General features: G+C 43.5%; 2 protein-coding genes across 2 annotated transcripts; both read left to right on the top strand.

Annotated features, from left to right (window-relative positions):
- The first annotated feature begins 4,189 nt into the window (after positions 1-4,189).
- Positions 4,190-18,637, top strand: LOC139398532 (galactose-3-O-sulfotransferase 2-like). Its single transcript, XM_071144479.1, has 6 exons — positions 4,190-4,613; positions 6,269-6,388; positions 7,680-7,830; positions 7,949-8,095; positions 11,999-12,119; positions 14,383-18,637. Exons 1-6 carry the CDS (start codon positions 4,591-4,593, stop codon positions 15,318-15,320), a joined length of 1,500 nt encoding a protein of 499 aa, XP_071000580.1. The 5' UTR covers positions 4,190-4,590; the 3' UTR covers positions 15,321-18,637.
- A 4,984-nt stretch (positions 18,638-23,621) lies between these two features.
- On the top strand, positions 23,622-51,637 carry LOC139398531 (trafficking protein particle complex subunit 14-like). The gene is made up of 6 exons (XM_071144478.1): positions 23,622-24,192; positions 44,265-44,360; positions 44,687-44,816; positions 44,964-45,050; positions 51,002-51,122; positions 51,246-51,637. The coding sequence occupies exons 1-6, from the start codon at positions 23,701-23,703 to the stop codon at positions 51,448-51,450; spliced, it is 1,131 nt and encodes a 376-aa protein (XP_071000579.1). The 5' UTR covers positions 23,622-23,700; the 3' UTR covers positions 51,451-51,637.
- Positions 51,638-54,630: the final 2,993 nt, after the last annotated feature.

The following is a 54,630-nucleotide window of genomic DNA, read 5'->3' on the forward strand; positions in this document are numbered from 1 at the left end:
AGTGCTTTGAAACAGTCAATCACGGACTACAGGAAGAAATCCAGCCCAGTCATGGACCAGGATGTCTTGCTCCCAGGCAGACTAAATAACTTTTTTGCCCGCTTTGAGGACAATACAGTTCCACTGACACGGCCTGCAACGAAAACATGCGGTCTCTCCTTCACTGCAGCCGAGGTGAGTAAGACATTTAAACGTGTTAACCCTCGCAAGGCTGCAGGCCCAGACGGCATCCCCAGCCGCGCCCTCAGAGCATGCGCAGACCAGCTGGCCGGTGTGTTTACGGACATATTCAATCAATCCCTATACCAGTCTGCTGTTCCCACATGCTTCAAGAGGGCCACCATTGTTCCTGTTCCCAAGAAAGCTAAGGTAACTGAGCTAAACGACTACCGCCCCGTAGCACTCACATCCGTCATCATGAAGTGCTTTGAGAGACTAGTCAAGGACCATATCACCTCCACCCTACCTGACACCCTAGACCCACTCCAATTTGCTTACCGCCCAAATAGGTCCACAGACGATGCAATCTCAACCACACTGCACACTGCCCTAACCCATCTGGACAAGAGGAATACCTATGTGAGAATGCTGTTCATCGACTACAGCTCGGCATTCAACACCATAGTACCCTCCAAGCTCGTCATCAAGCTCGAGACCCTGGGTCTCGACCCCGCCCTGTGCAACTGGGTACTGGACTTCCTGACGGGCCGCCCCCAGGTGGTGAGGGTAGGCAACAACATCTCCTCCCCGCTGATCCTCAACACTGGGGCCCCACAAGGGTGCGTTCTGAGCCCTCTCCTGTACTCCCTGTTCACCCACGACTGCGTGGCCATGCACGCCTCCAACTCAATCATCAAGTTTGCGGACGACACAACAGTGGTAGGCTTGATTACCAACAACGACGAGACGGCCTACAGGGAGGAGGTGAGGGCCCTCGGAGTGTGGTGTCAGGAAAATAACCTCACACTCAACGTCAACAAAACTAAGGAGATGATTTTGGACTTCAGGAAACAGCAGAGGGAACACCCCCCTATTCACATCGATGGAACAGTAGTGGAGAGGGTAGCAAGTTTTAAGTTCCTCGGCATGCACATCACAGACAAACTGAATTGGTCCACTCACACAGACAGCATCGTGAAGAAGGCGCAGCAGCGCCTCTTCAACCTCAGGAGGCTGAAGAAATTCGGCTTGTCACCAAAAGCACTCACAAACTTCTACAGATGCACAATCGAGAGCATCCTGGCGGGCTGTATCACCGCCTGGTATGGCAACTGCACCACCCTCAACCGTAAGGCTCTCCAGAGGGTAGTGAGGTCTGCACAACGCATCACCGGGGGCAAACTACCTGCCCTCCAGGACACCTACACCACCCGATGTCACAGGAAGGCCATAAAGATCATCAAGGACATCAACCACCCGGGCCACTGCCTGTTCACCCCGCTATCATCCAGAAGGCGAGGTCAGTACAGCTGCATCAAAGCTGGGACCGAGAGACTGAAAAACAGCTTCTATCTCAAGGCCATCAGACTGTTAAACAGCCACCACTAACACTGAGTGGCTGCTGCCAACACACTGACACTGACTCAACTCCAGCCACTTTAATAATGGGAATTGATGGGAAATGATGTAAATATATCACTAGCCACTTTAAACAATGCTACCTTGAATAATGTAGGGTAAGTAACATTATATATCTCATATGCATACGTATATACTGTACTCTATATCATCGACTGTATCCTTATGTAATACATGTATCACTAGCCACTTTAAACTATGCCACTTTGTTTACATACTCATCTCATTTGTACATACTGTACTCGATACCATCTACTGTATCTTGCCTATGCTGCTCTGTACCATCACTCATTCATATATCCTTATGTACATATTCTTTATCCCCTTACACTGTGTACAAGACAGTAGTTTTGGAATTGTTAGTTAGATTACTTGTTATTACTGCATTGTCGGAACTAGAAGCACAAGCATTTCGCTACACTCGCATTAACATCTGCTAACCATGTGTATGTGACAAATAAAATTTGATTTGATTTGATTTGATTTGAAAGGCTGGTCATGGCTCACATCAACACCATCATGCCAGAAACGCTAGACCCACTCCAATTCGCATACCACCCCAACAGATCCACAGATGACTCAATCACATGCCACACTGCCACACTGCCACACTGACAAAAGGAGCACCTATGTGAGAATGCTGTTCATTGACTACAGCTCAGCGTTCAACATCATAGTGCCCACAAAGCTCATCACTAAGCTAAGGACCCTGGGACTAAACACCTCCCTCTGCAACTGGATCCTGGACTTCCTGACGGGCCGCCCCCAGATGGTAAGGTAGGCAACAACACATCTGCCACGCTGATCCTCAACACTGGGATCCCCAGGGTTGCATGCTTAGTCCCCTCTTAGTACTCTCTGTTCACCCACAACTGTGTGGCCAAGCAAAACATCAATACCATCATTAAGTTTGCTGACGACACAACAGTGGTAGGCCTGATCACCGACAACAAAGGGACAGCCAATAGGGAGGTGGTCAGAGAACTGGCAGTGTGTTGCCAGGACAACAACCTCTCTTTCAATGTGAGCAAGACAAAGAAGCTGATCGTGGACTATAGGTAAAGGAGGGTCGAACAGGCCCCCATTAACATCGACGGTGCTGAAGTGGAGCAGGTCGAGAGTTTCAAGTTCCTTGGTGTCCACATCACCAACAAACTATCATGGTCCAAACACACCAGGACAGTTTTGAAGAGGGCACGACAATACATTTTCCCCCTCAGGAGACAGAAAATATTTGGCATGGGTCCCCAGATCCTCAAAAAGTTCTACAGCTGCACCATCGAGAGCATCCTGGCCGGATGCATCACCGCCTGGTATAAGACTCTACAGAGGGTAGTGCGTACGGCACTGTATATCACAGCGGCCAAGCTTCCTGATATCCAGGACCTATATAGTAGGCGGTGTCAGAGGAAAGCCTGAAAAATTGTCCTCGACTCCAGTCACCCAAGTCATAGACTGTTCTCTCTGCTACCGCGGGGTAAGCAGGACCGGAGCGCCAAGTCTAGAATCATAAGGCTCCTTAACAGCTTCTACCCCCAAGCCACTATTTACATTGACACCCCTGCTACTACTCGTTGTTAATTATCTATGCAAATTACCTCAACTAACCTGTACCCCTTCACATTGACTCGGTACCGGTATAGGCTCGTTATTGTTATGTAAATGAATTGCGTTACTTTTTGATTGATTACATTTTTTTTACTTTAGTTTATTTTGTAAATATTTTATTAACTCTATTTCTTGAACAGCATTATTAGTTAACATATGTTGTATTTGGGGGCATGTGGCAAATACAATTTGATTTTAATAAAAGGCCACTCTAAAATGTGCAGTTTTGTCAATCAACACAATGCCACGATGTCTTATGTGTTGAGGTAGCGTGCAATTGGCATGCTGACTGCAGGAATGTCCACCATAGCTGTTGACAAAGAATGTCATGTTCATTTATTTACCATAAGCAGCCTCCAACGTGGTTTTAGAGATTTTGGCAGTATGACCATCTGGCCTCACAACCCATAGACCACGTGTAACCACGCCAGACCAGAACCTCTTCACCTACGGGATCGTCTGAGACCAGCCATGAAACTGAGTATTTCCATCTGTAAATATATTTTTTAAAAAGGAAGTCCCAAAAAAATCCTTCTGATTGGCTGATCCTGGCTCCCCAGTGGGTGGGCCTATGCCCTCCTAGGCCCACCCATGCCAGTCATGTGAAATCCATAGATTCGGGCCTAATGAATGTATTTCAATTGACTGATTTCCTTATGAACTGTAATACGTAAAATTGTTGCATGTTGCGTTTATATTTTAGTTCAGTATAGTTTTTTTTGCTGCTCAAAATGATAATTATTGGGCTATTAATGATATTCAAGGAATAAAATGGCCAGTGTAAGGGACTCAAGGAAAAAAATGGGCCATTGTGTTAGAAATTCCAGAGCCGATGTCTGATCCCAGTCTGCCCCTGTTGCTATAGGATACCCCTCAGGACTCTGCTCTGCACCTCGGTTCGTTCTGTCATGCGTCATCCGAGCAAACTAACCGAAGGCTAGATCCATGACGTCAGAGCTCAACCGATTTACAGTGCAGTGGGCACAGCAATCTCTCTCTCTCTGTGTTACTCCCCTGCCTCTCATCACACACATAATGCATACCAAACTCTCTCCCAGTCCAAACATGTTTTCTCCTGGAGCCCTGAAGGAGCAGCCAACCAGGACAGAAGAGCGCAAAATAAAAGCGAATTAAGCTTGACAATCAGCACTTTGAGGGCGGCCGCGGCATGTACCCCCAATACGGTACACTACAGTCGTAAAGCAAAAACCTCTGGTATTTTATACAGGCGACAATAATACCCGTTCTACTATATCTATCGATGGCTTGATTATTTTGAAGCCTATCCTCGGTGGTTTTCGGTCAAGGCACGGCCAGGGCTCAAGCCTTCGAGATGCACGGTGGCTGCTGCTGCCGCCAACCACTGCACCACAACACGGACACCGCTACGGGCCCAGTTCTATCATGGTTTTCAAACGGAGAGCGAGGTAAGTACATCGGGGTTATGTTCGGTCGAGACCGGGGGCATGCATTGGCGGCGGGAGCACAACGGAGGTTGAGAACGATAGATAGGGCTCTGAAATTATGATTGAAACTGAAGCTGAGATTGATACATTGACCGCAGCTGTGGTCCGTGCAGACAGGACCTGAAAGGAGAGAAGCCTTTGCCTTACCAAACAAAGGCCCCCCTTTCGTTCGTGCGAGAATGTGTCTTGCTTATACCCTTCACTGAGTTATATAATGTATGTTGGCGTCTCGAAATATAGCCTAACTTCGCCTCGCCATTGGCTGCCTTGCTTGTAGTAAGTAGAATCATCATGCTTGCTTGTGTGACAAAATCAAATCCGTGCTTTGGCAGACACTGTTTATGATTCGGCTATGTTGTAGGCTATCAAGCAAGATTCATTTTCAATAAAACGCTACACTGTTCTTGTGTAATTGCTAGCTTCATCTTTCAGCCCGGAAATCGTTGTTCTTGATTGAACATCTGGGCACATTTAAGTATACCCCCCCCCCCCCCATCTCCAGTTTTATAATTATTTTATTATAGTAATAAATCCGTGTATTGTAGCACTTATCGAAGCGTGGGTGGTTATACACTGTGACAAACATTACAGTGGGACATTTGGTGAAAACTGTAACAGGCTATCTAACAGTACAATGCATTCTATTGTTCTGGCATTGGTTAAGCTCTTCATGCAAAACGTCCAGTGGTGAACAGTGAGGCTTTGCACAGTCCATTGATTTAATTACAGTACCACTAAACCGGGGATGGGCGTTAGTTCATTTCGGGCAATTGTACACATTTTGCCATGGGGCCTTGAGAAACTGTTACCGTTTTACAGCACATTTCCTGCAATTCTACACGTCTTTCCATAGGGTGGAGAGAAATGTTTGCAGGTTTTAATATCTGAGTTAAACAAAAAATCAATTGGGGCCGGTAATTCGACCATGATTACTTAGTTTATATAGCTGGCCTCGAGACTAATTTACCAATCTAAAAATGGTTAGCTGACATGGGCTAATTGAGTGACTATCAGTGACCGACATAAGAGAGAGAAAAAAAACATTTCGAAATTGCGCCTTGTGTAGTCAGTCTAATGTTCTAACTTACAACAGTAAATTGAGCCCAACTGAGTTCACCCCCCCCCCCCTAAAAAAATAATTGTTGTCTACTCTCACGATTTTGCAAGCGTTGTAAGCGCTGATAAATTGTCATTCACTGCTTTGTTTATAGTACAGTACACTGAGTATGAACAACATCAGATTCAGTGTACTGTACTAGCTGAATGATACATACTGGTGCTTCTCGCTGGTCATCACAACCCTGAAGTCATATTTGTTTGGTGAGCCATACAACTCTGCCTCTCTCCCCATATCTCTCTCCCAGCTCTCACACTCCCTCTTTCTGTTCTCCATATTTATTTGTCCATTCTGTCCCCCCTCCGCCCTCTCCCCTCCCCTTATATTAGCTTGGTATGTTATATCATATTTGTTTGATGACCCTTTGTAAATCTCTCCCTCCCAGCCTCTGTCTCTCTCTCCCCAGAAGGATGTGACTGGGGCCCATGTGGATCTGAACCCTTAAATAATAATATAACAACAACAATAATAATATTTATTTTTCTCTCTCTCTGTCCAGGAGGATGCGTCTTGGGCTGGGGTGCTATCGGGTGGGGCCCACGTGGCTCTGGAAGGCCCTGCTGGTGTTCGTGGCCATTGCCTTCGCAGGACAGCTCCTGGGAGTCATCTACAACAAAAGGTCAGAGGTCATCTAGCTTTTAGCCTGGCCACCTAGCCTGGCCACTCAGCACCTAGCCTGGTCACCTAGCCTGGTCACCTAACCCGGTCCCAGATCAGTTTGTGCTGTCTTGCCAACTTCTATGGCTGCACCCGCCCTGCAGCTTTTGTTGTTCTACTTCACCACCATCATCACCATCATCAATCAAATCAAATGTACTCATAAAACCCTTTTCGCATCAGCCAATGTCACAAAGTGCTATACAGAAACCCAGCAAGCAATGCAGATGTAGAATCATGGTGGCTAGGAAAAACTCCCTAGAAAGGCAAGAACCTAGGAAGAAACCTAGAGAGGAACCAGGCTCTGAGGGGTGGCCAGTCCTCTTCTGGCTGTGCCGGGTGGAGATTATAACAGAACGTGGCCAAGATGTTAAAACGTTCATAGATGACTAGCAGGGTCAAATAATAATAATCACCGTGGTTGTAGAGGGTGCAACAGGTCAGCACCTCAGGAGTAAATGTCAGTTGGCTTTTCATAGCCGAGCATTCATCTTCTTCTTCTTCTGTTATTACTCTGTGTTATGTTTCTATTTCATTCTGCTCTTCAATAGAAAATAGATTAGAAAATACTAAGATAGAGCTGTAACTGCCTAAAGGTAGCCCATCAGCCTCCACTGTTTTTTTTATAAAAAAGTCAGGCAAGTCAGTTAAGAACAAATTCTTATTTACAATGACGGCCTATACCGGACGGTGCTGGGCCAATTGTGCGCCGCCCTATGGGACCCCCAATCATGGCCGGTTGTGATACAGCCAGGAATCGAACCAGGGTCTGTAGTGACATCTCTAGCACTGAGATGCAGTGCCTTAGACCACTGCGCCACTCGGGAGCCCTATGGTGGGTACATAGACAGATAACAGGACAGATGAGGCAGAACAGAAGACAGCAAGACTGGTTTGACTGGATCTCTAGGCTGGCATGCTCTTGGGAAGACTTAGGTGTATTGCCTGGGGCTGCATATGTTGACTGGTTGATTTATATTATTTCATTCACTATTTGGTTCACAGCCCATATGGGTAGACAAGACACTCTTCAACGAATATTTGTGCACAAAACAACATTACAAAAAACAGCTTATTAGGATACAAGCTTTAGCCAAAAGGTCCTTGGGTTGGGCAGGTTACATTGTATATTGCCAAAGCAGCAATACACCTTTTTCTTTTGTCTCTCTCTGTCCCTGTCTCTCTCTGTCCCTGTCTCTCTCTGTCCCTGTCTCTCTCTGTCCCTGTCTCTCTCTGTCCCTGTCCCCCAATAGCCTCCAGCAGGACAGGTCGTGGTGGTTGTTCTCATCCGATGGCCAGGGCCCGTCTCTGGGCTTCTGTCGACCCCGCAGCCATGTCATGTTCCTGAAAACCCACAAGACAGCCAGCAGCACCGTCCTCAACATTCTCTACCGATACGGAGAGGTACAGACTCCATCTCCACATTCAAGGGAAACATTTTCATGTTAAAAAAAAGAACAAAGCTGTGCAAAAATACTGTAAACCTCATAATAATCTGGCAATTGGATTCTTCTTCTTCTAGGAGAAGGACCTGCGCTTCGCCCTGCCTCTGGGGTATCAGTTCGGCTACCCCCTCCCTTTCAACGCCCACAGGGTCAAAGGTTACAGAGGGCCCCGTGTGGCAGAATTCAGCATCATGGGAAACCACATGCGCTTCAGCAAACCAGAGGTACTGCATAGGTACTTCAGGGGCGTATTCATTACGTCAATTCCGTTGCAAAACATTTCTTAAACGGAACAAAACAGGGAGGGACCTACCTGAATTTGTCCAATAGAAACTGTTGTTTTGCACTGTTTACTTCCATTTGGTTTTTAAACGGTTTCCGCAATGAATATGCCCCAGATACGCCCCAAAATTATATAAGTAGAACATTTTCCACATTTTATTTGAAGGTTGTTTTTTTTAATTCTAGAAATAGATATTGCCATTTTATTTATTGAGGAAATTAAATTAAGTAAAATCCAATGTTTTAGTATTGTCGTATGTTAGCAAAACACAGATTGTAATTTGAATCGAGGCTGATGATATCTTTTGTAGGTCTGTCAGCTCCCTAGTGTTTCGTTAACTACTCATGTCACTGTTGGAAAAGAAAGGACTGAATGTTTAAGTTGTATGTACTGTAGGTGAATGTTTCAACAGGAGTTAGCTACGTATTATAACTGAAGAAGGAGCAGGGATACTGTGTGTGGGTGTGTGTATATTACTTTTGATAGCAGGACAAACCAGAGCTAAAACGGGTTTGTTAGTTTGAGATGACAGTGCATGCTGACATTCTGTGTGATCTGCAGTGGTGGAAAAAATACCCAAATGTCATACTGGAGTAAAAGTAGAAATACCTTAATTTAAAGTTACTCAAGTAAAAGTGAAAGTTACCCAGTAAAATACTACTTGAGTAAAAGTATAGATACAGTTGAAGTCGGAAGTTTACATACACCTTAGCCAAATACATTTAAACTCAGTTTTTCACAATTCTTGACATTTAATCCTAGTAAAAATTCCCTGTTTTAGGTCAGTTAGGATCACCACTTTATTTTAAGAATGTAAAATGTCAGAATAATAGTAGAGAGAATAATTTATTACAGCTTTTATTTCTTTCATCACATTCCCAGTGGGTCAGAAGTTTGCATACACTCAATTAGTATTTGGTAGCATTGCCTTTAAATTGTTTAACTTGGGTCTATCATTTCGGGTAGACTTCCACAAGCTTCCCACAATAAGTTGGGTGAATGTTGGCCCATTCTTCCTGACAGAGCTGGTGTAACGGAGTCAGGTTTGTAGGCCTCCTTGTTCGCACGCGCTTTTTCAGTTCTGCCCACAAATTTTCTATGGGATTGAGGTCGGGGCTTTGTGATGGCCACTCCAATACCTTGAGTTTGTTGTCCTTAAGCCATTTTGCCACAACTTTGGAAGTATGCTTGGGGTCATTGTCCATTTGGAAGACCCATTTGTGACCAAGCTTTAACTTCCTGACTGATGTCTTGAGATGTTGCTTCAATATATCCACATAATTTTCCTCCCTCATGATGCCATCTATTTTGTGAAGTGCACCAGTCCCTCCTGCAGCAAAGCACCCCCACAACATGATGCTGCCACCCCCGTGCTTCATGGTTGGGATGGTGTTCTTCGGCTTGCAAGCCTCCCCCTTTTTCCTCCAAACATAATGATGGTCATTATGGCCAAACAGTTCTATTTTTGTTTCATCAGACCAGAGGACATTTCTCCAGAAGGTACGATCTTTGTCCCCATGTGCAGTTGTAAACCGTAGTCTGGCTTTTTTTTATGGCGGTTTTGGAGCAGTGGCTTCTTCCTTGCTGAGCGGCCTTTCTGGTTATGTCGATATAGGACTCGTTTTACTGTGGACATAGATACTTTTATACCTGTTTTCTCCAGCATCTTCACAAGGTTATTTGCTGCTGTTCTGGGATTGATTTGCACTTTTCGCACCAAAGTACGTACAACCTCTAGGAGACAGACCGCATCTCCTTCCTGAGTTGTATTACGGCTGCATGGTCCCATGGTGTTTATACTGGCGTACTATTGCTTGTATAAATGAATGTGGTACCTTCAGGCATTTGAATGAAAAAGGAGACCGCACACTGCTCTTGATAGTATCACTGATCTTTAATAAACTTACGTATCGTCCTCACATTCTTCGTCAGAGCTTTTGTGAATTTTTTTAAATTAGCACCCTTATGTAGACCTAGCCCCACGTCTACAATTTTCTTCTGAGGTCTTGACTGATTTATTTTGATTTTCCCATCATGTCAAGCAAAGAGGCACTGAGTTTGAAGGTAGGCCTTGAAATACATCCACAGGTACACCTCCAATAATGTAAATTAGCCTATCAGAAGCTTCTAAAGCCATGACATCATTTTCTGGAATTTTCCAAGCTGTTTAAAGGCACAGTCAACTTAGTGTATGTAAACTTCTGAACCACTGGAATTGTGATACAGTGAATTACAAGTGAAATAATCTGTCTAAACAATTGTTGGAAAAATGACTTGTGTCATGCACACAGTAGATGTCCTAACCGACTTGCCAAAACTATAGTTTGTTAACAATACATTTGTGGAGTGGTTGAAAAATGAGTTTTTGACGCCAACCTAAGTGTATTGTGACGGCCCTGAATTATTCTGAACCGTCTCAGTGCAGCTCCTTCCAATAGGGCGCTTTTCCTTTAATTCCCAATTAAATAGCCAGCATCAGCTGCGCAAAAGTGGGGTTGTGATGGAGACGTGAATGAGGATGTGTTCAACCCTCAGTTCCGAAGCTTCTCTATTCGGTTTGTTTTGTTGCCGTTAAACGTGTGTTTTGTAGCCTAAGAGTTTACCCAGGATCGGATCCACTCTTTGCGTCCGCGGACTACACCTCTCCGTTCTTCGTGGCCTTTCTCCGCTGGAGATCTGTTGGCGGATTGGATTGTCTGACTGACCGACCGACTACCACCTTTTTGTATACGGTATTTAATTTGTTTTGATGTGATGTATACGGTGATGATTTATGTCGTTAGTTGTAGTTGAGGACTTAGTAAGAGTTGATACGCTTTAAAGTTCGGTGGTAAAATAATTGTTATATTGATGGTATGATTAATACTGGGTTTACGCTACACGGAATGAACGGACAAACATTGCGTGACAAAAGTCACTTGAGTTCACTGAACTCCTTTACCGGGCTGGACTCTTTTTAGGCCCGAGGTACAGGACATTTCTGGAGGAACCAGAACTCATTGTGTTATATTATTATGTGTGTGTAATCATTGATGTTGCTAATACAACCCACGCAAAATAATATAGTTGTTTTTGAAGTTCTTTTCAATGTTTTAAGGGTTTATGAAAAGTTTATTTCCATCCTGACTTTTACATAAGTCCTTTGTATTGGTGTAGACTTGACGGACCAGATGGGACTCATTCCCTCCCAAACTAAAAGGAGAAACCAATGTTTTCTCTGGTAGGCACAACCTACCTGGCACCCCTATAAATAATAACCTCAAGTCAAAACCGTTACGGTATGTAAACTTCCGACTTCAACTGTACCTTAATAGAAAGTTACTCAAGTAAAATAGAGAGTTACCCAGTAAAATACTACTCGAGTAAAAGTCTAGAAGTATTTGGTTCTAAATATATCTAAGTATCAAAAGTCAATGTAATTGATTAAATATACGTCAGAATCCAAAGTAAAAGTTCAAATATGTTCAAATTCCTTATATTAAACAAAGCAGACATCACCATTTTCTTGTTTTGAAAATATACGGATGGCCAGGTGCACATTCCAACACAGACATAATTTGCAAATGATGCATTTGTGTTTAGTGAGTCTGCCAGATCAGAGGCAGTAGGGATGGCCAGGGATGTTCTCTTGATAAGTGTGTGAATTTGAATATTTTCCTGTCCTGCTAAGCATTCAAAATATACCGAGTACTTTTGGGTGTCAAGGAAAATGCCATTATTTCATGACAATAACATCCTATTTAACAGTTTGACGATGGCATTCGTCACTCATGTTCTTTCTCCATGACCTTTGACCCCTCTAACCTCTCACTTCTGACCTCTCTTCTTCTGCGGTCTACTCCAGGTAGAGAAGGTGATGCCAGCCGACACCTTCTATTTCTCCATCCTTCGTGACCCTGTAGCGCTCACTGAGTCGTCCTACGCCTACTACAAAGCCGTTGCCCCTGCCTTCAGGAAAGCCAAAGGTACATCATAGTGCATAGGCCTCCGGAGTGGTGTCACTAAAGACCCGGGTTCGATCCCAGGCTGTGTCGCAGCCGTCTGTGTTGCGACCGGGAGACCCATGAGGCGGTGCACAATTTGGCCCAGCGTCGTCCTGGTTAGGGGAGGGTTTGGCCCAGCGTCGTCCTGGTTAGGGGAGGGTTTGGCCCAGCGTCGTCCTGGTTAGGGGAGGGTTTGGCCCAGCGTCGTCCTGGTTAGGGGAGGGTTTGGCCCAGCGTCGTCCGGGTTAGGGGAGGGTTTGGCCCAGCGTCGTCCTGGTTAGGGGAGGGTTTGGCCCAGCGTCGTCCTGGTTAGGGGAGGGTTTGGCCCAGCGTCGTCCGGGTTAGGGGAGGGTTTGGCCCAGCGTCGTCCGGGTTAAGGGAGGGTTTGGCCCAGCGTCGTCCGGGTTAGGGGAGGGTTTGGCCCAGCGTCGTCCGGGTTAGGGGAGGGTTTGGCCCAGCGTCGTCCGGGTTAGGGGAGAGTTTGGCCCAGCGTCGTCCGGGTTAGGGGAGAGTTTGGCCCAGCGTCGTCCGGGTTAGGGGAGAGTTTGGCCCAGCGTCGTCCGGGTTAGGGGAGAGTTTGGCCCAGCGTCGTCCGGGTTAGGGGAGGGTTTGGCCCAGCGTCGTCCGGGTTAGGGGAGGGTTTGGCCCAGCGTCGTCCGGGTTAGGGGAGGGTTTGGCCCAGCGTCGTCCGGGTTAGGGGAGGGTTTGGCCCAGCGTCGTCCGGGTTAGGGGAGGGTTTGGCCCAGCGTCGTCCGGGTTAGGGGAGGGTTTGGCCCAGCGTCGTCCGGGTTAGGGGAGGGTTTGGCCCAGCGTCGTCCGGGTTAGGGGAGGGTTTGGCCCAGCGTCGTCCGGGTTAGGGGAGGGTTTGGCCCAGCGTCGTCCGGGTTAGGGGAGGGTTTGGCCCAGCGTCGTCCGGGTTAGGGGAGGGTTTGGCCCAGCGTCGTCCGGGTTAGGGGAGGGTTTGGCCCAGCGTCGTCCGGGTTAGGGGAGGGTTTGGCACAGCGTCGTCCGGGTTAAGGGAGGGTTTGGCACAGCGTCGTCCGGGTTAGGGGAGGGTTTGGCACAGCGTCGTCCGGGTTAGGGGAGGGTTTGGCACAGCGTCGTCCGGGTTAGGGGAGGGTTTGGCACAGCGTCGTCCGGGTTAGGGGAGGGTTTGGCCCAGCGTCGTCCGGGTTAGGGGAGGGTTTGGCCCAGCGTCGTCCGGGTTAGGGGAGGGTTTGGCCCAGCGTCGTCCGGGTTAGGGGAGGGTTTGGCCCAGCGTCGTCCGGGTTAGGGGAGGGTTTGGCCCAGCGTCGTCCGGGTTAGGGGAGGGTTTGGCCCAGCGTCGTCCGGGTTAGGGGAGGGTTTGGCCCAGCGTCGTCCGGGTTAGGGGAGGGTTTGGCCCAGCGTCGTCCGGGTTAGGGGAGGGTTTGGCCCAGCGTCGTCCGGGTTAGGGGAGGGTTTGGCCCAGCGTCGTCCGGGTTAGGGGAGGGTTTGGCCCAGCGTCGTCCGGGTTAGGGGAGGGTTTGGCCCAGCGTCGTCCGGGTTAGGGGAGGGTTTGGCCCAGCGTCGTCCGGGTTAGGGGAGGGTTTGGCCCAGCGTCGTCCGGGTTAGGGGAGGGTTTGGCCCAGCGTCGTCCGGGTTAGGGGAGGGTTTGGCCCAGCGTCGTCCGGGTTAGGGGAGGGTTTGGCCCAGCGTCGTCCGGGTTAGGGGAGGGTTTGTCCTTGTCTCTTCGCGCTCTAGAAACTCCTTGTGGCATGCACGCTGACTTCGCTGTTTCCGCCGACACTTTGGTGTGGCATGTGAAGAAGTAGTGTGGCTTGGCAGGGTCTTTTTTTCGGAGGACGCATGGCTCTCGACCTTCGCCTCTCCCGAGTCGATAGGGGAGTTGCAGCGATGGGACAAGACTGCTAATTGGATGTCATGAAATTGGGGAGGAAAAAGTACAAAAATGTCAAATAAAATAACAGCATACAACAATTTTTTGAACTACCTAGTCAGGGTCAATTCTATTTCAGTTCCAGTCAATTCAGAACGTTAACCAAATTCCAATTCCACATTTTCCTCATTGAAAAGCGTTTAAGTGTACTTCCTGAATTGACTGGAATTGATCCCAATGCTATTATCGATATAATATCGTCCAAAATAACATTGAGATATGTAATTGTATAGACACCCCCCCCCCATAGTCTGGATGCTATCAAATGAATAGCCTCATTGAGGACATTTTAGGTTTTCTAATCTTAATCTAATCTTAATCTGACAGGCCTGGGAGACTTCGCCGACAACCCCCAGAAGTACTACGACCCTCGTCTCCGTAACAACCACTACGCTCGCAACCTGCTGTGGTTCGACTTCGGCCTGGACCACAACGCCAACTTCTCCACCACACTGACGCAACGAGGTGAAGTGGCCATTCGACGTGCCTTCAAACTCATCCTGGTCTCGGAGCACTTCGACGAATCCATGGTACTGCTCCGCCACGCCCTCTGTTGGCCCCTGGACGCTGTCGTCTCCTTTAGCCTGAACGCCCGGCAGCAAAAGTCCAATGGAGGCAGCTCCTGGGTGGATAAAGCGGCCGCTGCTCAGCCCCCCGCCATGGCTCTCACAGACAACCAACGGCAGAAGCTCCGGGAGTGGAACGCCCTGGACTGGCACCTCTATCAGGCATTCAACCGCTCCTTCTGGGATGAAGTGGATCGCTTTGGAAGAGCCAGAATGGACCAAGAGGTCGTTCTACTCCGGACCCGCCGGGAGTTGCTGGCTAAAGCTTGCCTGAGGGAAGGCGGGAGGCCGGTAGAGGCAAGCCGCATCCGGGACAAGAACATCAGGCCCTTCCAGAGCGGTTTGGTGAAGATCCTAGGATATGAGCTCCAGCCTGGGCTGGACAACGCTACCCGTCAGGCCTGTCTGAGGATGATCAGGCCGGAGATCCAGTATAAAGACCTGCTGGATGCCAGGCAGTTCCCCAGGGCAGCTCCCCAGCCTGCCCAGGCTCCGCCCCCAGCTATCCCTGCTGGGGGAGCCTACATGAGGAAAGGCCCCTCCTCCCAACTCAGAACAGGAGAGCTGGGAGTGGAGGGGGGAGGGAGGATGGGGGAGGAGAGGTACTGGGACGGGAGTCGGTTATCGCATAGTAATAATAATAACCAAACATTGGTGCGAGATAGAGGTGGAAGAGAGGGGAAAAGGAACATAAGATAGTTTTCCATCCAGAATGAATTCCAGGTGGGGAGTGGATAAGACTAAACCCCGACTGAGCCTGTGTACTCGTACTCAAGCACTTGTTGAGTATTTCTATTACTCAAGTACTCCGAAAGACCCATTCTCCCTCCAACCCTGCTGTACCTCCACTTTATTGTACATTCCCGTTTTTTTGGCACATCTTACGACTCCTTTTATGAACGGTTATGACTCCCTTATGTTCATATTGACTTTGTAAGGGTGCGAATTATGGGGAAGCTAAGCTTCCCTGAATGACACATGAGCTCCTCTAAAGATAACAAAAGTCCAAAAATGTTTTTTTTTCTGGGAGGGGTATTGCTAATTTGACCTAGACACGCACCGACAGCAAGACGCATCAATCTTACCGCTCAGTATGTGTTGCCCATATATCTGATGCTGTCGGGACCAAACAAGTATGATAGAGGGGCGGCGTTTCGCACGCTCGGATCCTTTCTCTGGTGAGAGACAAGTAACTGCCAAAATAAAGGAAACACCTTTATTGTGTCTTAATAGGGCGTTGGCTCACAACCGCTTCAATGCTCATGCCGCTGTGGCATAGATTCTGGAACTCTATTGGAGCGATGTGACACCGTTCTTCCATGACAAATTCCATAATTTGGTGTTTTGTTGATGGTGGTGGAAAATGCTGTCTCAGGCACCACTCCAGAATCTCCCATAAGTGTTCAATTGGGTTGAGTTCTGTAGACTGAGATAAACACCCTTTAAACCCCTTATGCTCATTTGAGACCCCTCTTTCAAAGTCACTGAGATCTCTTCTAGTCATGGTAGCCAAAATAATGGGCAACTGGGCATTTTTGTACATGACACTAAGCATGATGGGATGTTAATTGCTTAATTAACTCAGGAACCACACCTGTGTGGAACCACCTGCTTACAATATACTTTGTATCCCTCATTTATTCAAGCGTTTCCTTTATTTTGGCAGTTACATATAGATTCATTCTGCCAATTGAAGGAAAATTACTTAACTTATTTTTGTATAAAAAAATAAATATTGTTCACATTTTTGGGGAAACATGGCTTCCCTTGGCATCCAAGAATACACTCACTGTAGAAGGCCTAATGACAATCACCAAATGTCATTACACTGATGGTGTCTATAGCAGATGTCTCTTTCTATTCATTAAATGGCGCGTGCACAGTGCACTGTTTGGATGCTGTAATTATTTTGGAGTGGAGGAACGTGCGCAGCCGCAGGTAGCCGACTTTTTGAAGTGATATGTTTTACAATCAGATGACTACTTCATGACTGGTTGTGCTCATGCCACATTAAAATGTAATACATTTTTACAGTTAAACGATAATAATATCTTTACTATTAGGCCAATAAAAAAACTGTTTCCTAGTAGACGCTCCCCTGAATGTCACAGTATAGTTCGCTCTCTGGACTTTATGAACACTGTGGACGTGAAATGGAATTGCATCGCATTCAGTGGGCCAACTGTCAATCAAAAAGTTTACTTCTCTGCTTGAGATTCGGAGGTCCAACTTCTCTTGCACGATCAAAATGTCAGCATTTTTTTTTGTTTTTAGAAAAAAAGCTTGGCTTTTACCTTTTTCTTGAATGCTAATGTTAAAACAGCAAACAGGCAGCCAGCCATAGCTACTGTAAATGCTGGGGTAGGGATGATGTGAATTGCATGTTCTGACTGAGGATCGGAATGGAATTCCTCTCTGAACGCAGTGTGCCTGGCGTTGGAAAAGTAGTTCACATGAAGCAGTGGAGGCTGGTGTGAGGAGGACAGCTCATAATGGCTGGAATGCAATGAAAGGAACGGCAACAATCACATGGTTTCCATGCGTTTGATAGCATTCTATTCATGCCATTCCAATGAGCCTGTCCTATCATTTAAAGTGACACTAGCCTCCACTGATACAAAGCCAGCATTGAAGAGCAGTGAATCTCACAATAGGCCTTACTGTGATGTCTTCTAGAGAGATAGATGGAGAACATCTTAAAGGCCCAGTGCAGCTGTTTTTATATCAATGTCAAATCATTTCTGTCTACCAATTAAGTAATAGACTTCTATTAAAAAGGGCAAAAATAGTTTCTTTATGAAAAATTCTCAAGCTAGAATTTAGCTTGGACTGTCGGGGCGGGGATTACAGCTGTTATTGGCAGAGAGGATTTTAACTCTTTGTTATTGTTATCTATAAAACCATTTATCGCATGGTGATGTCACCATGGAAAGCCGTAACTCCCGCCTATACAAGCCTGCTGATTAGAAGGTCCTGTGTAGATATTTTTATTTTTCGACCAGCAACTTTCAGGAAATAACACTGATAATAAAACATTTAAAAAACTTCTACGGTGTTAGTTCCATCAGCAGTGTCAATTATATAACAGAATGTTGACTGCACTGGGCCTTTAATGTTAACACATGGTACTTTGATAGGGACCGACATGTACTGTATCTGAACTGAAGCACTGTGGTTGAATGGATAGCAAAGTCTGACTATTCACTTTTTTAGTGTGGCTTTTCATACACTGTACATACCGTATGTAATATAGTATACACAGTATTTCCCTGGCTCAATGGTGAGTTTCAATGCGAGCTAGGATTCCACCCCCTCCACATAGATATTTACATGTGAAGCCTGAGTACATCTCATGCATACCTTACATACAAGAACACCTATGTACATCATATCTTACATAGTATATACATTTTAACACACACACACACACTGTACTCTGTCATGCTTGACAGTGTAAATGAATCATGGAAGCTCATTAAAATGCATTCTCACATGTCAGCCAGCCAGCGCAATTGGTGTCAGGTGACCATGGGGTGCATATATAAAGGTACGCCATCTGGTGGTGTGGAGGTGTAATGCTATAATCCTGGTCCCAGATCTAGGTGTGCTGTATTAACCAACTCTTAGACCAGGCTATAGCAATGCCACTGAGTACCAGGATGTTATTATTGGTTGACGATCTTACTAGTGTAAGATCCACACATGTATTAATGTCTTTGGTGGAACAAGCTGTGATTTTTGGAGAGAATCTGTGACCAAGTCAGTTCATTTTTATTAAGCAATCTAGATGACATAATTTCTGGTGTGTCACAGCATCTTTGAACAGAACAGAATTTACCTGAAGCTTCTTTAAACGACAGGGGGACACACAGCTCTCGTTTCCCTTTCCATTCACCACTCCAGGTGCAGTGTAATCTATTTCAAGTTTTATTTTTTAAATCATTTTGGCACATTTTTCAGATGTAAGTGGTATATTTTCTAAGCTCTATGTACAAAACTCTAAACTGATAACACACGTAATGCCTCCTGTCTTATGTTCAGAACCTTTGATTGTGCATTCATTGAGGTTGCACACATCTTTCACCCCTGGGTCATTCCATAAAATACAACATTTAGTTAAGTCACCAATACATCAGAGCTCACCATTTAGTCATTTTAACTAACATTAAATCCAATAGCAAAGAATACAAGATACACATTGTAAAAACTTATTTTTGAATTGCTGTTAGAAAGAATAGTAGTACAATCTAATTTTCCATACAGAATTTGACTATAACTTGACATGCACAATTTTAGTTTCATTATCCTCATACAGTACTACAGTGCATACAGTACTACAGTAGATACAGTACTACAGTAGATACAGTACATACAGTACACACAGTACATACAGTACTGTGGTCAAATAATCAGATAAAGTGGTATTGTAAAGCAGTCGGCTGTTAAAAACGTACCACGGTGTTGTATGCCATTTCTGCCCCATGGACAAATGTACAATATCACCTTTTCTACGTGACTTTTCAACTGATACAGTATCACCTGTGTCTCTGCTTGAAATTCATCAGCTAAATGTATACGGTATAATCCCAGGTATTTCAGCAGTGCATTGTACACTACGCTATAATGGTAACACATAGGGAGTCTTTGCCCTATTGAAGCACACTGGCTGATGGAGAATGATGATGTATTTACAGCCACATCCATACATGATATGAAATTGACAGTGTTTAGCAGTTATCAAGCTATACACGTTAGCTAGGCACTACATCATGTTGGTTCAGTAGTGAGCAGTTTGATTAAGTAATAGTTAATTGTATTGTTTGCGATTGACAAAATCATATCAAAAGTAAAGTGAATATTGCGTTTTGAAAAGCAGATACTTATATTGAAAATGCATCCGAATTGAAAGAGTGATTCGCTGGAGTGAACAAGTGACACTGAATTTGTTTGGTGCTCAGTCAATGGAAAATGTGCTTAGAGTTTTGAAATATGAGCCATTTTGATGATCTGTTTAGATTTCTGTGCTTAGAGTTGTGAAAATATACCACAGACTTGTGAAAATTGCACCAAAGGGATTGAAAAAAAACTTGAATGACTTGGTATTACCATTGTGAAAGTGACGTCTGTTAGTGTGTGACAAACAGTCAAGGAATTAATTGTCCATAAAACCTAGAACATTTATTACAGAATCACATTGACACAATAGCCTACTGCAGTTTTACAACTGTTAAATTCACCTTTTAAGGAAAAGCTGTTACGCCGTTCTGTTATGAGGTGTGACGTTTTATCATTTTATTTCATCTCAGTACACTACACTCTGTTGGGTAACTGCCATTTTTTGTTGAGTTCAGGCAGTTTACTCAACAGCAATACAGTTGATTCATCCACAACTGAAATATATGTTTACATTTATTTCAACGGTTAGACTTAACTAGAATTGTTGGTTACATCAACTGGTAACATCAACTGCTATGTCTTTCAATGTGTCTATGTTATGAACCATGGTTATGGTGGGCTTCTCAACTAAAAGCCCATTTTACTGTCTCTGTTTGTAGTTTTTGATCGGACTCGGAGATGGTGGTTTTTGGTGGTGGTTTTAAGAGAAAAATAAAATGTTGAATGACAAAGATAAACGCTAATAAAACAGTTTTTTTTCCCCCTTAAACTGTACAGTTTGGGAACAGGGCTTTAAAAATGACTGTTTCTGTGTTTATCATTACTTTTTAAAATCTCTTGTATATATTGTATGTATTATTTTAAGGTAAATTTGACTTGAGTGCACTGTTTTTTTGTTTATTTTATTTTTACATTTAAGAGCTAATGGAAACATACACACATTGATACACAATTTAATTATGTTGATTATCCCATTTCTTTGAGACATTATTATTATAATATTAACAATATACAAAAACACACAAAATGTACAGTACGTGACCCAGGTTTCTACATTTATTCATTATTAATTAAAGCAATGGCAAGAATACAACCACACACACACACACACACACACACAAAGCAGTGACTGATATAGGCAAATGTATCTACTGACAATACTGTAAGAAATTGTCATTTTGTTCCTCCAAACTTGTTAATTTTTAAAGTGATGGGATTCACACTTCTTGAAAGCAGCCTGTAAGGCAACTCTACCCCCAAGTCTGATGTTTAACCAGAGGTTGAGAGTCTCACAGGCTACTTTCAAGGCATCTTTGTGCAGATTGCTATGCCCGTACAGAAAAACCACATGATTTCCCATGTGGAACATTTCACGTGTCTTCACATGTTGTCACGTGTTCTCACATTAACGGCTCATACGATCACACAAATTCATGTGGTTTTAGAACACTATATGTGAAATTCCTGGGTGGTACTGTGATAATGCTACTTTTCTGTTGACCTCTCTACTATTGACTTGATACACTATTCTCACATGATGGGAACCATGTTACATATTGTATGTCTGTGAGAATGTATGGTACTGTACACTATTGAAATAAAGGGTTCTTGTCTCATGTATGTTGACTTGAAGAATACTCACCTGGAATCATGGGACATGTTTTCTCACTGCCATTAGAAAAAAACAGAATAAGGTGTTGAAGCAACGAAATGTAACTTAAATACATTGTCATTCCACCAAATAGTATTATAGATTGAATGGATATCCTTATGATTTAATGAATTTGCATGGGAAAACCAAGGAAATAGTAACTAGGGTAAATCGAGGGAATAGAAACTTTCTTTGATAGGCCTAACATTAACAAACAACCATAATGTACAGGTTTGATAGGCCTAACATTAACAAACAACCATAATGTACAGGTTTGATAGGCCTAACATTAACAAACAACCATAATGTACAGGTTTGATAGGCCTAACATTAACAAACAACCATAATGTACAGGTTTGATAGGCCTAACATTAACAAACAACCATAATGTACAAGTTTGATAGGCCTAACATTAACAAACAACCATAATGTACAGGTTTGATAGGCCTAACATTAACAAACAACCATAATGTACTGGTTTGATAGGCCTAACATTAACAAACAACCATAATGTACAGGTTTGATAGGCCTAACATTAACAAACAACCATAATGTACAGGTTTGATAGGCCTAACATTAACAAACAACCATAATGTACAGGTTTGATAGGCCTAACATTAACAAACAACCATAATGTACAGGTTTGATAGGCCTAACATTAACAAACAACCATAATGTACAGGTTTGATAGGCCTAACATTAACAAACAACCATAATGTACAGGTTTGATAGGCCTAACATTAACAAACAACCATAATGTACAAGTTTGATAGGCCTAACATTAACAAACAACCATAATGTACAGGTTTGATAGGCCTAACATTAACAAACAACCATAATGTACAAGTTTGATAGGCCTAACATTAACAAACAACCATAATGTACAGGTTTGATAGGCCTAACATTAACAAACAACCATAATGTACAGGTTTGATAGGCCTAACATTAACAAACAACCATAATGTACTGGTTTGATAGGCCTAACATTAACAAACAACCATAATGTACAGGTTTGATAGGCCTAACATTAACAAACAACCATAATGTACAGGTTTGATAGGCCTAACATTAACAAACAACCATAATGTACAGGTTTGATAGGCCTAACATTAACAAACAACCATAATGTACAAGTTTGATAGGCCTAACATTAACAAACAACCATAATGTACAAGTTTGATAGGCCTAACATTAACAAACAACCATAATGTACAGGTTTGATAGGCCTAACATTAACAAACAACCATAATGTACAAGTTTGATAGGCCTAACATTAACAAACAACCATAATGTACAAGTTTGATAGGCCTAACATTAACAAACAACCATAATGTACAGGTTTGATAGGCCTAACATTAACAAACAACCATAATGTACAGGTTTGATAGGCCTAACATTAACAAACAACCATAATGTACTGGTTTGATAGGCCTAACATTAACAAACAACCATAATGTACAGGTTTGATAGGCCTAACATTAACAAACAACCATAATGTACAGGTTTGATAGGCCTAACATTAACAAACAACCATAATGTACAAGTTTGATAGGCCTAACATTAACAAACAACCATAATGTACAAGTTTGATAGGCCTAACATTAACAAACAACCATAATGTACTGGTTTGATAGGCCTAACATTAACAAACAACCATAATATACTGGTTTGATAGGCCTAACATTAACAAACAACCATAATGTACAGGTTTGATAGGCCTAACATTAACAAACAACCATAATGTACTGGTTTGATAGGCCTAACATTAACAAACAACCATAATGTACTGGTTTGATAGGACTTTTATTCTCATTCAAATTGGGACTGTTATACCATACTTGAGAGCATACTTTTTGCAGACATTGTAGGTAATACTTCAGAAAACTATATTTAACATGTCATTATCTCCCTGTTACTTGAAGATGTTTATACTTGGTTTGAAACCTCGCATGCATTCATTCACTGATTTTACAAAGCTTCTGCCTGTGATCCTTGTGTGGTTTTGAGTGGCTTATCTATTTAAGATTTAAATAGAAATTGCAAATCTCTAGGCATTGTTGCAAATTGATCACATCAAGTTTACAATGGGTTTAACAGGATTTTCAGTCAATGTTTTCAACTGACAAAATCAAGTGTTATTTATTTAATTGTCAGACATTTTTTTATAGTACTATAGTATTTAGTAGGCCTACCTGACTGGGGAGAGAAAAGCCTGCTATGTGGGCTTCTGTGAACTACATTTATAGGCAGTTGATTACTCCTGCCTAGTTTAAATATTCTGCTTTTTTTTGTCTGTGATCGACTGGTTGTACTGAAGCACAATGCAAAGTGAAGAGTCGGTTGCAGGTTAATCGACTGATGGCCACAATGAATTGGATTTCAAATGTTTATTATTGATAATATATTTATAGAAAATAGGCCAGCTGTCGACGCTGGTCATAAACGGAGACTATAATTCCAAGAGGGGTGTGAATCGTTTTAGCTTGTTTGTATGTGGCAATAACCGGGTAAATAAGCTAGCTAACGTTAGCAATGGTTCTAATGATGGAATCGCAATGCGAGTATTTTATGTATTTCCCTGCTGTTCCCATCACGGACCTTTCCGACCCGTCAAAATACCGAACTCTCCCCCGTCGCAGTCACCTCTATCTCGGTGAGACCGTGCAGTTCTTGTTGGTCCTGCGGTCCAGAGATGAAAGGTCAGGTTCGGACGGGACAAAGGGAAACGGGGATAGTGACTGCGGTACCCGGGCTTGGAAGGAGCTGGTAGGGTCCCTCTCCGCTGTAGCAAGTGTGTGCCCTGGCGAGAGCCGACATCGCTCCCAAATTCACCCCCACGAGTTCCAGAGAAGCTACAGCGACGACGGTGCAGACGAGGACCCCGACGAGGTCGACTTTGCTGCGGGTACAGCCCATATAGGCAGAAGGGAGTCCAGGAACCGAGGCTTCAGAGAATGCAAGCCGCTTCTCATTCACAATAACACGGGGAGTGATGGGCGGCAATATCGGCGGGCACCGATGCAGGTAATATGAAATAAATAATAACAGTCTGGTGATAAGTGGAAGGGAAAGAAGGGTCCGTAAGTGGACTATAAACATGGCCAGTTTATTGTATTTTATAATAGGCTACGTGTACACCTCTTGTGTGAAATAGGAAGTGCTGACATTTCCTGAGCTGATAAAAGTGCAGCAGAATCACACATGTAAACCACAACCACAGTGAACCAGACCTTTTTCAACTTCCTGCATGCACTGACCCGGGTGGGTATAATTTGTGGAACGTTCCAACAGGAATCCGTTCCAAAAACTTCGTAAATAACAAGGTTGCCAACAAGCAACGCATACAGAGTCGTATAACAGTAGAATGAGATACCGGGTAGGGAGTGAGCTATGTAACTACGTTTTTCACTCACCACGTTTATTCGGAAAAAATGTCTCTTCGTTCTAGTAGCCTCCACCATTTCTCATTCGTTGGTTTAGTTATTATTTCCGGTGTTCCTGCATTTGCGGGTGAACTCTGATGCGCCTCAATTGGGGAATCGCTGTGGTTGAAATGTAACTAATGACCGCAAGCCCCAGTGTTTTATTAGCTAGGTGGCTTGTACACAATTGTTACCGATGATACTGTATATACCTACTCGTACTACAGAAGCATGCATTGTATTTTGCCAAGTTCTCTCTGTGTTAATCCTTTTCCCCAAATATAGCAGGTCAACTTGTGTCTATGTCGATGTTGTTGAGTTCATCTTGCCTAGTTAAATAAAGATTGAATCAATTAGAACATTTAAAATATATACTTTGACCTATTTCAGGTAACCCCAAGATGCTTGATTCACCTGCTTTTGAATAACTTTCCAGTTGTTTGTGTTTTACATTCCGACTTTTGAACGTCTGTTTATTGGACATATATGTTAGTGTCTAATAAACAAAAGAGCAATGTATGTAAAGCATCCCATCTGTGTTAAGGTTATTGAGTGTGTGTGTGTGTGTGTGTGTGTGTGTGTATGGTGTTGTTTCTCTTTATGTCCACTAGGTGTCAGCACAGTTTCAATAATGTCACACCTGGTTCACAACATGTTTTCATGCGTAACAAATCAAATAGTATTTGTCACATGCGCATAATACTACATATGTAGACCTTACAGTGGAATTCAGACTTACAAGTCCTAAACCAACTATTTAGTTGTAAGAAAAATATGTGTCAAGTAAAACAAATATATATTTTTAAAATTAACAAATAAATAAAGAGCAGCAGTAAAAAAAAAAAAATTGCGAGGCAATATACATGGGATACCTGTGTTTCAAGTCCAGCGGTGTATATTACTTAACAAAACATTTATTTAAAGTACTCCACTACATTATGTTTATATCTGGGGGGGTTTTGTATCTGTACTTTTACTCTTTCTGTTTCTTTACAACTTTTAACTTTACTTCACTACATTTCTAAAGAAAATATATATATTTTTTATACTCCATACAGTTTCCCTGGCATCAAAAAAGTGCTTGTTTCATTTCGAATGCTTATCCGAACAGGAAAATGGTCCAAATCACACACTTATCAAGAGAACATCCCTGGTCATCCCTACTGCATCTGATCTAGCGGACTTACTAAAACATGCTTCATTTGTAAATCATGTAAATCATGTCTGAGTGCTCCCATGGCTATTTCTTAAATAAAAAAACAAGAAAGTTGTGCTGTCTGGGAAGGTCAAATCATTTACAGATTTACTAGTTATACGTTTTCACAACTCTATTAAAGAACATTCTACACAAGGTGTCAATTCATTTCTTGATATTTGATGGGAACAATCCCCTCCCCCTCTACACACCTCAAGTTAGCTCTTTCAAGTCCACAAAAGGCAACATCAAAAATGGCTTTCTAAGAAACTCACTTTTTGGATTTGAACTCTCAAACTCTGGTTTGAGGAGCAAATGCCATAACCACTACTCTACCAGACAGACAGAGAAAGAATGTTAAGGGGTACATCAAAATGCACACATCAAAGACAACATTTCAGAGGTTAGAGAATGGTGTGGGGGCTTGTACTTCTTGGGTCCACCAACCGTTCCTCAATCTTCTTTTGATGACTACAAACATAGATTAGGAATCTTCAAAACCTACACTATAGAATGGATGTGTTTAGGAACGGGGGACGAAATTCGAAAGAGGCGTGTTTCCAATTACTAACAAATAGACCCTAGAAATGTTATTACAAAATCTTAATATTGGAACTTTGTCCCTTCATTTGCCTACTACTGTCTATAAGCTATCATAACACGTGGGTTTTTTCTTGGGGACAAGGTATCGGAACGCTTTTGAATGGTCTACAAAGCATGCCCCCAGGTCAAAGTTGCCTTTTGCAGACAAGGATAATATATTGTTACTCCACGACATAGTACGTTACCACAACTCTATTAAAGAACATTCTACACAAGGTGTCAATTCATTTCTTGATATTTGATGGGAACAATCCCCTACTCTTCTACACTCCTCAAGTTAGCTCTTTCAAGTCCACACAAGGCAACATCAAAAATGGCTCTCTAAAAAATGCTCTCTTCAGATTTGAACTCTCAAACTCTGGTTTGGGATGCTGTCACCATAACCACTACTCTACCAGACAGACAGAGACAACATGTTAAGGGGTACTTAACAATGCACACATCAAGGACAACATTTCAGAGGTTAGAGAATGGTGTGGGGGCTTGTACTTCTTGGGTCCACCAACCGTTCCTCAATCTTCTTTTGATGACTACAAACAGAGATTATGAATCTTCAAAACCTACACTATAGAATGGATGTGTTTAGGAACGGGGGACGAAATTCGAAAGAGGCGTGTTTCCAATTACTAACAAATAGACCCTAGAAATGTTATTACAAAATCTTAATATTGGAACTTTGTCCCTTCATTTGCCTACTACTGTCTATAAGCTATCATAACATGTGGGTTTTTTCTTGGGGACAAGGTATCGGAACGCTTTTGAATGGTCTACAAAGCATGCCCCCAGGTCAAAGTTGCCTTTTGCAGACAAGGATAATATATTGTTACTCCACGACATAGTACGTTACCACAACTCTATTAAAGAACATTCTACACAAGGTGTCAATTCATTTCTTGATATTTGATGGGAACAATCCCCTACTCTTCTACACTCCTCAAGTTAGCTCTTTCAAGTCCACAAAAGGCAACATCAAAAATGGCTCTCTAAAAAATGCTCTCTTCAGATTTGAACTCTCAAACTCTGGTTTGGGATGCTGTCACCATAACCACTACTCTACCAGACAGACAGAGACAACATGTTAAGGGGTACTTAACAATGCACACATCAAGGACAACATTTCAGAGGTTAGAGAATGGTGTGGGGGCTTGTACTTCTTGGGTCCACCAACCGTTCCTCAATCTTCTTTTGATGACTACAAACATAGATTAGGAATCTTCAAAACCTACACTATAGAATGGATGTGTTTAGGAACGGGGGACGAAATTCGAAAGAGGCGTGTTTCCAATTACTAACAAATAGACCCTAGAAATGTTATTACAAAATCTTAATATTGGAACTTTGTCCCTTCATTTGCCTACTACTGTCTATAAGCTATCATAACACGTGGGTTTTTTCTTGGGGACAAGGTATCGGAACGCTTTTGAATGGTCTACAAAGCATGCCCCCAGGTCAAAGTTGCCTTTTGCAGACAAGGATAATATATTGTTACTCCACGACATAGTACGTTACCACAACTCTATTAAAGAACATTCTACACAAGGTGTCAATTCATTTCTTGATATTTGATGGGAACAATCCCCTACTCTTCTACACTCCTCAAGTTAGCTCTTTCAAGTCCACAAAAGGCAACATCAAAAATGGCTCTCTAAAAAATGCTCTCTTCAGATTTGAACTCTCAAACTCTGGTTTGGGATGCTGTCACCATAACCACTACTCTACCAGACAGACAGAGACAACATGTTAAGGGGTACTTAACAATGCACACATCAAGGACAACATTTCAGAGGTTAGAGAATGGTGTGGGGGCTTGTACTTCTTGGGTCCACCAACCGTTCCTCAATCTTCTTTTGATGACTACAAACATAGATTAGGAATCTTCAAAACCTACACTATAGAATGGATGTGTTTAGGAACGGGGGACGAAATTCGAAAGAGGCGTGTTTCCAATTACTAACAAATAGACCCTAGAAATGTTATTACAAAATCTTAATATTGGAACTTTGTCCCTTCATTTGCCTACTACTGTCTATAAGCTATCATAACACGTGGGTTTTTTCTTGGGGACAAGGTATCGGAACGCTTTTGAATGGTCTACAAAGCATGCCCCCAGGTCAAAGTTGCCTTTTGCAGACAAGGATAATATATTGTTACTCCACGACATAGTACGTTACCACAACTCTATTAAAGAACATTCTACACAAGGTGTCAATTCATTTCTTGATATTTGATGGGAACAATCCCCTACTCTTCTACACTCCTCAAGTTAGCTCTTTCAAGTCCACACAAGGCAACATCAAAAATGGCTCTCTAAAAAATGCTCTCTTCAGATTTGAACTCTCAAACTCTGGTTTGGGATGCTGTCACCATAACCACTACTCTACCAGACAGACAGAGACAACATGTTAAGGGGTACTTAACAATGCACACATCAAGGACAACATTTCAGAGGTTAGAGAATGGTGTGGGGGCTTGTACTTCTTGGGTCCACCAACCGTTCCTCAATCTTCTTTTGATGACTACAAACATAGATTAGGAATCTTCAAAACCTACACTATAGAATGGATGTGTTTAGGAACGAGGGACGAAATTCGAAAGAGGCGTGTTTCCAATTACTAACAAATAGACCCTAGAAATGTTATTACAAAATCTTAATATTGGAACTTTGTCCCTTCATTTGCCTACTACTGTCTATAAGCTATCATAACATGTGGGTTTTTTCTTGGGGACAAGGTATCGGAACGCTTTTGAATGGTCTACAAAGCATGCCCCCAGGTCAAAGTTGCCTTTTGCAGACAAGGATAATATATTGTTACTCCACGACATAGTACGTTACCACAACTCTATTAAAGAACATTCTACACAAGGTGTCAATTCATTTCTTGATATTTGATGGGAACAATCCCCTACTCTTCTACACTCCTCAAGTTAGCTCTTTCAAGTCCACAAAAGGCAACATCAAAAATGGCTCTCTAAAAAATGCTCTCTTCAGATTTGAACTCTCAAACTCTGGTTTGGGATGCTGTCACCATAACCACTACTCTACCAGACAGACAGAGACAACATGTTAAGGGGTACTTAACAATGCACACATCAAGGACAACATTTCAGAGGTTAGAGAATGGTGTGGGGGCTTGTACTTCTTGGGTCCACCAACCGTTCCTCAATCTTCTTTTGATGACTACAAACATAGATTAGGAATCTTCAAAACCTACACTATAGAATGGATGTGTTTAGGAACGGGGGACGAAATTCGAAAGAGGCGTGTTTCCAATTACTAACAAATAGACCCTAGAAATGTTATTACAAAATCTTAATATTGGAACTTTGTCCCTTCATTTGCCTACTACTGTCTATAAGCTATCATAACACGTGGGTTTTTTCTTGGGGACAAGGTATCGGAACGCTTTTGAATGGTCTACAAAGCATGCCCCCAGGTCAAAGTTGCCTTTTGCAGACAAGGATAATATATTGTTACTCCACGACATAGTACGTTACCACAACTCTATTAAAGAACATTCTACACAAGGTTTATACACCTTGCAGGTGAGGACAATGGTTAAAAAAATGGGAGAAATGTATAGAAGACTTCCTCATTGTACTGTATATCAGAATATATCACAACTTATTCCAAAAAGCTCAAGACTGTTATTGTTCCCTTCAATAAAAATATTTTTAAACTACTTTCTGCACATTTCTGCTACCGTCTTAGGCTATACAAGTGCTATCTCTTGAAAAACAACATGTTGATACCTTTGCAATACCTTTAGCAGTAATAATAATAATAAACCTCTGCTTTAGTAAAGAAAACAATAATGACAGGTGTATTGTAATAAAAACGAGTGGTGTCCACTGACTAAATTCAGTATTTCTGGAAAACCCAGATATTCACAAAGTTTGTGATGAATGACAGGTTGTTTATTCATTCAAAATAGATTTGGCCTTTAAAATTCAATTAAGCTGCTTATTTTCAGGGTTCAGTGAAAGCGGGTCATTTTTGACCCTTGGGACAAGGGGGGTAAACAGAATGTTAAGACTACACAAGGGTTAAGTAAAGTATTTACAAGGTTTCTAGTCATTTCTTGTCATTAATGTCTAATTGACCACACATTAGTGCAAGTAGAAGTGCAGTCAATGCTACACAGGTGTCTGTCATCTTCCCCATTAGCCCCTGTGTATTTATACCTGTGTTCTCTGTTTCTGCCAGTTTGTCTTGTTTGTCAGGTCAATCAGCGTTTTGTGTCTCAGCCCCAGGCTTTTTCAAAGTCTCTTTTTCTCGACCCACTGGTGTTGACCCTTAGCATGCCCACCTGACCACTCTGCCTACCTGAACAATCTGCCTGACCACTCTGCCTACCTGAACAATCTGCCTGACCACTCTGCCTACCTGACCACTCTGCCTGACCCTGTGCCTGACCACTCTGCCTGACCCTGTGCCTGCCCACCTGAACACTCTGCCTGACCCTGTGCCTGACCACTCTGCCTGCCTCTGTGCCTGACCACTCTGCCTACCTGACCACTCTGCCTGACCCTGTGCCTGACCACTCTGCCTACCTGAACACTGCCTGACCCTGTGCCTGAACACTCTGCCTGACCCTGTGCCTGAACACTCTGCCTGACCCTGTGCCTGAACACTCTGCCTACCTGAACACTCTGCCTGCCTCTTGCTTCCATTTTGATTTCTGATCTCTGCCTACCCTTACCCTGAACCTGCCTGCCATCTGGTACTATTGACCCACCTATGGTTGCTGACCAGCCATACCCGGGTGTTGGACATGCTGCTAGAGCAAATCTGCGGGTTCTCTGGAGGGCAGCCTGCCACGGGGGTAACCCCACCGCTCCTCAGTAACTCGACGTTTAGCAGCACCGGCCACTCTACCTTCCTGGGAACCCCAGGTTACCTACTCCAGAACGCTTTAATGGAGAGCCGAGCACCTGTCGGACATTTTTAGCCTAGTGTGCCCTCATTTTCGAGCTTCAGCCCTCCTTCCCCCCGGCTCGCTCCAAAATAGCCTACCTCATTACGTTGATGTCTGGAAGGGCTCTCACCTGGGCTACCGCTGTATGGGAACAGTAGCCAGGCATATGCGTGAGCCTGGAGGGGTTTGTGGGAGAGGTGAGGAAGGTTTTTGATGCCCCGTTCTCCAGGAGAGAAGCTGCCTGTAAGCTAATTCAGCTCCGGTAGAATGCCCGCAGGGTGGCCGAATATGCAGTGGATTTCCGCATGTTGGCAGCGAAGAGTTCATGGAACCCGGAAGCACTGTTTGACATGTTCCTGCATGGCGTCTCGGAGGAGGTAAAGGACGAGCTTGCTGCTGGGGAGTTACCCACTTGACACTTGATCCTGACTCTCTCTCATCACTTTGACAATGCGCATCGATGGGGGATTGCGGAACGTCAGATGGAGAGGAAGTTTGATTTCATTCACACCTTCAGGGATTCGACCTCGCCTCCGAGTCATCCTGGAAGTCCCTGAATATCCCGTGGCCAGCACCCGAGAGTTCCCGAACTTCCTCGATAGTCACCGACGAGGGCAAAAACCCTGTTTCCCGAGTCCATACAACTAGGCAGGGCTGGGCTGTTGCCAGTGAAACGTCAACACAGGATCCGCACAAAGAGTTGTCTATATAGAGGGCCTTTTGGTAATTTTGTGTCCTCGTATCCGGTAAAAGACCAGGCAGGGTATCTTGAGTAATCATAAATGGCTAGAATCATGCACTGACTGAGCAGAGATCTCGATCTGGCAGAGTGGAAGTGGCAGGACTGAGTATTTGTAGAGGTCTTGATTATGAAACAAGTTGTATCTGGTAGGGATCTGACTCAGCACACCTCTCTCCAACCACACAATCATACACAGAGAGAGAGAGTGAATGGGAGAGTAACTGCAGTTCAAGAAGAAACCAGATGAACACCAGAGGGCATAGCAGGAGCAGATGTGACAGGGTCCTCATTGTCTCTGGGGTCGATGAGAGCTTTTTGAAGCCCACACTAGCTTCCGAGTTGAACATCCCTACTCAGCCACTATTTATTCCCATTGATGTTTGACCGTTGAACAGGTGCTCTGTAGGTTGGGTCATGATAACACCACTCATCAACCTACGGGTGTCAGGGAATCACAGCGATACCATTCAGTTCCTGCTTTGGGATTCTCCTGGGCCAAACGGCACAATCCACTCATCAACTGGTCTACCGGTGCTATCATGGCCTGGAGTCCGTTCTGCCATGACCATTGTCTGAATTCTGCACAACTTCCCCCGGGAAGGCTTCCTGGGTCCTTGTAGGTGGTTACGGACCTCTCCGCCATTCACGCGGAGTACCAGGATCTCTGGGAGCTTTTGAACAAGTCCCGGCCCACTTCCCTTCCGCAGCACTGCTCCTATGACTACGGGATTGACCTTCTTCCTAGCACCGCACCGGGAACGTCTGTACTCATTGTCGGGACCATAGACGAAGGCTATGAAGAACTACATTAGGGACTCTCTAGCTACAGGATTTATCCATCCCTCTCCCACTGGCGCAGGCTTGTTCTTCGTGGAGAAGAAGGACAAGACCCTGCCCCCGTGCATTGACTACAGGGGACTCAATGACATTACTGTTAAGAACCGATATCTGCCACCACTCATTTCCTCGGACTTCGAGCCTTTCCAGGTGGCAACTGTATTCTCCAAGCTGGATCTACGAAACGCCTACCACCTGGTGGGGATACGAGAGGGGGACGAGAGGGGGACAAGTGGAAGACTGCTTTCAACACGGCCAGCGCCCACTAACAATATCTGTTCATGCACTTTAGCATCACCAACTCCCCTGCTGTGGTCCACATTCTGGTGAATGATGTTATCCGTGACATGCTGAATCGGTTTGTCTTCGTCTACCTTGATAACATCCTTGTCTTCTCCCGCTCCCCCCAAGAACACATGCTCCATGTCCAGCAGGATCTCCAGCGCATTCTGGAGCGATTTCCATCGCTCCACCACTCCACCAACACCTCCTGGGGTTAGCCAACTTTTATCGCCACTTTATCTGGGATTACAGCACCCTTGCCTTCCCCTGTCTGCCCTCACCTCTACCAAGGTTCAGTTCACGTGGTCCACGGCAGCTGACCGGCTATTCCGGGACCTGAAATAGCGCTTCACCACAGTTCTGATGTTGGTTGATCCGGACCCTTCCTGTTAGTTTGTGGTGAAGGAAGATGTTTCTGATGTCGGAGTGGGGACTGTTCTGTCGCAATGTTCTGCCCTGGATTGGAAGTTGCATCCCTGCGCCGCCTTCTCCCACCACCTCAACGCCACAGAGGAATTATGATGTGGGGAATCGGGAGCTTCTAGCAGAGAAGATGGCAATGGAGGCACTGGCTTAAAGAGGAGGAGCATCTGTTCATTGTGTGTACAGACAACAAAAAAATCTGTAGTAGCTCCGCTCCGCTAATCGCTTGACCTCCAGGCAAGCGAAATGGGGGCTGTTTACCCAGTTCAACTTTTCCCCCTCCTACCGGCCGGGGTCCAAGAACATCAAGCCGGATGTTTTGTCTCTCCGCTATAACCCCAAGGCTACCACCCAGAGCCCGAGACAATCCTTCCTTCCTCTTGCCTGGTGACGGCACTCAGCTGGGGTATAGGGGAACAGGTCCGGGAGGCGCAGCAGTCCTAGCCGAAACCTGGGAGGGGGTGTCAAGAACCAGATGTTCGTGTCTAACGCTGTCCAATCCGCGGTCCTGGAGTGGGCCAAATCCTCCAGTTTAGCCTGTCACCCTCACAACCCCTGGTCCAACATATCCCTGGATTTTGTCACGGGTCTCTGACCCCCCACCCTCCCGTCTGAGGGCAACACTGGTCGACCGGTTTTCCAAAGCCGCACACTTCATTCCTCTCCCCAAACTCCCCTTGGCCAAGGAGACGGCCCAGCCCATGGTGTAGCATGTCTTCCGGATTCATGGACTGCCGCTGGACCTGGTCTCCAACCGGAGGCCTCAGTTGTCATCCCGGGTCTGGAAGGCATTCTGCGCCCTCATTGTGTCGTTGGCCAGCCTGTCCTCTGGGTTCCACCCCCAGTCCAATGGCAAGTCGGAGCGAGCAAACCAGGATCAGGAGAGCCCGATTGGCCCTTACAGTAAAATGCTTACTTATGTCCCCTAACCAACTGTGCAGTTAAAACAAATACAGATAAGTATAATAGATACAAGTAATTAAAGAGCAGCATTAAAAAAATTACAATATATATACAGGGGGGTGCTGGTACAGAGTGAATGTGCGCGGTCACCAATTGAGGTAGTATGTTCATGTAGGTAGAGTTAACTAAAGTTACTATTGCTTGCCCCTGTTTGAGTATTAAACTATTGTTTATTCGACGTGGTCTGCATCTGGGTCTTACCTTCATACCTGATAATTATGGTAAGATTTGCCAAGTGTATGGCTTTGTACGCGTCTCTGTGTGTGGAGTAAAGGTGGTCTCGAATTTGTTTAACTCTGGTTGTGCATTTAACATGCTGATAGAAATTAGGTAAAAAAAAATGCCCACACAGATGTGCCTTTGTTGCAACCAATTAAATTACTTCCTACAGCACATTTGCTACTTCTCCCTTATATTCAAAGAAAAGGTAATGTGTAAAAATATTAAGGTAACAGAAAATTTTACAAAATATCAAAGGCATATTGGATTTTTCAAACAATTTTTACTCAGTACTTTGTCAATTATATACTTTTACTTGTAGGGTATTTTTTTATATAGTCAAATCTAATTAAAGTAACAGTACCCCGATAATTTCATACTATTGCAATACTGAACTGTGTAGTATGATCTAAAATAAAGACGCGCGACCACGAGGTTCTAGCTCCAGCCTGTTTATTGCATGTCCTACATAGGTACGGATGCCCCCAAGGGACATCCTACTACAGCTGTATGGATGGGTTATGGTTAAGCTGGCATAAGCGAATGATAGTGGATTTCAGGTCACTTTCTTTTTTTTTTTTATCCAGTTATGACTGAAATGTACCTCCTAGGTTCTTAGAGAAATGCACATGCTCGTTTAATTTTGAATTTAAAAAACAACCTATTGTGTGTTTTTTTTGTGTGAAAATTGGTAGCCTGCAGGAAGCCTACATAGCTACAGTACGTATTTTCCTTTCTGCAACTTCTACAAAGAACGTTAACCATTATCTTGATGAAAAGGAATTTGGACACACAGTTGGTGTTTACCATCAGTGGCAGTAAAAAGCCTTCACTACCATAATGGTATAAAGGCATTGACTCTTGATTAATGTATTGGAAGACTGTACTAAATATCTTGGGTATGATGGGATAAGTTACACTATCCTGACTGTATTAGTCTCAACCTACCATTTCTGATTTTAACTATATGGTTAAAAAGTATATGGTTACTGTGCTTCGGAAAGTATTCAGACCCCTTGACTTGTTTGACATTTTGTTACGTTACAGCCTTCTACAATTGATTACATTGGTTTTCTCTTATCAATCTACACACAATAGCGGACAATGTCAAAGCAAAAGCAGGTTTAGTATAAGAGCACAAGGTGAGACCCAGATGAAGACATGGGAGGCAGATGGTTTGAGTCTTGATATTTATTCAACAATCCAAAAGGGCAAGAAAATGGTCGTGGACAGGCAAAATGTCAACCAGTTCAGAGTCCAGGAGGTACAGAGTGGCAGCCAGGCTCGAGGTCAGGGCAGGCAGAATGGTCAGGCAGGCGGGTACAGAGTCCAGAAAACAGGCAAGGCAAAAAAAGTGAGGACTAGCGAAAGAGAATAGAAGCAGGAGCAAGAGAAAATGCTGGTTGCCTTGAAAAGCATACAAGACAAACTGGCACAGAGACAGGGATATATACACTAGGGATAATAAGTGACACCTGGATGGGGTGGAGACAATCACGAGAAAGGTGAAACCGATCAGGGTGTGACATTTAGAAAGGAACTCCAATTTATTAAATCAAAATGTGATTACATTTACATAACTATTCAGACCCTTTACTCAATACTTTGTTGAAACAGCTTTGGCAGCTATTACAGCCTTGGGTCTGAGGCTACAAGCTTGCCACAGCTGTATTTGGGGAGTTTCTCCCATTCTTCTCTGTAGATCCTCTCAAGATCTGTGAAGTTCGATGGAGAGTTTTGCTGCACACCTATTTACAGGTCTCTCCAGAAATGTTAGATTGGATTCAAGTCAGGGTTCTGGCTGGCCCACTCAAGGAAATTCAGAGACTTGTCCTGAAGCGTTAATACAGGACTCAGATTGAATCCTACTACACCTGCTCTGATGCTTGTTGGATGTGGAAGGGCTTGGAAAATATTCATGACTACAAAGGGACACCCAGCCACAAGCTGCTCAGTGACGAAAGCCTACTAGAATTGCTAAAAAAATGCTAAAAGCATTTTATGCTCGCTTCGAGGAAAGCAACACTGAAGCATGCACAAGAGCACCAGCTGTTCCAGAAGAATGTGTGATCAGGCTCTCCATAGGCGATGTGCGCAAGACCTTTAAACAGGTAAACATTCCTAAAGCCACGGGCCAGACTGATTATCAGGCAAGTGTCTTCACTGACATTTTCAACCTCTCCCTGACCGAGATTGTAATACCTACATATTTCAAACAGACCAACATATTCCCTGTGCCGAAGAAAGCAAAGGTAACCTGCCTAAATGATTAGCGCCCCGTAGCACTCACATTGATAGCCATGAAGTCCTTTGAAAGGCTGGTAATGGCTCACATCAAGCAATCATGCCGGAAACCCTAGACCCACTCCAATTGGCATACTGCCCCAACAGATCCACAGATGATGCAATCTCTATTGCACTCCACACTACCTATTCACACCTGGAGAAAAGGATAACCTCTGTGAGAATTCTGTTTTTAAAAAATAAATATATATTTGTTTATTTTACCCCTTTTTCTCCCCAATTTCGTAGTAGCTACTGTCTTGTCTCATCGCAACTCCCGTAGGGGCTCGGGAGAGAAAAGGTTGAAAGTCATGCGTCCTCTGATACACAACCCAACCTAGCCCGCACTGCTTCTTAACACAGCGCGCAGCCAACCCGAAAGCCAGCCGCACCAATGTGTCAGAGGAAACACAGTGCACCTGGCAACCTTGGTCAGCGCGCACTGCGCCCAGCCCGCCACAGGAGTCGCTGGTGTGCGATGAGACAAGGACATCCCTACCGACCAAGCCCTCCCTAACCCGGACGATTATGCGTCGCCCAACAGACGTCCCGGTCGAGGCCAGTTACGACAAAGCCTGGGCACGAACCCAGGGTCTCTGATGGCACAGCTGGCGCTGCAGTACAGCACCCTTAACCACTGCGCCACCTGGGAGGCCCAGAATGCTGTTAATTGACTATAGCTCAGCGTTCAACAGCATAGTGCCAACAATGCTGATCACTAAGCAAAGGATCCTGGTACTAAACACCTGTCTCTGCAACTGGATCCTGGACTTCCTGACGGGCAGCCCCCAGTTGGTAAGGGTAGCCAACAACACATCTGCTACGCTGATGCTTAACACTAAGGCCACTCAGAGGTGGGTGCTTAGTCCCCTCCTGTACTCCCTGTTCACCCATGACTGCATGGCAAAGCACAACTCCAACACCATTACGGTTGCTGATGACAACAGTGTTAGGCATGATCACCGACAACGATGAGACGGCCTATAGGGAGGAGGTAAGAGACCTGGCAGTGTGGTGCAAAGAGAACCTTGCCCTCAACGTGAGCAAGACAAAAGGAGCTGATTGTTGACTATAGGAGAAGGAGGGCAGAATAGAACCCCATTAACATGGACAGGTCTGAAGTGGAGAAGTTGAAAGTTTCAAGTTCCTTGATATCCATATCCCCAACGAACTATCATAGTCAAACACACCAACACAGTTGTGAAAGAGGGCATGATAACACCTTTTACCCCTCAGGAAACCAGATCCTCAGTTATACCGCTGCACCATCAAGAGCATCCTTACCGGTTGCATCCCCTCCCGGTATGGAAACTACTCGGCATCTGACTGTAAGGCGCTACTAAGGGTGTATCGTCGGACGGGGCCACAGTATTTAGGTTGCAATAGTTTGTGTAGGGGGGTTAGGGTCAGTCAGTTAAACCTGGAGTATTTATCCTGTCTTATCTGGTGTCCCGTGTGAATTTAAGTATGCTCCCTCTAATTCACTCTCTCCCTCTCCCTTCTATCGCGGAGGACCTGAGCCCTGGGACCATGCCTCAGGACTATCTGGCATGATCACTCCTTGCTGGCCCCAGTCCACCTGATCGTGCTGCTGCTCCAGTTTGAACTGTTCTGCCTGCAGCTATGGAACCATGACGTATTCACCGGACGTGCTACCTTGTCCCGGACCTGACATTTACTCTTGAGGTGCTGACCTGTTGCACTCTACAACCACTGTGATTATTATTTGAGCCTGCTGGTGATATGAACGTTTGGCCATGTACTGTTATCTCCAACCGGCACAGCCAGAAGAGGACTGGCCACCCCTCATAGCCTGGTTCCTCTCTAGGTTTCTTCCTAGGTTCCTGCCTTTCTAGGGAGTTTTTCCTAGCCACTGTGCATCTGCATTGCTTGCTGTTTTGGGGTTTTAGGCTGGGTTTCAACATCGGCTGATGTTGTAAAGGATTTATGAATAAAATTTGATTGCTGACGGGCGAGTACATCACTGGGTAGAAGCTTCCTACCATCGAGGACCTACTGTATATACTAGGCAGTGTCAGAGGAAGGGCCAAAAAATAGTCCAACACTCCAGTCACATTGTAAAGAAAGTAATTTCAATAGTATTGTGATATTATGTCATGGAGTAACAAACTTTAATTTGGAGAAATTACTAACCTTGTGTGCAGATGGCAACTTTGACCTGGGGGCATGCTTTGTAGACCATTCAAAAGCGTTCCGATACCTTGTCCCCAAGAAAAAACCCACGTGTTATGATAGCTTATAGGCAGTAGTAGGCAAATGAAGGGCCAAAGTTCCAATATTAAGATTTTGGAATAACATTTCTAGGGTCTATTTGTTGGTAATTGGAAATACGCCTCTTTCGAATTTCGTCCCCTGTTCCTAAACACATCCATTCTATAGTGTAGGTTTTGAAGATTCATAATCTATGTTTGTAGTCATCAAAAGAAGATTGAGGAACGGTTGGTGGACCCAAGAAGTACAAGCCCCCACACCATTCTATAACCTCTGAAATGTTGTCTTTGATGTGTGCATTTCAAAGTACCCCTTAACATCAATTCCCTGTCTCTCTGGTAGAGTAGTGGTGATGGTGTTTGCTCCCCAAACCAGAGTTTGAGAGTTCAAATCTGAAGAGAGCATTTTTTAGAGAGCCATTTTTGATTCTGCCTTTTGTTGGCATGAAAGAACTAACTTGAGGTTTGTTGGGGGGTAGGGGTAGTTCCCATCAAATAGAAAGACTGAAGTGACACCTTGTACAGAATGTCCTTTTAATAGAGTTGTGATAACATACTATGTCGTGGAGTAACAATATATTATCCTTGTCTGCAAAAGCCAACTTTGACCTGGGGGCATGCTTTGTAGACCATTCAAAAGCGTTCCGATACCTTGTCCCCAAGAAAAAAATCACGTGTTATGATAGCTTATAGGCAGTAGTAGGCAAATGAAGGGCCAAAGTTCCAATATTAAGATTTTGGAATAACATTTCTAGGGTCTATTTGTTGGTAATTGGAAATACGCCTCTTTCGAATTTCGTCCCCTGTTCCTAAACACATCCATTCTATAGTGTAGGTTTTGAAGATTCATAATCTATGTTTGTAGTCATCAAAAGAAGATTGAGGAACGGTTGGTGGACCCAAGAAGTACAAGCCCCCACACCATTCTATAACCTCTGAAATGTTGTCTTTGATGTGTGCATTTCAAAGTACCCCTTAACATCAATTCCCTGTCTCTCTGGTAGAGTAGTGGTGATGGTGTTTGCTCCCCAAACCAGAGTTTGAGAGTTCAAATCTGAAGAGAGCATTTTTTAGAGAGCCATTTTTGATTCTGCCTTTTGTTGGCATGAAAGAACTAACTTGAGGTTTGTTGGGGGGTAGGGGTAGTTCCCATCAAATAGAAAGACTGAAGTGACACCTTGTACAGAATGTCCTTTTAATAGAGTTGTGATAACATACTATGTCGTGGAGTAACAATATATTATCCTTGTCTGCAAAAGCCAACTTTGACCTGGGGGCATGCTTTGTAGACCATTCAAAAGCGTTCCGATACCTTGTCCCCAAGAAAAAAATCACGTGTTATGATAGCTTATAGGCAGTAGTAGGCAAATGAAGGGCCAAAGTTCCAATATTAAGATTTTGGAATAACATTTCTAGGGTCTATTTGTTGGTAATTGGAAATACGCCTCTTTCGAATTTCGTCCCCTGTTCCTAAACACATCCATTCTATAGTGTAGGTTTTGAAGATTCATAATCTATGTTTGTAGTCATCAAAAGAAGATTGAGGAACGGTTGGTGGACCCAAGAAGTACAAGCCCCCACACCATTCTATAACCTCTGAAATGTTGTCTTTGATGTGTGCATTTTGAAGTACCCCTTAACATCGAGTGTCTGTCTCTCTGGTAGAGTAGTGGTTATGGCATTTGCTCCCCAAACCAGACTTTGAGAGTTCAAATCTGAGGAGAGCATTTTTTAGAGAGCCATTTTTTTTTATGTTGCCTTTTGTTGTCATGAAAGAGCTAACTTGAGGTATGTACCCCCTAGTTCAAATCCCAGAGAAACAGTTAATGTAGCAACTTCTTTCTTGTTGCCTTTGTGGGTCTGAAAGAGCAATCCAGAGGTATGTAGGGGAAAAGGGGCTAGTTCCCATCAAAAAGCAAGAATGAAGTGACACCTTGTTTCAAATGTCATTTCAGTAGTTGTGATAGTTGTGATAGCATACTATGCTGTGGAGTAACAATACAAACATACTCTGTAAAAGCCAACTTTTACCTGGGGCCATTCTTTGTAGACCATTCAAAAGTGTTCCTAGTCTTGGTCCGCCTGAAGAAAGCCACATGTTAAGATAGTTTAAAAATAGTTGTAGATATGGTGGTGAATTCCCAAAGGAGAGGTTGTGAGTTAAATTCATTTCAAGAGCATGCCAACTTGCTTTTGTTGCCTTGACAGAACAATGTTGAGGTGGGGTTCCGGAAGGACATAGACATTAAGGGAAATTGGATAATAAAATGTTAGGGTACAGCAACTGGTGTTGAGAAGGAGTGCTGATCTACAAACAAACCCACCGCTGTCCATATAAAGTTATTCCAGAGACAACTGATTCAGAATGATCTAGGCAAAGCTGATCGTAGAAAAGTGCTCCTCTGTACGCATTTATGAAATGTCTCAGGCTAAGAATGCTGAACTGGAATCAGTACCCCCCACACCCCGTCAAAGTAATGTTATTCATTCTACTCACAAATGCTAAACAGATCCTAGTTCAGCACTCCTACTTCAAGCCACCAAGTGAATGTTGGGTATTGGGTGCTAAACTTCTTGAACAGTGGTTGAAAAAGTACCCAATTGTCATTCTTGAGTAAAAGTAAAGATATGTTAATAGAAAATGTCTCAAGTAAAAGTGAACCAGTAAAATACTAAGTAAACCTCATTGATAAAAGATACTTAAGTGTCAGTGGTAAAAGTATAAATTATTTGACCTTCCATATATTAAGCAAACCAGACAGCACAATTCTCTTGTATTTTTAATTATGAAATAGCCATGGGAACACTCAGACATAATTTACAAACGAAGCATGTGTTTAGTGAGTCCGCTAGATCAGAGGCAGTAGGGATGTTCTCTTGATAAGTGTGTGAATTGGACCATTTTCCTGTCCGGCTTAGCATTCAAATGCATAAAGTACTTTTGGGTGCCAGGGAAACTGTATGGAGTAAAAAATATATGAATTTCTTTAAAAATGTGGCGAAGTAAAATTGAATGTTGTAAAGAAACAGAGAGTAAAAGTACAGATACAAAAAAAACAGATATAAACAAAATGTAGTGGAGTAGTTTAAATACATTTTTGTTAAGTAATTTACACCACTGGACTTGAAAGGAACACCGGTACCCCATTTATATAGCCTTGCTATTTTTATTTTACTGCTGATCTTTAATTATTTGTTACTTTTATTTCTTATTTAACACATTTTTCTTACAACTAAATTGTTGGTTAAGGGCTTCATTTCAGCATTTCACTGTAAGGTAGTCACATGTAGTATTCGGCGCATGTGACAAATACAATTTGATTTGTTACACATGAAAAACATGTTGTGAACCAGGTGTGACATTATTGAAGCTGTGCTGACACCTAGTGGACATCAAGAAGACCTACACTACACACATACACACATATATATATATATATATATATATATATATATATACACACACTTTAACCTTAACACAGATGGGATGCTTTACATAAGTTGCTATTTTTTATTAGACACTAATATATATGTCCAATAAACAGACGTTCAAAAGTCGGAATGTAAAACACAAACAACTGGAAAGTCATTCAAAAGCAGGTGTGGTGAATCAAGCATCTTGGGGTTACCTGAAATAGGTCAAAGTATATATTTTACATGTTCTAATTTATTTTATCTATATTTAACTAGGCAAGATGAACTCAAAAACATCGACATAGACACAAGTTACCTGCTATATTTGGGGAAAAGGATTAACACAGAGAGAACTTGGCAAAATACAATGCATGCTTCTGTAGTACGAGTAGGTATATACAGTATCATCGGTAACAATTGTGTACAAGCCACCTAGCTAATAAAACACTGGGGCTTGCGGTCATTAGTTACATTTCAACCACAGCGATTCCCCAATTGAGGCGCATCAGAGTTCACCCGCAAATGCAGGAACACCGGAAATAATAACTAAACCAACGAATGAGAAATGGTGGAGGCTACTAGAACGAAGAGACATTTTTTCCGAATAAACGTGGTGAGTGAAAAACGTAGTTACATAGCTCACTCCCTACCCGGTATCTCATTCTACTGTTATACGACTCTGTATGCGTTGCTTGTTGGCAACCTTGTTATTTACGAAGTTTTTGGAACGGATTCCTGTTGGAACGTTCCACAAATTATACCCACCCCACTGACCCAACAAGCCAAAACACTGTCTCACTCTGACTATGGTAACTTGTTATTGTGATCTGCTGTACATGTCGGCGCTATCTAGTAGTTACTGATGACATACAAGACGCCTCAAGCATGCGAGCCTCGGCACTTTCGATTTGTCTGAACTTGACATTGTGAGAGCGAGAGAGCGAGAGCGAGAGCGAGAGAGGGACGGACGGACGGACGGACGGACGGACGGAGGGAGGGAGAGAGGGAGAGAGGGAGAGAGAGCAGGGCTTGTGGAGTATTTGCTCACCATTGCCTGTTATGAAGCCGCACAGTGCCAGTGCAGACAGACAAAAACAACCCAGTCATATTTTCAGAGAAGTCATACCACCTCTCATAACACCTCAGCTCATAGCCAAACAAATGTACCTTGAGGTGTTGGCAACGCTGCAAGATAACACCCACTATGATAGTCAATGTGGGCAAAACAATGGGAATGGATTGTTGTATTTGTGGCACTCAACCACACATTCATTTCCCATGTCTTTTGGGAAAGATCCTGTTTGTCCATCATACACTGCTGATGTGGGAGAGTGGATAACAGTAGTGACTCACGTCCGTATCAAGAATCTATAGTCCAAATAAATCCTCCTCCTTTCTTTTTGTGAGTGCCCATTGTTTACTTAATCTCTCTCTGTGTGGCACAGACACACACACATATAACATAGTTTTTCTGTCTCGTCCTCTCTCTCCTAGTCACCCATGAACAATTAGAAAATGATATAATATTTCTGTGTGTGTGTACTTGTGCCCTCCTCTCTATCCTAGTCACCCATGGACAAGCCAGTGGTACTGAACGATGAGGTCATCTTCCCTCTGACCGTCTCATTGGACAAACTCCACGTCAACACGCTCAAGGTCAAGGTGAGAGTGTGTGTATGTGTGATCAGATCGTAGTGACTATTCATGTTCATAACCTCGCCATAACCTGTGCATTCCTGTCTATGTCAGTGTAACGGATGTGAAACGGCTAGCTTAGTTAGCGGTGTTCGCGCTAAATAGCGTTTCAATCGGTGACGTCACTTGCTCTGAGACCTTGAAGTAGTAGTTCCCCTTGCTCTGCAAGGGCTTTTGTGGAGCGATGGGTAACGATGCTTCGAGGGGTGACTGTTGTTGATGTGTGCAGAGGGTCCCTGGTTCGCGCCCGGGTATGGGCGAGGGGACGGTCTAAAGTTATACTGTTACATCAGATCGTAGTGACAGTGTGGAAGCAGGAGAAGGAGAAGGCAGAGATCAGGGAACATGGTTACCTCACCATCCTACAGCTGAGGAGTCCCACACACACCTTCAGACAGGACCTCAACACCTTCAAGGCCCAGGGTACACACAAACACACACATGCCTTTGAAATTCAAAAAACTCAATATATCATATTTGCATTCAATTAAATATTGTACAGAATAGTTTTTGAATTTATTTTTTATGACAAATATCTCTCTCTCCCCCTCCTTCCCCCTCTCTGTCCAGTCAGCACCACCCTGAGTGTTCTTCCTCCTCCGACTGTGAAATGTCAACAGATTACTGTCTCCGGGAAGCACCTGACCCTTCTCAAAGGTAGGGAGCTGGGGAGGTTTAACTTTGTTACACTGAATGAGAAACAATCTGGATCCTAGTTACACTGAATGAGAAACACTCTGGACCCTAGTTACACTGAATGAGAAACACTCTGGACCCTAGTTTTACTGAATGAGAAACACTCTGGACCCTAGTTACACTGAATGAGAAACACTCTGGACCCTAGTTACACTGAATGAGAAACACTCTGGACCCTAGTTACACTGAACGAGAAACACAATGGACCCTAGTTACACTGAACGAGAAACACTCTGAACCCTAGTTACACTGAACGAGAATCACTCTGGACCCTAGTTACACTGAATGAGAAACACTCTGAACGAGAATCACTCTGGACCCTGTGTAAAATCCTGTTCATTCATTGGAATTAATCAGAGCCATGTATATAAAGAGTTGGGCCAACTTTACGAATTTTGAATATTGTTTTAATTCTAGAAGTACAGAAGCAGCTTGGGTAATGCCCTAGTTGAGGAGTGCCAAATGAAGATTCATGATTGGTCCTGTGTGGCTCAATTGGTAGAGCATGGCACCTGCAATGCTAGGGTTGTGGATTTCAGTTCCCGCTTAGGCCACCCATATGAAAAAGTTATGCACTCACTGTTGTAAGTCGCTTTGGAAAAAAGCATCTGATAAAGGGCATATTTATGTTATGTTATTTCCTGTTTGAAAACAAAGTGCTTAAGCTAGTGGTTATGCTAACACAGTCTTGGTTTGTTAACAGTAACAGCAACAGAGAGCAAAGAATGACAAATCAAGTACTTTATCCTCGCTGCCACAGTGTTATTACAGTGTTATGCAATAGCTCAGAAGTGTTGTGTGTGTGTGTGTGTGTGTGTGTGTGTGTGTGTGTGTGTGTGTGTGTGTGTGTGTGTGTGTGTGTTTACACTATAGAGTAAGAGGACCCTCTGAAATGACCCTGTATTGTCTTAAAGGGATAGTGTGGCAACTATAGTGCCTTCCCTTGACTTAATTCCACATTTTGTTGTGTTACATCTTGACTTAAAAATGGATTAAATATATATATTTTAACACACAATATCCCATAATGACAAAGTGAGAAAAAAAAAATGTGAATACATTTTTGCATATGTATTGAAAATAAATGACAGAAATCTTTAATTTCCATAAGTATTCACACCTCTGAGTCAATGCTTTTAGAAGCACCACCAGTCTCTAAGAGTTTTCCACACCTGGATTGTGCAACATTTGCCCATTATTATTTTTATAATTCTTCAAGCTCTGTCAAATTGTTGTCAAGCTATGATCAACAACCAATTTTCATTGCCATATATTTTCAAGTAGATTTAAGTCAAAACTGTAACTCGGCCACTCAGGAACGTTCACTGTCTTCTTGGTAAGCAACTCCAGTGTAGATTTGGCCTTGTGTGTTAGGTTATTGTCCTTCTGAAAGGTGAATTCATCTCCCAGTGTCTGGTGGAAAGCAGACTGACCCATGGTTTCCTTTAGGTTTTTGCCTTTCTGTTTTTTTTGTTCTGAAAAACTCCCCAGTAGATAAACGATTACAAGCATAACATGATGCAACTACCACCAAAGGGATATTCAATGTCTGCTTTTGATTTTTTTTTTACCCATCTACCAATGGGTGACCTTCTTTGTGAGGTATTGGAAAACCGCCCAGGTCTGTTTTGAAATTCACTGCTCAACTGAGTGAACTTAACAGATAATTGTGTATGTGTGGGTACAGAGATGAGGTAGTCATTCAACATTCATGTTAAACACTATTATTGCACACAGAGTGAGTCCAGGCTATTTATTATGTGACTTGTTAAGCACATTTTTACTCCTGAACTTATTTAGGCTTGCCATAACTAAATGAGTTGAATGCTTATTGACTTAAGACATTTAAGCTTTTCATGTTTAATACATTTGTACACATTTTGAGAAACATCATTTGACTGTGACATCATGGGGTATTGTATGTAGGCCAGTGACAAAAACAAATCTCAATTTCAATCCATTTAAAATTCCGTCTGTAACACAACAACGTGGAAAGGTCAAGGGGGTGTGAATACTTTCTGACGGCAGTGTAAAGCCCTTTTTTCTACTTACCCAGACACAGATGAACTCATGGATACCGTTTTTATGTTTCTACATACATACGCAAACCCCACTTAAAACATCCACGTCCCATTAAAGGAATAGTGCGACATTTTGGCAACCGAGTGCAGTTTCTCTGTGTGCAGTTTGAAGGAAGTTGAAGGTCGTATGCTAGCAGTTCCTATAGACTTGCACTAACTGTAGTTAGCAATGGCCCCTGAAACTACCTTCGACTTCCTTCAAACTGCACACAGAGAAACTGCACTCGGCTGCCAAAACGTTGCACTATTACTTTAATGGGATGTGGGGTTTGTGTATGTGTTTAAATATTGTCCTATGGAAGTGACGCCATTGTTTTAGGAGACAATACTACCGTGACTTTTAGGAGACAATGCTACCATGACTTTTAGGAGACAATGCCACCATGACTTTTAGTAGACAATACTACTATGACTTTTAGGAGACAATACTACCGTGACTTTTAGGAGACAATACTACCATGACTTTTAGGAGACAATACTACCATGACTTTTAGGAGACAATACTACCATGACTTTTAGGAGACAATACTACCATGACTTTTAGGATACAATACTACTATGACTTTTAGGAGACAATACTACTATGACTTTTAGGAGACAATACTACCATGACTTTTAGGAGACAATACTACCATGACTTTTAGGAGACAATACTACTATGACTTTTAGGAGACAATGCTACCATGACTTTTAGGAGACAATGCCACCATGACTTTTCAGAGACAATACTACCACGACTTTTAGGAGACAATACTACCATGACTTTTAGGAGACAATACTACCATGACTTTTAGGAGACAATACTACTATGACTTTTAGGAGACAATGCTACCATGACTTTTAGGAGACAATACTACCATGACTTTTCAGAGACAATACTACCATGACTTTTAGGAGACAATACTACTATGACTTTTAGGAGACAATACTACTATGACTTTTAGGAGACAATACTACTATGACTTTTAGGAGACAATACTACCATGACTTTTAGGAGACAATACTACCATGACTTTTAGGAGACAATACTACTATGACTTTTAGGAGACAATGCTACCATGACTTTTAGGAGACAATGCCACCATGACTTTTCAGAGACAATACTACCATGACTTGTAGGAGACAATACTACCATGACTTTTAGGAGACAATACTACCATGACTTTTAGGAGACAATACTACTATGACTTTTAGGAGACAATGCTACCATGACTTTTAGGAGACAATACTACCATGACTTTTCAGAGACAATACTACCATGACTTTTAGGAGACAATACTACTATGACTTTTAGGAGACAATACTACTATGACTTTTAGGAGACAATACTACCATGACTTTTAGGAGACAATACTACTATGACTTTTAGGAGACAATGCTACCATGACTTTTAGGAGACAATGCCACCATGACTTTTCAGAGACAATACTACCATGACTTTTAGGAGACAATACTACCATGACTTTTAGGAGACAATACTACCATGACTTTTAGGAGACAATACTACTATGACTTTTAGGAGACAATGCTACCATGACTTTTAGGAGACAATACTACCATGACTTTTCAGAGACAATACTACCATGACTTTTAGGAGACAATACTACCATGACTTTTCAGAGACAATACTACTATGACTTTTAGGAGACAATGCTACCATGACTTTTAGGAGACAATACTACCATGACTTTTCAGAGACAATACTACTATGACTTTTAGGAGACAATGCTACCATGACTTTTAGGAGACAATGCTACCATGACTTTTAGGAGACAATACTACCATGACTTTTCAGAGACAATACTACCATGACTTTTAGGAGACAATACTACCATGACTTTTCAGAGACAATACTACTATGGCTTTTAGGAGACAATACTACCATGACTTTTAGGAGACAATACTACCATGACTTTTCAGAGACAATACTACTATGACTTTTAGGAGACAATACTACCATGACTTTTAGGAGACAATACTACCATGACTTTTCAGAGACAATACTACCATGACTTTTAGGAGACAATACTACTATGACTTTTAGGAGACAATGCTACCATGACTTTTAGGAGACAATACTACCATGACTTTTAGGAGACAATACTACTATGACTTAGGAGACAATACTACCATGACTTTTCAGAGACAATACTACTATGACTTTTAGGAGACAATACTACCATGACTTTTAGGAGACAATACTACCATGACTTTTCAGAGACAATACTACTATGACTTTTAGGAGACAATACTACCATGACTTTTAGGAGACAATACTACCATGACTTTTCAGAGACAATACTACCATGACTTTTAGGAGACAATACTACCATGACTTTTAGGAGACAATACTACTATGACTTTTCAGAGACAATACTACCATGACTTTTAGGAGACAATACTACCATGACTTTTAGGAGACAATACTACTATGACTTTTCAGAGACAATACTACCATGACTTTTAGGAGACAATACTACCATGACTTTTAGGAGACAATACTACTATGACTTTTAGGAGACAATACTACCACGACTTTTAGGAGACAATACTACTATGACTTTTAGGAGACAATACTACCATGACTTTTAGGAGACAATGCTACCATGACTTTTCAGAGACAATACTACTATGACTTTTAGGAGACAATACTACTATGACTTTTAGGAGACAATACTACCATGACTTTTCAGAGACAATACTACTATGACTTTTAGGAGACAATACTACCATGACTTTTCAGAGACAATACTACTATGACTTTTAGGAGACAATACTACTATGACTTTTAGGAGACAATACTACCATGACTTTTCAGAGACAATACTACTATGACTTTTAGGAGACAATACTACTATGACTTTTAGGAGACAATACTACCATGACTTTTCAGAGACAATACTACTATGACTTTTAGGAGACAATACTACATCACTTAAACATCTCCTTCTCTCTGTTTTCCTGTTCCTGTCTCTTTTTTAATGTCTCCCACCTCTCTCTCGCTCCCCGCCCCACCTCTCTCGCTCCCCATTCCACCTCTCTCTCGCTCCACCTCTCACACTCCCCGCTCCACCTCTCTCTCACTCCACCTCTTTCGCTCCACCTCTCTCGCTCCCCGCTCCACCTCTCTCGCTCCCCGCTCCACCTCTCTCTCGCTCCCCGCCCCACCTCTCTCGGTCCCCGCTCCACCTCTCTCTCGCTCCCCGCTCCACCTCTCTCTCGCTCCCCGCTCCACCTCTCTCTCGCTCCCCGCTCTACCTCTCTCTCACTCCCCGCCCCACCTCTCTCTCGCCCCACCTCTCTCTCGCTCCCCGCTCCACCTCTCTCTCGCTCCCCGCTCCACCTCTCTCTCGCTCCCCGCCCCACCTCTCTCTCGCCCCACCTCTCTCGCCCCGCTCCACCTCTCTCTCGCTCCACCTCTCTATCGCTCCCCGCTCCACCTCTCTATCGCTCCCCGCTCCACCTCTCTCTCGCTCCCCGCTCCACCTCTCTCTCGCTCCCCGCTCCACCTCTCTCTCACTCCCCGCTCCACCTCTCTCTCGCTCCCCGCTCCACCTCTCGCTCCCCGCCCCACCTTTCTCTCGCTCCCCGCCCCACCTCTCTCTCGCTCCCCGCTCCACCTCTCTCTCGCTCCCCGCTCCACCTCTCTCTCACTCCCCGCTCCACCTCTCTCTCGCTCCCCGCTCCACCTCTCTCTCACTCCCCGCTCTACCGCTCTCTCACTCCCCGCCCCACCTCTCTCTCGCCCCACCTCTCTCTCGCTCCCCGCTCCACCTCCCACTTTCTCACCCTTTTCCACCCCCCCTCCACCTCTCTCCCCCCTCTCCCCAGTATTAAACTCCAGTTCCCAGGAGGAGGTGTGTGTTAGGAACGTGAGGGTTCTTCCTAACTTCAACGCGTCCTACCTCCCCATGATGCCTGATGGCTCTGTACTCCTCGTGGACAATGTCTGGTAATTACAGTCCCAACCTTAACCATTAGGATTTAATGTAAAACTGCTGTAAAATTTTTTTTTAAAAGTGCCACTTTTTGTAACCATTTTGTAACCACAACATTTTATACTACCTGTCTGCAGCCACCAATCAGCAGAGGTTACCATGGCATCATTCCACAGAATGAACAGTAGCTCCTCCCACCTTCCCAGCATGCTCTCTGCCCTGGAGGAGCAGAACTTCCTGTTTCAGCTGCAGCTCAGAGACCAGCCAGAGGAAGAGTCCAGCGAGGTGAGAGTGGGGGAGATTATCAATTGGGCAAAAGTCTATCCTCGACTCCTTCCCTGAAACCGATAAGTGGGTAATAGTCGTGGAGAGTGTCAATTCGTTAGTAGGAGAACGGAGGATTGTGCTCACCACCATGATAACCTACTTCGGCAGAGGATGCACAGGTGTATCCTCAATGGAGGCTAGTGCAGAAGTGTTTAAACATTGGCCACTCCCCCTTTGAATCAGCTGTTGTTTTCTGGAATGAGAAAAGCAAGCACACATTTCAAATCTATATGCTACTTATCCTTTTATCTAGAAAATGTTGATGCGTGAGTGCAGATGTCTCATTTCATACAAGCACATTTGTTTCTATGTTTCCTCTCCTCGGCTCCTCTCCTCGGTTACCTTCAACCTTTTTCAAAAGCAGGCAAGGAGAGATTCTCTCACGGAGAGAAAGGAGAATGTAATACCAACTGAAATAGTCCCAGTTTGTAACATGAAGGGAGTATCTGTGTCAGTGAGATACATTCCAGACTATAATATCTTACTTAACCTGATTGTACACGACACGATTTTGTCCCGGATGTAGTTTTTGAGATTGGAGACATAATTCCCATGTCGTTGCCTACTCGGGACGCGCAGCTATCACTGACGCTCGTTTAATGTGATGAGATTGGAGACATAATTCCCATGTCGTTGCCTACTCGGGACGCGCAGCTATCACTGACGCTCGTTTAATGTGATGAGATTGGAGACATAATTCCCATGTCGTTGCCTACTCGGGACGCGCAGCTATCACTGACGCTCGTTTAATGTGATGAGATTGGAGACATAATTCCCATGTCGTTGCCTACTCGGGACGCGCAGCTATCACTGACGCTCGTTTAATGTGATGAGATTGGAGGCATAATTCCCATGTCGTTGCCTACTCGGGACGCGCAGCTATCACTGACGCTCGTTTAATGTGAGCGGGTCAGAGACACAATCTACGGATCTCGTCTTTGAGCAGTCCCAGGCGTCCCAAATATTTTCAAACATGTTTGATTTGATCTGCATAAAATCTGCAGTGCTCGTGTAGTGTGAAACAACAAGTTTTGAAAACGGTGTCAAGCAATAGCCAATGAGAGCTCACCAGAGAAGAAAACAGTGAGATGATGAGTGTTTCGCTTCACCCAGGATGTGTAAACAAGAGCAGGAGCGATGACTACTACTAGTATGTGTTTGTACTTGCCTTTAACCAAAGCCATAGTGTCAAATCGTTACAGCTCTGAAGTTCACAACCAATGTTATTCAATTCAATATGTTGGCTTGATACAGTTGAAGTCGGAAGTATACATACACTTAGGTTGGAGTCATTAAAACTTGTTTTTCAACCACTCCACAAATTTCTTGTTAACAAACCATAGTTTTGGCAAGTCGGTTAGGACATCTACTTTGTGCATGACAAGTAATTTTTCCAACAATTGTTTACAGACAGATTATTTCACTTATAATTCACTGTATCACAATTCCAGTGGGTCAGAAGTTTACATACACTAAGTTGACTGTGCCTTTAAACAGCTTGGAAAATTCCAGAAAATATGTCATGGCTTTAGAAGCTTCTGATTGGCTACTTGACATCATTTGAGTCAATTGGAGGTGTACCTGTGGATGTATTTCAAGGCCTACCTTCAAACTCGGTGTTTGCTTGACATCAGCTCGCTTGGAGTTTGACAAAAGGCACCTAAATTACTCTGACCATGAGAAACAAGAATCCCTGGTCTGATGAAACCAAGATTGAACTTTTTGGCCAGAATGCCAAGCGTCCCGTCCGGAGGAAACCTGGCACCATCCCTACGGCGAAGCATGGTGGCAGCGGCATCATGCTGTGGGGACGTTTTTCAGCGGGAGGGACTGGGAGGCTAGTCAGAATCATGAGAGAGGTGAATGGAGCACAGTTCAGAGAGATCCTTGATGAAAACCTGCTCCAGACCGCTCAGGACCTCAGACTAGGGCGAAGGTTCCCCTTCCAACAAGACAACGACCCTAAGCACACAGCCAAGACAACGCAGGAGGGGTTTCGGGACATGTCTTTGAATGTTGTGGTGGTTATTTCTTTATTGTCAAATGAGGAGACACAAACTTTTCATACAAGTCCGAGTTAAACAAAATCTTTATTCACTTATTAATAAGAATAGCATGTCACACCACGCACACAGGTGATTCATGTGAGTGCTCTGCAATAACGATGGCTGGTCGACACAACACTCTTGAATGTTGTGTTGAGAGCCCCGACACAAGAAATACCAACATCTTTTATATGGCAAAGATACACCCCCTTAGTCTAGATGACAAACAACAGATGTGTGGAATTGGTCACAAGGTTAGGATTTGTATGAAATAAATGAATAATTTATAGCAGACAGTATCTGCTGTGAAGACTGTTCTCATTGTATGAAAACCAGGGTTTGGCCCCCAAAACGAGGTTCCTCTCAACCCGAGCCATCTCTCCCCAGTGCCTTCCAGCCAGAGCAGAGCAATTTCCCTTACATGAATGGAATGTGGCTTGTTAGGTTTATCACCTAAGTAAATCTACTCTCAGCATTAAGCCGCAGAGGCCCACTCTTAGTTCACACAGACACAATAGAGTTCTAAGAACCCTATTCTGTTGCATAAAATTACCATTTATGCAATAACAGTATTATAACATAATATTGTAATTTCACCACCACAATGTCCTTGAGTAGCCCAGACAGAGCCCGGACTTGAACCCAATACATCTCTGGAGAGACCTAAAAATAGCTGTGCAGCGACGCTCCCCATCCAACCTGACAGAGCTTTAGAGGCTCTGCAGTGAGGAATGGGAGAAACTTCCCAAATACAGGTGTGCCGAGCTTGTAGCATCATACCCAAGAAGACTTGAGGCTGTAATCGCTGCCAAAGGTGCTTCAACAAAGTACTGAGTAAAGGGTCTGAATACTTATGTAAATGTGATATTTCAGTTTTTATTTCTCATAAATTGTTTTTGTTTTGTCGTTATGGGGTATTGTGTGTAGATTGATGGGAGAGAAAAACAATTGGGGCTGTAAAATGAAAACATTTGGAAAAAGTCAAGGGGTCTGAATACTTTCAGATTGCATTGTATGGCAAGCGTTAATGTCTGACTGAAGATATTTGAGGCTGCTTTGAGCCACAGCTCGTTGTAGCTACGTTAAATCTAATCACATCGTTTTGGCGAGACGGCGTGGTATCGACAATCCTTACGACCAAGTGAAGAAT

This window comes from Oncorhynchus clarkii, unplaced genomic scaffold (genome assembly GCF_045791955.1).
Source record: "Oncorhynchus clarkii lewisi isolate Uvic-CL-2024 unplaced genomic scaffold, UVic_Ocla_1.0 unplaced_contig_6143_pilon_pilon, whole genome shotgun sequence".
Classification (NCBI taxonomy): domain Eukaryota; kingdom Metazoa; phylum Chordata; class Actinopteri; order Salmoniformes; family Salmonidae; genus Oncorhynchus; species Oncorhynchus clarkii.

What these genes read in the sequence shown, in the direction of transcription:
- LOC139398532 (XM_071144479.1), top strand. Translation starts at nt 4,591, where the DNA reads ATGGTTTTCAAACGGAGAGCGAG. An exon ending in GTTTTCAAACGGAGAGCGAG is followed by an intron (nt 4,614 to 6,268) that starts GTAAGTACATCG and finishes CTCTCTGTCCAG; the next exon opens with GAGGATGCGTCTTGGGCTGG. An exon ending in GGAGTCATCTACAACAAAAG is followed by an intron (nt 6,389 to 7,679) that starts GTCAGAGGTCAT and finishes GTCCCCCAATAG; the next exon opens with CCTCCAGCAGGACAGGTCGT.
- LOC139398531 (XM_071144478.1), top strand. Translation starts at nt 23,701, where the DNA reads ATGGTTCTAATGATGGAATCGCAATGCGAGTATTTTATGTATTTCCCT. An exon ending in ATCGGCGGGCACCGATGCAG is followed by an intron (nt 24,193 to 44,264) that starts GTAATATGAAAT and finishes TCTCTATCCTAG; the next exon opens with TCACCCATGGACAAGCCAGT. An exon ending in GCACCTGACCCTTCTCAAAG is followed by an intron (nt 45,051 to 51,001) that starts GTAGGGAGCTGG and finishes CCCTCTCCCCAG; the next exon opens with TATTAAACTCCAGTTCCCAG.